General features: G+C 43.6%; 1 protein-coding gene and 2 long non-coding RNA genes across 7 annotated transcripts; all 3 read left to right on the top strand.

Annotated features, from left to right (window-relative positions):
• Positions 1-32,698: 32,698 nt before the first annotated feature.
• LOC119271830 lies at positions 32,699-33,433 on the top strand. The gene is made up of 3 exons (XM_037553496.1): positions 32,699-32,919; positions 32,988-33,324; positions 33,425-33,433. Exons 1-3 carry the CDS (start codon positions 32,714-32,716, stop codon positions 33,431-33,433), a joined length of 552 nt encoding a protein of 183 aa, XP_037409393.1. The 5' UTR covers positions 32,699-32,713.
• Positions 33,434-33,450: 17 nt separating this feature from the next.
• Positions 33,451-43,514, top strand: LOC119266885. Of its 4 annotated transcripts, none has more exons than XR_005132182.1 (8): positions 33,451-33,602; positions 34,274-34,374; positions 35,208-35,240; positions 35,381-35,646; positions 36,040-36,310; positions 36,440-36,503; positions 36,600-36,829; positions 43,335-43,514. It is a non-coding gene; the product is annotated as an uncharacterized LOC119266885 (long non-coding RNA). The 4 variants fall into 4 exon arrangements; XR_005132180.1 differs by having other exon boundaries at positions 35,370-35,646; positions 43,417-43,514; XR_005132181.1 differs by having other exon boundaries at positions 35,370-35,646; positions 43,412-43,470.
• A 941-nt stretch (positions 43,515-44,455) lies between these two features.
• LOC119271102 lies at positions 44,456-46,023 on the top strand. 2 transcript variants are annotated; one of them, XR_005134421.1, is made up of 3 exons: positions 44,456-44,605; positions 45,192-45,437; positions 45,728-46,023. It is a non-coding gene; the product is annotated as an uncharacterized LOC119271102 (long non-coding RNA). The 2 variants fall into 2 exon arrangements; XR_005134422.1 differs by having other exon boundaries at positions 44,459-44,605; positions 45,243-45,437; positions 45,728-46,020.
• The last annotated feature ends 10,450 nt before the right edge of the window (positions 46,024-56,473 follow it).

Here is a 56,473-nt window from a genome sequence, read left to right as displayed (position 1 = left end):
CGCACCTTCCACCCTCGTGGGCCCCCTGTTGCTCCACTGACGTACTCCTTCCTCCTATATATACCTACGTACCCCCAAACGATCAGATATGGAGCCAAAACCCCAATTCCACCACTGTAACTTCCTGTATCCACGAGATCCCATCTTGGGGCCTGTTCCGGAGCTCCACCGGAGGGGGCATCCATCACAGAGGGCTTCTACATCAACACCATAGCCTCTCCAATGAAGTGTGAGTAGTTTACCTCAGACCTTCCGGTCCATAGTTATTAGCTAGATTGCTTCTTCTCCCTTTTTGGATCTCAATACAATGTTCTCCCCCTCTCTTGTGGAGATATATTCGATGTAATCTTGTTTTTGCGGTGTGTTTGTTAAGACCGTTGAATTGTGGATTTATGATCAAGATTATCTATGAACAATATTTGAATCTTCTCTGAATTCTTTTATGTATGATTGGTTATATTTGCAGGTCTCTTCGAATCATCAGTTTGGTTTGGCCAACTAGATTGATCTTTCTTGCAATGGGAGAAGTGCTTAGCTTTGGGTTCAATCTTGCGGTGTCCTTTCCCAGTGACAGTAGGGGCAGCAAGGCACGTATTGTATTGTTGCCATCGAGGATAACAAGATGGGGTTTTCATCATATTGCATGAGTTTATCCCTCTAAATCATGTCATCTTGCTTAAGGTGTTACTCTGTTTTCATGAACTTAATACTCTAGATGCATTTTGGATGGCGGTCGATGAGTGGAGTAATAATAGTAGATGCAGGCAGGAGTCGGTCTACTTGTCTCGGACGTGATGCCTATATACATGATCATACCTAGATATTCTTATAACTATGCTCAATTCTATCAATTGCTCAACAGTAATTCGTTCACCCACCGTAAAATACTTATGCTCTTGAGAGAAGCCACTAGTGAAACCTATGGCCCCCGGGTCTATCTTCATCATATTAATCTTCCAATACTTAGTTATTTCCTTGCTTTTTTACTTTGCTTTTATTTTACTTTGCATCTTTATCACAAAAATACCAAGGGCATCTTCCTCCTAGATGCTCAAGAGGTAGCATCTAGCCCATAATAGAACATGAGCCCGCGGACAAAAGGGTGGAGAGGAAACCCTAATCCACGGAGAAAGTGGGGGATAAATACTACCCTCTCATTGGACTCCGGAGTGGGGATGATCTGCTTTTTGGCAGGAAGCCGGTGGATAATTTCCGTGGCCAAGTACCCCGCTTCCCGGAGTTCCTTGATGTGCTCCTCTACTACCTCTTTTAGTACTGCGTTGGTTTTCCCCGAAGAAGAAGGGATGATGCAGCAAAGTAGCATAAGTATTTCCCTCAGTTTTTGAGAACCAAGGTATCAATCCAGTAGGAGGCTACGCGCGAGTCCCTCGTACCTGCACAAAGCAAATAACTCCTCACAACCAATGCGATAAGGGGTTGTCAATCCCTTCACGGTCACTTACGAGAGTGAGATCTGATAGATATGATAAGATAATATTTTTGGTATTTTTATGATAAAGATGCAAAGTAAAATAAAATCAAAGTAAATAACTAAGTAGTAGGAGATTAATATGATAAAGATAGACCCGGGGGCCATAGGTTTCACTAGTGGCTTCTCTCGAGAGCCTAAGTATTCTACGGTGGGTGAACAAATTACTATTGAGCAATTGACAGAATTGAGCATAGTTATGAGAATATCTAGGTATGATCATGTATATAGGCATCACGTCCGAGACAAGTAGACCGACTCCTGCCTGCATCTACTACTATTACTCCACTCATCGACCGCTATCCAGCATGCTTCTAGAGTATTAAGTTCATGAAAATAGAGTAATGCCTTAAGCAAGATGACATGATGTAGAGGGATAAACTCATGCAATATGATGAAAACCCCATCATGTTATCCTCGATGGCAACAATACAATACGTGCCTTGCTGCCCTTACTGTCACCGGGAAAGGACACCGCAAGATTGAAACCAAAGCTAAGCACTTCTCCCATTGCAAGAAAGATAAATCTAGTAGGCCAAACCAAACTGATAATTCGAAGAGACTTGCAAAGGTAACCAATCATACATAAAAGAATTCATAGAAGATTCAAATATTATTCATAGATAGACTTGATCATAAACCCACAATTCATCGGCCTCAACAAACACACCGCAAAAAGAAGATTACATCAAATAGATCTCCACAAGAGAGGGGGAGAACATTGTATTGAGATCCAAAAAGAGAGAAGAAGCCATCTAGCTACTAACTATGGACCCGTAGGTCTGAAGTAAACTACTCACACTTCATCGGAGAGGCTATGGTGTTGATGTAGAAGCCCTCCGTGATCGATGCCCCCTCCGGCGGAGCTCCGGAACAGGCCCTAAGATGGGATCTCGTGGATACAGAAAGTTACGGCGGTGGAATTAGGGTTTTGGATCCTGAGTTGTATTCGGTGAGAAAATCACGTTCCCGAAGGTTTCATTCTGTTTGGACTCCGTTTGCTATTCCTTTTCTTCGATACCCTAAAACAGGCAAAAAAAACAGCAATTCTGGGCTGGGCCTCCGGTTAATAGGTTAGTCCCAAAAATAATATAAAAGTGGATAATAAAGCCCAATAATGTCCTAAACAGTAGATAATATAGCATGGAGCAATCAAAAATTATAGATACATTGGAGATGAATCATCCTCCATGACGGAGGAGGCCATCCACTTGCCCTAAGCGACAGATCCGGACATGGCTGGAGTGTTTTCTGGGGACAGCAAGAATTGAACTCGGGTGCTGGAGCTCAAGGGCGGATCGGCTGGGGAAGAAGAAGGCGTGGGGTAAAAAGATGGGTCCGTATCTTCTTATAAAGGCACTGAATATCAAGCGTCCCTCCCCATGAGCTATAAAGATCGCCTATTCCCAAGGGGTCGTGCAAATGGCATTGTTGGATTACCCAAACCCGTATTGATGAGGATCCCGCAATAAGAGGACCCGATCTCTGCTATGACAAGACGTGTCAATGAGGACCACGCCTCGAAATACGAAGCGGGTGGCTAAAACACGGTTCAAAATAGTAATAAGGCCAGAACATAACGTCTTGCTGAAAAAGCTATCAGTAGACAGGGCTTATTTTGTTTAAGTATTTTTCCCTTGTGGTTTTGGGTTGTGACTGTTATACGGAGCCGAACATAGTTCTTTTGACCAACTGCTTTGGAGCATTCGGAGGAGGAACCCGCCTTGCATTGCCGAAGACAATCTGTGTGCCAGACACATCATCATTGAAGCCTGGTTCAGGGGCTACTGAGGAGTCCTGGAATAGGGGTCCCCGGGCGTCCGGGCTATGTGATATGGGCGGAGTAATGGGCCAAGAAGATATAAGATAGGAGGCCTTCCCCCGTGTCTGGATGGGACTCTACTTTGCATGGATGGCAAGCTTGGCGTTAGGATGTGAAGATTCCTTTCTCTGTAAACCGACTTTGTACAACCCTAGGCCCCTCCGGTGTCTATATAAACTGGAGGGTTTAGTTTGTGGAGGCGATCATAATCATATAGGCTAGACTTCTAGGGTTTAGCCATTATGATCTCGAGGTAGATCAACTCTTGTAACCCCTATACTCATCAAAGTCAATCAAGCAGGAAGTAGGGTATTACCTCCATTTAGAGGGCCTGAACCTGGGTAAAACATCGTGTCCCCTACTTCCTGTTACCTTCGATCCTCGGACACACAGTTCGGGACCCCCTACACGAGATCAGTCGGTTTCGATACCGACACTAAGCACTACGACGCTATGACCGGAGGAGTAAACTATGGAGGGGGGCACCGCACACGGCTAAGAGAATAACTATTGTGCTTTGGGGTGCCCCCTGCCCCCGTATGTAAAGGAGGGGAGGAGGAGGCCGGCCACCAAGGGGGCGCGCCAAGGGGGGAGTCCTACTAGGACTCCACTCCTAGTAGGATTCGCCCCCCTTTTTTCCTTTCTTGTCAGAGGGGAAAAGGGAAGGAGTGGGAGAGGGAGAGGGAAAGAGGAAAGGGGGACGCACACCCCTCCCCCTTATCCAATTCGGACTCCCTTGGGGGGCGCCACCCTGCGGGCTCCCCTCTCTTTCTCCCCTATGGCCCATGAAGGCCCATTACTTCCCCAGGGGGTTTCGGTAACCCCTCGGTACTCCGATAAATATCTGAAACATCCCAAAACCATTCCGGTGTCCAAATACTATCGTCCAATATATTAATATTTACCTCTCGACCATTTCGAGACTCCTCGTCATGTCCGTGATCTCATCCGGGACTTCGAACAATCTTTGGACACCAAAACACATAACTCATAATACAAATCTTCATCGAACGTTAAGCGTGTAGACATGACTAAGACACATCTCCGATCAATAACCAACAACGAAACCTGGATGCTCATATTGGTTCCTACATATTCTGCGAAGATCTTTATCGGTCAAAATGCACTAACAACATACGTTATTCCCCTTGTCATCGGTATGTTACTTGCCCGAGATTTTATCATCGGTATAATCATACCTAGTTCAATCTCGTTACCGGCAAGTCTCTTTACTTGTTCCGTAATGCATCATCCCGCAACTAACTCATTAGTCACATTGCTTGCAAGGCTTGTAGTGATGTGCATTACCGAGAGGGCCCAGAGATACCTCTGGGATATTCGAGTGACAAATCCTAATCTCGATCTATGAGAACCCAACAAAAACCTTCGGAGACACCTTTAGAGCATATTTATAATCACCCAGTTACGTTGTGATGTTTGATAACACACAAGGTGTTCCTCCGGTATTCGGGAGTTGCATAATCTCATAGTGAGAGGAATATGTATATGTCATGAAGAAAGCAATAGCAATAAAACTTAACGATCATTATGCTAAGCTAACGGATGGGTCTTGTCCATCACATCATTCTCTAATGATGATGCCGTTCATCAAATGACAACACATGTCTTTGGTCAGGAAGCTTTAACCATCTTTGATTAACGAGCTAGTCAGGTAGAGGCATACTAGGGACACACTCTGTTTTGTCTATGTATTCACACATGTACTAAGTTTCCGGTTAATACAATTCTAGCATGAATAATAAACATTTATCATGATATAAGGGAATATAAATAACAACTTTATTATTTCCTCTAGGGCATATTTCCTTCATTTCTCCCGGAGATACTCAACCATCAACTGCTCGCACCGGCACAAGAAACAAACCCCATCCTGCCGAGGCCAACGATGAACTTGTCATGGGGTCCCACGATGCACCACGTCCAGACGCGCGCAACACCCCTCTTCCCCCAGTCAAAGCCGCTAACACCAAATCCGGGGCCACCGCTCCAGCAGCCTCCACCATGCCACAACCATGATGGGCAAGCAAGATGGCCAGATTTGTCGCACCAAGCCAGGAGGGGGCCGCCACCCCGCCCCATCCCGCAGAGCTGAGATGCTGGGTTGAATCCTGAGCAACCCGCAACAGCCGCAACCCCGCCCTTGGTGTGGGTGGCAAGTAGCCAACCATCGGATCCACACGCCAGTAGCCGCCGGAGCGCCACTAACCACCATGTCGTCCCTGCCAGATGTCATCGAGGCGCCCCAAGGCTGCTCCCCAAGCAACATGGAGAAGGACACCCATCTCTCGGTTGCCTCGTCATTGCCTACGCAGCCGAAGGGGACTGCCGCATCTGTAGTCACACCGACCAGACACGTGTCGTGACCAACCTCGGGGCCACCGCCGTGATCTCTCAGCATCGTTGTCAGAACGATAATTGGGTGCCCCGCCGCCGCCACGCAATCGCCAACGGCAGTGGCGGTAGGCCGCTTGATTTGGCCTATCCTCTGGTGGCTAGGTTTGGCCCCATGGTGCTACCTCTTGAGAATGCGTTGGTTTTCCCTTGAAGAGTAAAGGGTGATGCAACAAAGTAGCGTAAGTATTTCCCTCAGTTTTTGAGAACCAAGGTATCAATCCAGTCGGAGACTACACGCAAAACGCCTAGTACCGGCACAAACAAATAAGAACCTTGCAACCAACACGATAAAGGGGTTGTCAATCCCTTCACGGCCACTTGCAAAAGTGAGATCTGATAAAGACAATAAGATAAATATTTTTGGTATTTTTGTTGTATAGATTGGAAAATAAAGATTGCAAAATAAATAGTAAACTAGAATTGTAGATCGGAAACTTATATGATGTAAAATAGACCCGGGGCCATGGGTTTCACTAGTGGCTTCTCTCAAGTTAGCATATATTACGGTGGGTGAACAAATTACTCCGAGCAATTGATAGATAAGTGCATAGTTATGAGAATATCTAGGCATGATCATAAACATAGGCATCACGTCCGTGTCAAGTAGACCGAAATGATTCTGCATCTACTACTAATACTCCACACATCGACCGCTATCCAGCATGCATCTAGAGTATTAAGTTCATAAGAATAGAGTAACGCATTAGACAAGATGACATGATGTAGAGGGATAAACTCAAGCAATATGATATGAACCCCATCTTTTTAACCTCAATGGCAACAATACAATATGTGCCTTCACTAGTAGAAAAAGGGCCATTTGTCCCAGTTGGTAAGGCCCATTTATCCCGATTGGCGAACCGGGACTAAAGGGTAGTTACTAATGCCCTAGGCCTTTAGTCCCGGTTCTTACACGAACCGGGACAGATGGCCCTCCACGTGGCCGCTGCAGCTAGCCCAGGCAGGAGGGCCTTTGGTCCAGGTTGGTGGCACCAGCCGGGACCAAAAGGCATCCACGCGTCAGCAACTAGCAGGAGCTGTGGTTTTTGTTTTTTTAAAAGGGGGTGGTTTAGGGGTTTTGGGGGTTAATTCAGGTTGTTAGCTGGCTAATAGAGAGAAGTGTCCTATCTTATCTCCATGCTTGGTTTACCAACGCTACTGCTATGCCTAAACATGGTTTAGATTGAAGTGAAGGCAATATGTGGTGCATGTCGAAAGCAATACTAATCCTAACTTGATCAAGTTTGGATTGTACTACTTTCGACATGCACCACATGCATGTTGCCTTCACTTCAATCCAATCCATGTTCATTTCACCCACTGATATATAATAACTCTTCATGCTTGCATCATGCATCATCATAATAACAAGTCCTACTAATCATCATCATACAACTTCTACTCGTTATTAATAACAAGTCATACGATCATCATCCTCATAGTCATCGAACCAACCCTACTTAATTGTTCTTAGCACATGATCATCAGTATTAGGTAGGACCTAAATACCCTCTTTAAGGTAAAATAGCATAAAACAATATAGACCCTGACTCTCCATTATGGAGAATGGAGATCATCCTGTCTCCAATTCTTGCGCTTCGCTTACTTTTGCTTCCAAGAACCTCCTTACGACTTTACATACATTTTTTTCGTTGTTTGATTAGATGTCTCCACTTCCTTTAGAAATCCGGTATGGACAGTTCAGATTCGTAGGATGACCTGGATATATGTTCAAAACATCAAGGCGACCATTCTGATACATCAAATGAGGCACACAATCCATCGGGATTCTCTGTTGAAAAATATAGTAATAACTTCATAGTTAGCAATGATGTACTAGTATTAGAAGTATGCAAAAGATGCGCAGATGTCGTAATAGTAAAAAATCTTACCAGGGTATCTCCATGGTAGTTACCGTGGTTCAACACGTGCACTAGTGGCACGTATTAAGCATAATGTTGAGGAGTTTGATTATAGATATTGTAATTCTCAATATCAGTAGAAAATGCGATCAGATGATTTTTCTCCTGATAAGTTAATTCGGAGCCATCGGTGTAATGGATTTTGTCTACCATCTTCCGCACATTCATCGAAGAATGAAAATAAGCTGTCAACTATTTTGAAATAAACAATATAAATTAGTTAATAACTATGTTAGAGAAACTCACATAGTGGTAGAATTGGAGGCATATCAACAAGGACCCAAATGTCCATATTGTCTTGCTCGATTTCAGGATCACTAAGATCCATGGTGACAAGCATATCATCATGAAAACCATACATCTTGCAAAGTGCTTCCCATTTTTTGCAACCAAAATGGGTTACGCTCTCAGAATTGTATAGTTTTACTTCGAAATCCATACCATGATGGGTCCTTAGGTGAATTTTCTTTGTTTCCATCCTTTCATGGTCTTCAAAACCCATCCTTTCCAAGACATAGTGTCTTCATGGCATGGGATAAACTAGTCGAATTGTAAAAGATGAAAATTACACGTTGAAATAGTTGAAGTCGTGCTTAATTACGAAAAAAACACTTGTCGTCGTTGCGTACCATTTCAACATTGAAGGTCTCCTCGAGCTTAATGCTGAAGTGCCGATCTTCGTCTAGGTGAAGCATGTCGCACAGACCTCGATCGTCGTGGCACCAATCGCACTCCCCCAGGAGACTTTCGTCATCCGAGTACGACATTTCCTATGTTTGTAATTCAAATATTAAACTTTTACAATTAATCAAATGCATACGCCTTGCATAATGCTTTCCAATTTTAGCATTCAAAGTAGGAGTAGTTTTACAATTTGAGCATTCAATAAGAAAAATCAAATCATAAAATAAAGTAGTATTCAAATTAGCATGCATTCAATTATAAGCAAAACTACATCATCTCTTACGTCTATACATCGTCGAATATTATCACTAATACACCTTGAATACTATCATACATATAGCATCGCTAATACAACTAGAACCATAGCGCACGACGGGTATCGGTGCGGGCGGTGGACACCCAAAGAGAAGGAACCATCACAGGATCATAGCTCCAGTGAGATCCCTGAAGAACCTGCCAGGTATTGTCAAACCTTCCCTCCAACGCAACCATGTAGCAACTGACATGCTCGTACTCCTCGCTAACACGGTGATGTACCACCTACGCGGTGTCCGGTAGCCTCGACACCATCATTGGCCCACGCGACCACCACCAAACAAGGATCGGGTCAACAACGGGCTGGCTCCTCACCAACCTACGCCCCCCGGAAGGTAACACCTCCCAATACCAGCCCGGCGGAGCCCAGTCCCGGACATGGCCCCTCTGATCAAGCTAGCCTCTTCCGCCGAGTCGATGACGAGGATGAAGGAATAATTGCTTGAACTAAAAAAATAAACTAGTTATATTAATTTTCTTGCTAAAAATAAAATACTTCTATAGTAAAATGAAGTAGTTTTATTAAATCAACTAATTCAACTACTAAGCACTTCCTATAAATAAAATAAAGTAGTACTTACTAAAAATAAACTACTTCTATAGTAAAATAAAGTAGTTTTATTAAATCAACTACTTCAACTACTAATCACTTACTATAAATAAAATAAATTAGTACTTACTAAAAATAAACTACTTCTATAGTAAAATAAAGTAGTTATATTAAATCAACTAGTTCAACTACTAAGCACTTACTATAAATAAAATAAAGTAGTACTTACTAAAAATAGAGGAGAAGAAGAAAGGAATAGAGGAGAAGATCGAAGAAAAAAAAGAAAAAAGGAGAAGAAGAAAGGAATAGAGTCTTTTCCTTTACTCCTTTCTTCTTCTCCTCTTTTTTCTTCTTTTTCCTCTTCTTATTTTTTTCTCCACTTCTTCCTCTCCTCTTCTTCTCCTTCTTCTTCTCCTTCTTCCCCTTCTTATTTTCCTTTTTCCTCTCCTTCGTTTTCTTCTTCTTCCTTCTTCCTTCTTCCTCTTTTCTTCCTTTTCATTATTTTACTTTTTCCTCTCCGATCCACTAACCTAGAATCTACTATCCTAAAATGCATTAACAGTAGAACTAATAACCTAAAATGCACTAAATCAACTAACCTTAAATGTATATTTTGCAACACAATTCTTTTCTAAATATGCACACATATATATATAAACATATACATAAATTGACAAAAAAAATCTATGAATAAAAAAATCATAGATCAATGCATACATATCCATGGATCATACATACATCTGCATATATATACATATACATACAACATCCATATATACATACATCAATGAACAAAAAAGTGTATGAAAAAAAGCAGCAGAGAGTAGGCTGGGGCGGCGGCGGCGCGCGGCAAAGCAGAGCAGGCTGGGGCGGTGGCGGCGGTGGCGGCGGCGCACGGCAAGCAGAGCAGGTAGGGGCAGCGGCACAGGGGAAGGGCGGGCTCACTGGGCCGCGACAATGAGGCGCGACAGAGGGTGGCGACGACGAGGTCGGGGCAGAGGGCGTCCACGGCGAGGTCCGGGCAGAGGGCGGCCACGAGGAGACAGGAGCAGAGGACGTCGACGCGCGAGGTCGGGGCAGAGGGCGGCGCGGGACGGCGTCGGAGGCAGGTCGACGACGGCGACGGCGAGGCAGAGGGGCAGCCTGGCGGAATCGTCGGGGCAGGGAAGACGAACTGAATGAAAATTTTCACAAGTGCTGTTTATATAGACGAAGCATTGGTCCCGGTTCGTGACACCAACCGGGACCAATGCCCCATTTAGCCCCGGCTGGTGCCACCAACCGGGACCAAAGGTCTCTTTTCAGCAGCCCAAAGGGCGGGAAGCATAGACCTTTTGGTCCCGGTTGGGGGCACCAACCGGGACTAAATGGGGGCATTGGTCCCAGTTGGTGGCACGACCTGGGACCAAAGGTAGGTATTGGTCCCGGTTGGTGCCACCAACCGGGATGAAAGGGTGGTGCTGCTTTTGCGGCCAAAACTTTAGTCCAACCTCGCTAGTTGAGAGGGGCTCGGAGTGGTTTATAAGCCCCACTCCCGCTGCCCTCTCGAGCTCCTCTGAAATGCAGGCTTACTGGGCCTAATCACACACTATGCTGCATGTGGGCCTACTGGGCCTTCTGTGGGCCTGAATCCAGGCCCATGCTGGGTTTCTAGTTGTATTCAGGTCGTGGTGGCCCACTAGGTGGCATTTTTTGTCTTATTTATTTTTGCATTATTTATTTTATTTTGTTTCTACTTACAACAAAATACTTACTGTTGCTATTTTTATTTGTTTTATTAAAGTTTATTTTGTTTTATTTTTTTCTACTTATTTATTAAAGTTTATTTTGTTTCTACTTACTTATTTTATTTTGTTTCTACTTATTTATTTTATTTTATTTTATTCTTTTTTATTAATTTTATGAAAATTCATTTTGCTTATAATGTTTTGAACACAAAATACTTTGATAATTTTAGTTGCATAAATTTTATATAATTTTAGTTTCAATAATAGTAGAGGTTTATAAAAGCTTTCAGTTGATTCCTTTTGCTATTAGAGTTTCATTAAAGTTTTCTAGTTCATTCTTTTTTCTATTAGAGTTTCATTAAAGATTTCTAGTTCATTCTTTTAGTTTATTATTTTTGCTATTAGAGTTTCATAAAAGTTTTCCAGATCATTCTTTTTTATATTAGTTCATTATTTGAGCTAAATGACTCAAAAATTGAAAAGCACTTCATATGAACTTTAAATGGGTTGAAAATTGGTGTGCTATCATAATTTCACCAACATAGCATGTGCTAAAAGTTGAGAGGGTTACAGCAAAAATTGGATGCACTTCATGTACAAAATGGATAATCTCTTTCAAAGTATGAGGGTTTCGGACGAAAGCTCATTTGTTACAAAGGGATTTCATTTTTTTGAACTTTTTTGAACTCCAGACTTTTTGTGTGTTCAAAATGCACCATTCAAAGCCACACCATCAATTTTCAATCCTTTCTGACTTCATTTATTATTTTTCATGCATTTACTGATTTTTTTGAGCTATAGGACCCTGAAAATGAAAAGCACTACAAATGAACTCTGAAAAGGTTGAAAGTTGGCATGGTATCATCATTTCACCCATATAGCATGTGCTAAAAAGTTGAGAGGGTTACGGTAAAAACTGGATGCACTTCGTGTACAAAACGGACAATCAGGGTTTCGGACGAAAACTATACATAGCTCCGTGCAGTCTACACATAGCTCTCTTTTATTTTTAATAACTTATTACAACTCCGGACTTCTTGTGTGTTCAAAATGAAACATTCGAGATATCAGGGTTTCATACGGAAACTTGTCTGTTACAACAGGCATTTCAAATGAACTACGAAAAGGTTGAAAGTTGGCATGGTATCATCATAATAGTTGTGGAGAGAAAGTCTTCACTTTTTTTCGATTGTTCCCTTTGCTTATTGTGCCGTAACCATGGATAATCTTCATCGTTTATCAGGATGCTTGGGTCAACCTTGACTTTGAAGGGAGGAATTTCATGAAACTTTTCATAATCTTCGGACATGTCTGTCTTGCCCTCCACTCCCATGATGTCCCTTTTTCCTGAAAGAATTATGTGGCGCTTTGGCTCATCTTATGATGTATTTGCTTCCTTATCTTTTCTTTTTCTTGGTTTGGTAGACATGTTCTTCACATAGATAACATGTGCCACATCATTGGCTAGGACGAACGGTTCGTCACTGTACCCAAGATTGTTCAGATCCACTATTGTCATTCTGTACTGTGGGTTTACCGGTACCCCCCTCCTGATAGATTGACCCATTTGCACTTAAACAAAGGGACCTTAAAATCATGTCCATAGTCAAGTTCCCATATGTCCACTATGTAACCATAATATGTGTCCTTTCCCCTCTCGGTTGCTACATCAAAGCAGACACCGTTGCTTTGGTTGGTGCTTTTTTGATCTTGGGCGATCGTGTAAAATGTATTCCCATTTATCTCGTATCCTATGTAAGTCAGTACAGTCGAAGATGGTCCCCTGGACAACGAGTACAGCTCATCACAAACAGTGTTGTCACCTTTGAGACGTGTTTCCAACCAACTGCTGAAAGTCCTTATGTGTTCACATGTAATCCAGTCGTCGCACTGCTCCGGGTGTTTGGAGCGCAGACTGTTCTTGTGTTCATCAACATACAGGGTCACCAAGGTAGAGTACTGTAGGACTGTGTAGTGTGTTTGAGACCAAGAATGCCCGTCCCTGCATATTATTGAGTCCCCTCCAAATGTGCCTTTTCCAGTCATTCTCCCCTCATACCGTGATTTAGGGAGACCTATCTTCTTAAGGACAGGAATGAAGTCAACACAAAACCCAATGACATCCTCTGTTTGATGGCCCATGGAGGTGCTTCCTTCTGGCCAAGCGCGGTTATGGACATATTTCTTTAGGACTCCCATGAACCTCTCAAAGGGGAACATATTGTGTATAAATATGGGCCTCAGAATGACAATCCCGTCGACTAGATGAACTAGGATGTGCGTCATGATATTGAATAAGGATGGTGGGAACACCAGCTCAAAACTAACAAGACATTGCGCCACATCACTCCTTAGCCTTGGTATGATTTCTGGATCGATCACCTTCTAAGAGATTGCATTGAGGAATGCACATAGCTTCACAATGGCTAATCGGACGTTTTCCGATAGAAGCCCCCTCAATGCAACCGGAAGCAGTTGCGTCATAATCATGTGGTAGTCATGAGACTTTAGGTTCTGGACCTTTTTCTCTAGCATATTTATTATTCCCTTTATATTTGAGCCGGTTGGGACCTTCATACTGAGCAGGCATTCAAAGAAGATTTCCTTCTCTTCTTTGGTAAGAGCGTAGCTGGCAGGACCTTCATACTGCTTTGGATATGCATGCCATCTTTTTCGTGCAAACCTTGCAGGTCCTCCCGTGCCTCAGATGTATCTTTTGTCTTCCCATACACGCCCAAGAAGCCTAGCAGGTTCACACAAAGGTTCTTCGTCACATGCATCATGTCAATTGAAGAGCGGATCTCTAGGACTTTCCAGTAGGTTAGGTCCCAAAATATAGATTTCTTCTTCCACATGGGTGCGCGTCCCTCAGCGTCATTCGGAACGGCTAGTCCGCTGGGACCCTTTCCAAAGATTACATGTAAATCATTGACCATAGCAAGTACGTGATCACCAGTACGCATGGCGGGCTTCTTCTGGTGATCTGCATCGCCTTTGAAATGCTTGCCTTTCTTTCGACATTGATGGTTGCTCGAAAGAAATCGACGATGGCCCAAGTACACATTCTTCCTGCATTTGTCCAGGTATATACTTTCGGTGTCAGCTAAATAGTGCGTGCATGCGTGGTATCCCTTGTTTGTCTGTCCTAAAAGGTTACTGAGAGCGGGCCAATCGTTGATGGTTACAGACAGCAACGTGTGCAGGTTAAATTCCTCCTGTTTGTGCTCATCCCACACACGTACACCGTTTCCATTCCACAGCTGTAAAAGTTCTTCAACTAATGGCCTTAGGTACACATCAATGTCCTTGCCGGGTTGCTTAGGGCCTTGGATGAGAATTGGCATCATAATGAACTTCCGCTTCATGCACATCCAAGGAGGAAGGTTATACATGTTAGGAAATATGCAACTTGTATTTCCAGGAGGCCATAATCCAGTATGTATACATGTACAGGTGTGGAATATATGCAGGAAACCCCTTATATAATAGGGTAAATATGAAAGGTTACATGGCTATATATATACTCTAACACCCCCCTCAAACTCATGGTGGATTAACAACACTGAGTTTGCAGAGATAGAAGCCATGCTGCGCTCTAATCTGGGCCTTCGTCAGAAAATCCACCAACTGTAACACGGAAGGCACATACTGAAGAGCAATAACCTGATCCTGCACACCAGCGCGCACATAGAAAGCATCAACACCAATATGCTTGGTGAGCTCATGCTTCACAGGATCACGCGCAATGTTAATAGCACCTGTACTGCCAGACAAGAGCAGAGTAGGTGTAGTAAAAAAACACCAAAATCCTGAAGTAACCACTGTAACCAAGTCACCTCTACCATCAAAAGAGCCATAGCTCGTAACTCAGCCTCTGCACTCGAACGGGAAACCGCAGTCTGTTTCTTCGTCTTCCAGGCAATGAGAGAACCACCAAGAAAAACACAGTAAGCAGAAAGTGAACGGCGATCGGAGGGATCACTAGGCCACGTAGCATACGAATAGGCCTGAAGCTGTAGAGAACTGGAGCGAGGAAAGAATAGACAGTGAGAGATCGTGCCCCGAAGATATCGGAGAACACGAAGGAGGTGACTATAGTGAACCGAAGTGGGAGCAGAGACAAACTGACTCAGAATATGAAATGGATAAGAGATATCTGGACGAGTGATAGCTAGATAGACAAGACTCCCAACAAGATGAAGATAACGTGTCGAGTCAGGCAAAGGGGTCACCATCAGTATCACGAAGGTGAACATTGAGCTCCATGGGAGTCTCAACAATGCGTGCATCAGTAAGAGCAGCACGAGCAAGAAGATCCTGTATATACTTTTCCTGGGATATAAAAAAGCCATCAAAGGTAGAAGAGACTTCAATCCCAAGAAAGTAGCGAAGAGGTCCAAGATCGGACATAAGAATCTGCTCACTAAGACGGGCATTTACAAAGGCAATATACTCGGGATAGTCACCAGTGATGACCATGTCATCAACATAGAGAAGAAGTAGAGTTCGACCACGAGAAGAAAGGTGGACAAATAATGCTGGATCATGACCACTCGCTGAAAAAACAGCGGCAGTTACCACAGAGGCAAAACGCTCAAACCAGGCGCGGGGGGCTTGCTTAAGGCCATAGAGAGACCGACGAAGGCGACATACCATGCCATCAGGAACATAATACCCAGGTGGTGGCTGCATGTAAACCTCCTCACGCAGCTCACCGTTAAGAAAGGCATTCTGAACATCAAGCTAAGATACAGACCACTGGCGTGCAGAGGCCACAGCAAGAATTGTATGAATAGTGGTCATATGGGCCACAGGAGCAAAAGTCTCATCGTAATCACGACCATGCTCCTGATGAAAACCACGAGCCACAAGACGAGCTTTGTAACGCTCAACAAAACCATCAGAGCGATTCTTAACCTTATAGACCCACTTACAAGTGATGGGACGGACACCTGGAGGAAGAGAAACAAGATCCCATATCGGGGTTGTGCATGATTTAAATATTTTGTGTGATGAAGATAGAGCATAGCTAGACTATATGATTTTGTAGGGATAGCTTTCTTTGGCCATGTTATTTTGAGAAGACATAATTGCTTTATTAGTATGCTTGAAGTATTATTATTTTTATGTAAATATTAAATTTTTGTCTTGAATCTTTTGGCTCTGAATATTCATGCCACAATAAAGAAAATTACATTGAAAATTATGTTAGGTAGCATTCCGCATCAAAAATTTTGTTTTTATCATTTACCTACTCAAGGACGAGCAGGAACTAAGCTTGGGGATGCTTGATACGTCTCCAACATATCTATTATTTTTTATTGTTCCATGCTATTATATTATCTGTTTTGGATGTTTAATGGGCTTTAATATGCACTTTTATATTATTTTTGGGACTAACCTATTAATCGAAGGCCCAGTGCAAATTGTTGTTTTTTTTGCTTATTGCAGCGTTTCGCAGAAAAGGAATATCAAAGGAAATCCAAACGGAATGAAACCTTCACGAGGATCTTTTTTGGAACAAATGCAATCCAGGAGATTTGGAATGGAGGTCAAGGAAGCAACAAGGCGGCCACGAGGTAGGGCAGCGCGCCCAGGGGCAGGCCCGCCCCCCACCCTCGTGGGCCCCTCGTAGCTCCACCGACCTACTTCCTTCACCTATATATACTCTTATACCCTGAAAATATCCAGGGGAGCCACGAAACCACTTTTCCACCACTGCAACCTTCTGTACGCATGAGATCCCATCTGGGGACCTTTTCCAGTGATCTGCCAGAGGGGGATTCGATCATGGAGGGCTTCTACATCAACACCATAGCCTCTCCGATGATGTGTGAGTAGTTTACCACAGACCATCGGGTCCATAGTTATTAGCTAGATGGCTTCTTCTCTCTCTTTGGTTCTCAATACAAAGTTCTCCTCGATGTTCTTGGAGATCTATTCGATGTAATACTTTTTGTGGTGTGTTTGCCGAGATCTGATGAATTGTGGGTTTATGATCAAGATTATCTATCAACAATATTTGATTCTTCTCTGAATTCTTATATGCATGATTTGATACCTTTGCAAGTCTCTTCGAATTATCAGTTTGGTTTGGCCTACTAGATTGATCTTTGTTGCAATGAGAGAAGTGCTTAGCTTTGGGTTCAATCTTGTGGTGTCCTTTCCCAGTGATAGTAGGGGAAGCAAGCACTAGTAGAAAACAGGGCTTTGGTTGGAGCCTGCCAAGCCCATTAGTCCCGGTTCAGTCAAGAACCTGAACCGAGACCCATGGGGGGCATATGTCCCGGTTCATGCGCCCAGGGGCCCGGCGAGGCCTCGAGAGGCATTTGTCCCAGTTTATGTGGACCCATTTGTCCCGGTTCTAGGCATGAACCGGGACCAATGGGCCTCGCTCCTGGCCCACAGCCATTGGTCCCGGTTCATTCCTAGAACTGGGACAGAAGGGCGGCCTTTAGTCCTGGTTCCAGCCACGAACCGGGGCAAATGAGTTGCCTATATATACCCCCTCGCCGGCGAGTAGAGCAGTCCACACTACTTTGTTTTTTTGGCCGGCGAGGGGAGGGCATTTGGGTGATCTAGATCACCTCCTATGCACATGCGGTGTTTGATGAAATGCCCGAGCCACGCTAGTTAAGTTTTCTCCTCTCGAAGCTCGACCTCCAAGCTCCATTTTCCTTGATATTTGCATAGGTTTAGCGGGTTGTCCCGTCCCGTCCCCGTCTTCACCACCGTCGATCGCCCACACTGATCTCGTCGCCAACACCACCGTGGTGAGCCTCTTGTTCTTATCTTCTTTCTGAAAGAAAAACAATTCTTACTTTAGATAGATACTTGTCTAATTTTCTTATTTTTGACACACATAATTATATATAATGCACGCAGATGAACCGACAACGGATGTACGGTGACAGACACACCTCCGACTACATTAAGGGCCTGCATAATTTTCTTGAAGTGGCTGAGGCAAACAAGCAGAATGGTTTTATGTGTTGTCCATGCCCTATATGTGGGAATACGAAGTCTTACTCTGACCAGAAAATCCTTCACACCCACCGACTTTATAAGGGTTTCATGCCACACTATAATGTTTGGACGAAGCACGGAGAAATAGGGGTTATGATGGAAGACAACGAAGAAGAAGAGGACGATGACAACTATGTGCCCCCTGAATACCGTGATGCTGCAACGGAGGAAGCTGCTGAAGATCAAGAGGAACCACACGATGTTTACGATGATGATGATCTCCGCCGGGTCATTGTCGATGCAAGGACACAGTGCGAAAGTCAAAAGGAGAAGCTGAAGTTCGATCGCATGTTAGAGGATAACAAAAAAGGGCTGTACCCCAATTGTGAAGATGGCAACACAAAGCTCGGTACCGTACTGGAATTGCTGCAGTGGAAGGTAGAGAATGTTGTGCCTAACAAAGGATTTGAGAAGCTACTGAAAATATTGAAGAAGAAGCTTCCAAAGGATAACTAATTGCCTGACAGTACGTACGCAGCAAAGAAGGTCGTATGCCCTCTAGCATTGGAGGTGTAGAAGATACATGCATGCCCTAATGACTACATCATCTACCGCGGTGCATCCGCGAATTTGAACACATGCCGGTATGCGGTGCATTGCGGTATAAGATCAGATGAGATGAACCTGGTGATGTTGACGGCGAGCCCCCCAAGAAGAGGGTTCCTGGGAAGGTGATGTGGTATGCTCCCATAATACCATGGTTGAAATGTCTGTTCAGAAACGAAGAGCATGCCAAGTTGATGCGATGGCACATAGAGGGTCGTAAGAAAGACGGGAAGTTGAGAGCACCCGCTGAAGGGTCAAAGTGGAGAAAAATAGAGAGAAAGTACTGGGATGAGTTTCCAGGTGACCCAAGGAACGTATGGTTTGGTTTAAGCGCAGATGGCATTAATCCTTTCGGGGAGCAGAGCAGCAATCACAGCACCTAGCCCATGACTCTATGTATGTATTGTTAGAGTATATATATATATATAGCCATGTAACCTTTCGTATTTACCCTATTGTATAAGGGGTTTCCTGCATATATTCCACACTTGTACATGTATATATACTGGCCTATGGCCTCCTGGAAATACAAGTTGCATATTTCCTAACATGGTATTAGAGCTAGGTCAATTTTTTGCACGCCGCAACTCGTGCCATTGATCCGCTCCTGCTGTCGGTATCCTCTCTGGTTCTCTGGATTACTTTCGATCTAGCCGCCGGCCGCTTGCCCCTCCCGATTGATCAGATCGAGTCGAGCTACCATCTTCCGTTCACTCCGCCCCGTCCCGCAGTTGGTCTTTGGGCCTCTCCCTATCTAGTCGTCGTCGCCCCACAGTCGGCCTCTCCCGATCGATCACTCTCGCCCTGTAGAATGGGCCTCTCTCGATCGATCCCCTGCCCCCGCGCAGTCTTTGTTCGAGGCAGCAGATCGCCCCGCCACCAACCCAGCCGCCGGATTCCTGCTGCTGGCTCGATCCATCTGCGGGTGTTCTCCCGTTCTCACGAAGTCAGCACAGCAGCCGGCGGTGATTTCCACCCTCATGGGATTTGGTCCCTGCTGCTGTTCTCGTCCCATCCATCTGCTGCCGCCGCGAGCGCTGACTACGGCTGCTCGTCAGGATCCTGCTGTCTGCCCGGTGATTGCAAAAACGTCTACACCATCAGGCTAGGTCGCAGTTCCTCACTGCCCGATGATCTTTGATGGCACTAACTACATCGAGTTTGCTGGCTTCATGCGCATTCATATGCGTGGCATTCGTCTTTGGGGCGTTCTTTCTGGCGAGGTCCATTGTCCGCCGTGTCCGGTTCCACCTATGGCTCCTACTCTGCCGAAGCCACCGGTTCTTGCTGTTGATGCTGATCAAGCTATGAAGGATGCAGCTAAGCTTGCAGATGACGCTGCCATCCATGCCTATGATGCCCAGGTTTCGACTTATGAGGAGGCTCTTCAGACTTATCACGAGGCTCTTTCTGCTTACACTCAGTGGCTTGATGAGGATGCCCGTGCCGCACCTGTTCTCACTGCTAGTGTTCTGCCTTAGTTTGCCTCTAAGTTCTTGGGGCTCCCTACCATATTTGACATGTGGACCCATCTCCGTCAGCGCTTTCAACCCTCTGGTGATGTCTTATATCTATCTGTGGTCCGACAGGAACATGCTCTTCAGTAGGGTGACTCCAGTGTTAACGGTTTCTTTGCTCAGGGTTCTGCTATCTGGCGTCAGCTTAATTCTCTCTGCACTGTTGGTTGCTGTACTTGTCTGTGTTGCCAGGTTGTGCGAGCTGATTTGGAGTTTCATCGTGTCTACGAGTTCTTATCTCGGCTCCGTAAGGAGTTTGAGCCCCGACGTGCTCAGTTGTTTGCTCGTGGTCATATCTCCCTCATGGAGGCGCTTTCTGAGATTCGTGCTGAGGAGACTCGCCTACGTGGTGCTGGTCTACTTGAGGTTCCCTCTGTGCTTGCTGCTCGAGTTCCTGTTATGTCGCCTGTTGCACCGACTCCATCCAGCTCTAGTGCTCCTCCACTCTTGCCTACTCCTACGGGCGGCCAGGGTCGGTCTCGTCCTCACTGTGGCTATTGCAATATGGATGGTCATGTTGAGTATCAGTGCTTCCAGAAGAAGAAACACATGTGTAAGGCGCGATCATCAGCTTCAGGGACTTCTTCTTCTACTTCGACATCTTCTGTCACTGCCTTGACTGAGCAGGATATTCTGCGACTTAAGCGTCTGCTTGCCGCGTCAGGTTCTCCTTCGACCGGTACTGCAACTTCTGTAACTGATGCTTCCCGCACTGAGCAACCACCCTCTACACAGTCAGGTACATCCTCGTGGGTTCTGGACTCTGGAGCTTCTTTTCATATGTCTTCTCATTCTTCAAATTTGTCCTCTCTTAAATCGCTTGATTTTCCTGTTCATGTACTCACTGCTGATGGTACTCCTCTTTCTGTTGCTAGTCGAGGCAATCTTACCATGCCCTCTTACTCTGTTCCTGATGTTGCTCATGTTCCTTGACTCACCATCAATCTTTTTTCTGCTGGTCAACTTACTGATTCTGGTTGTCGTGTCATCCTTGACGTTAACTCTTGTTCTGTTCAGGATCGTTGAACACACACTTTGGTTGGGGCTGGCCCTTGCCGCCGTGACTCTCAGGGTCTTTGGGAGCTAGATTGGCTTCATGTACCTTCCCCTACCACCACTATTGCCAGTCCATCCGCTTCTGTCGCTTCAGCTACCGGCTCCTTCCAGCTGTGGCATCATCGACTTGGTCATCTTTGTGGGTCTCGCTTGTCGTCATTAGTTCGTCGAGGTCTTTTGGGGTCTGTCTCAGGAGATGTCTCTTTAGAGTGTCAGGGTTATAGACTAGGAAAACAGATTCAGCTACCTTATCCTACTAGTGAGTCGGTGTCTCAACGTCCTTTTGATTTAGTCCATTCTGATGTATGGGGTCCGGCTCCCTTCGCTTCGAAAGGGGGCCATCGATACTATATTATTTTTATAGATCATTTCTCTCGTTGCACTTGGCTTTATTTTATGACTTCTCGCAGTGAGGTTCTCTCCATGTATAAGTGTTTTGCTGCCATGGTTCACACTCAGTTCTCTTCGCCTATTCGTGTGTTTCGTGCTAACTCCGCTGGCGAGTATATTTCCAAGATGTTGCGTGGCGTTCTTGCTGAGCAGGGCACTCTTCCTCAGTTCTCTTGTCCTGGTGCTCATGCTCAGAATGGCGTGGCTGAGCGAAAGCATCGCCACCTTCTTGAGGCGGCTCGTGCGTTGATGATCGCCTCTTCTCTTCCACCTCATTTTTTGGCGGAGGCTATCTCCACCTCCACCTATCTCATCAACCTTCAGCCGCCTGCTGCTCTCCAGGGTGGTGTTCCTTTTGAGCGTCTCTTTGATCATTCTCCTGATTATTCGACACTTCACTTGTTTGGTTGTGTTTGCTATGTTCTTCTTGCCCCTCGCGAACGCACCAAACTGACCGCTCAGTCTATTGAGTGTGTTTTCTTAGGCTTTAGTGATGAGCATAAGGGCTATCGTTGTTGGGATTCTATCGGTCGTCAGATGCATATTTCTCAGGATGTGACTTTGATGAGTCTCGTCCCTTGTACCCGCGTCCATCTTCCTCGACCTTTTCTTGAGCCGACTTCTTATCATGTGGCTGTTGTCCATCCTGAATGGCAGTTCGCGATGGCAGAGGAGATTGCTGCTCTTGAACGCACTGGTACATGCATGTTTAATGTTGATGTTGACATAGAAAGCTATCCCTACAAAATCCATAAGATTCAAGACAAAAGTTTAATGTTGACATAGAAATAATAATACTTCAAGCATTCTAACCAAGCAATCATGTCTTCTCAAAATAACATGGCTAAAGAAAGCTATCCCTACAAAATCATATAGTCTGGATATGCTCCATCTTCACCACACAAAATATTTAAATCATGCACAACCCCGATGACAAGCCAAGCAATTGTTTCATACTTTTGATGTTCTCAAACTTGTTCAATCTTCACGCAATACATGAGCGTGAGCCATGGACATAGCACTATAGGTGGAATAGAATGGTGGTTGTGGAGAAGACAAAAAGGAGAAGATAGTCTCACATCAACTAGGCGTATCAACGGGCTACGGAGATGCCCATCAATAGACATCAATGTGAGTGAGTAGGGATTGCCATGCAATGGATGCACTCGAGCTATAAGTGTATGAAAGCTCTACAGAAGAAACTAAGTGGGTGTGCATCCAACTCGCTTGCTCACGGAGACCGTCATTGGAATATACAAGCCAAGTTCTATAATGAAAAATCCGCACTAGTATATGAAAGTGACAAAATAGGAGACTCTCTATCATGAAGATCATGGTGCTACTTTGAAGCACAAGTGTGGAAAATGATAGTAGCATTGCCCCTTATCTCTTTTTCTCTCATTTTTTATTTGGGCCTTTTTCTCTTTTTATGGCCTCTTTTTTCTCGTTCGGAGTCTCATCCCGACTTGTGGGGGACTCATAGTCTCCATCATATTTTCCTCACATGGGACAATGCTCTAATAATGAAAATCATCACACTTTTACTTACATACAACTCAAGAATTACAACTCGATACTTAGAACAAAATATGACTCTATGTGAATGCCTCCGGTGGTGTACCGGGATGTGCGATGAATCAAGAGTGATATGTATGAAATTATGAACAGTGGCTTTGTCACAAATACGATGTCAACTACATGATCATGCAAAGCAATATGACAATGATGAAGCGTGTCATAATAAACGGAACGGTGGAAAGTTGCATGGCAATATATCTCGGAATGGCTATGGAAATGCCATAATAGGTAGGTATGGTGGCTGTTTTGAGGAAGGTAATAAATGGTGGGTTTATGGTACCGGCGAAAGTTGGGCGGTACTAGAGAGGCTAGCAATGGTGGAAGGGGGAGAGTGTGTATAATCCATGGACTCAACATTAGTCATAAAGAACTCACATACTTATCGCAAAAATCTATTAGTTATCGAAACAAAGTACTATGCGCATGCTCCTAGGGGATAGATTGGAGGAAAAGACCATCACTCGTCCCCGACCGCCACTCATAAGGAAGACAATCAATAAATAAATCATGCTCCGACTTCATCACATAACGGTTCACAAAACGTGCATGCTACGAGAATCACAAACTTTAACACAAGTATTTCTCAAATTCACAACTACTCACTAGCATGACTCTAATATCACCAACTTCACATCTCAAAGCAATCATCAAGTATCAAACATCTCATAGTATTCAATGCACTTTATATGAAAGTTTTTATTATACCCGTCTTGGATGCCATCATGTTAGGACTGGTTTCATAACCAAAGAAAATTACCATGCTATTCTAAATACTCTCAAAATAATATAAGTGAAGCATGGGAGATCAATAATTTCTATAAAATAAAACCACCACCGTGTTCTAAAGAGAAATAAGTGAAGCACTAGAGCAAAATTATATAGCTCAAAAGATATAAGTGAAGCACATAGAGTATTCTGATAAATTCTGATGCATGTGTGTCTCTCCAAAACGGTGTGTACAGCAAAGATGATTGTGGTAAACAAAAAAGCAAAGACTCAAATCATACAATACGCTCCAAGCAAAACACATATTGTGTGGTGAATAAAATTATAGCCTCAAGTAAAGTTACCGATAGATGAAGACGAAAGAGGGGATGCCTTCCGGGGCATCCCCAAGCTTAGGCTTTTGGTTGTCCTTGAATTTTACCTTGGGGTGCCTTGGGCATCCCCAAGCTTAGGCTCTTGCCATTTCTTATTCGAAAATCCATCAAATCTTTACCCAAAAACTTGAAAACTTCACAACACAAAACTCAATAGAAAATCTCATGAGCTCCATTAGTATAAGAAAACGAACCACCACTTTAAGGTACTGTAATTAACTCATTCTTTATTTATATTGGTGTTAAACCTACTGTATTCCATCTTCTCTATGGTTCATAACCCCCGATACTAGCCATAGATTCATCAAAATAAGAAAACAACAAACGAAAAACAGAATCTATCAAAAACAAAACAATTTGTAGTAGTCTGTAGGTTTCGAATACTTCTGTAACTTCAAAAATCCTGAGAAATTAGGACGTCCTAAATAATTTGTATATTGATCTACTGCAGTTAGAATTGGTATTTTATCTCTCTCTGGTAAAAAATGAAAATTATTATCGTTAGCGCATACTTTTTTTCCAGCAAGCATAACAATCATCCAAGAAGATCCTAAAGGCTTTACTTGGCACAAACACTAATTAAACACAAAAAACACAATCATAACAGAGGATAGATGATTTATTCATTACTAAACAGGAACAAAAACAAGGAAAAAATAAAATTGGGTTGCCTCCCAACAAGCGCTATCGGTTAACGCCCCTAGCTAGGCGTAAAAACAAGAATAGATTTAGGTATTGTCATCTTTGGTAGGCAATTCTTCAATTGAACACTTATAACCCTTAGGAGGTTCTTTATTTTTGCAAATGATCAAACTCCTAGGTAGGAAATCAAGAAATTCATTTGTAGCAAAAGGTTCCTTAATGATATCTAAAAAGTTGGGGTGAACACTTAGTGATTTGAGATCTTCATTTTTCTTACTAGAAAATTCACCCTTATTTTTAGGAACATAGATAAATTTGGCAACTTTGGTAGGAGGAGGATTTGAGGTGTTTTTAATGGCAAAAAAAGCGGACCCCAAGTTGGTAATAATTTCTTCGAGTTTATCAATTCTAGTAGAATCTTGATCTATCTTTTCATTGACTATGGGTTCCTTTTCCTTGAGATTTTTCAGAGTAACTCCTACCTTAGATCCATATTGAGTAATTTGGTTGTGGATCTTTTTATCCAAATTTTCAATTAACTCCACGGTGGCAATTTTATTTTCAATAATATCAAGCCTTTGCATCACATGTCCCAAAGTTAAAATAGTTCCATTGACCAAAAGAGGTGGTGGGCCTAACAAATCTATCATAGCATTATAAGAACCAAAAGTATGGATTCCCAAGAAATTCCCTCCGATGATGGTGTCAAGAACATATCTATTCCAAGGAGTGATGCCTACGTAAAAATTGCAAAGAAGAACAGAAGTAGATTGCTTTTTAATAGATCTATTTTGAGCATTGCAAATTCTATACCAAGCATCTTTTAGGTTATCTCCCTCCCTTTGTTTAAAATTAAGAACTTCACTATCGGGAGTGTTAACAATGATAGGAGAACTAGCCATGAGGGCAAATAAACGATCTAACACACAGGCACACAAGAGGCAAGCGAAGAGAAGCAAACGGAAAAAGGGGGAACAAAAAAGAGGCGAATAAAACGGCAAGGGTGAAGTGGGGGAGAGGAAAACGAGAGGCAAATGGCGATAATGTAATGTGAGGGATAAGAGTTTGTGATGGGTACTTGGTATGTCTTGACTTCATTGTAGATCTCCCCGGCAACGGCGCCAGAAATGGCTAGTTGACGGGAGATCAAATCTTGACTTGACTTGGTGCAAATATCCCCCGCAACGGCGCAAGAAATCCTTCTTGCTACCTCTTGAGCATGCGTTGGTTTTTCCTTGAAGAGGAAAGGGTGATGCAGCAAAGTAGCGTAAGTATTTCCCTTAGTTTTTGAGAACCAAGGTATCAATCCAGTAGGAGACTACACACAAATCGCCTAGTACCTGCACAAACAAATAAGAACCTTGCAACCAAGGCGATAAAGGGGTTGATAATCCCTTCACGACCACTTGCAAAAGTGAGATCTGATAAAGATAATAAGATAAATATTTTTTGTATTTTTGTTGTGTAGATTGGAAAATAAAGATTGCAAAATAAACGGCGGCAGAAATGGCTAGTTGACGGGAAACAAATATGATGTAAAGTAGACCCGGGGGCCATAGGTTTCACTAGTGGCTTCTCTCAAGATAGCATATATTACGGTGGGTGAACAAATTATTGTCGAGCAATTGATAGGAAAGCGCATAGTTATGATGCTATCTAGGCATGATCATGAACATAGGCATCACGTCCGTGTCAAGTAGACCGAAATGATTCTGCATCTACTACTATTACCCCACACATCGACCGCTATCCAGCATGCATCTAGAGTGTTAAGTTCATAATAACAGAGTAACACATTAGGCAAGATGACATGATGTAGAGGCATAAACTCATGCAATATGATATAAACCCCATCTTTTTATCCTTGATGGAAACAATACAATACGAGTCTTGCTGCCCCTACTGTCACTGGGAAAGGACACCACAAGATTGGACCCAAAGCTAAGCACTTCTCCCATTGCAAGAAAGATCAATCTAGTAGGCCAAACCAAACTGATAATTCGAAGAGACTTGCAAAGATATCAAATCATGCATATAAGAATTCATATATTGTTCATAGATAATCTTAATCATAAACCCACAATACATCGGATCTCGGCAAACACACCGCAAAAAGTATTAGATCGAATAGATCTCCAAGAACATCGAGGATAACTTTGTATTGAGAACCAAAGAGAGAGAAGAAGCCATCTAGCTAATAACTATGGACCCGAAGGTCTGTGTGATACGTCTCCAACATATCTATAATTTTTGATTGTTCCATGCTATTATATTATCTGTTTTGGATGTTTAATGGGATTTAATATACCTTTTTATTATTTTTGGGACTAACCTACTAACCAAAGGCCCAGTGCAAATTGTTGTTTTTTTGCCTATTTCAGTGTTTCGCAAAAAGGTAATATCAAACGTAATCCAAATGAAATGAAACCTTCGGGAGAGTTATTTTTGGAACAAACGTGATCCAAGAGACTTGGAGTCGACGTCAAGAAAGAAATGAGGTAGCCACGAGGCAGGAGGGCGCGCCCAGGGGGGTAGGCGCGCCCCCCACCCTCGTGGGCCCCTCGTAGCTCCACTGACGTACTTCTCCCTCCTATATATACCCATATACCCCGAAAACATCCAAGAGCACCACGAAATCCTATTTCCACCGCCACAACCTTCTGTACCCGTGAGATCCCATCTTGGGGCCTTTTCCGGTGCTCCGCCGGAGGGGGAATCAATCACAGAGGGCTTCTACATCAACACCATAGCCTCTCCGATGATGTGTGAGTAGTTTACCACAGACCTTCGGGTCCATAGTTATTAGCTAGATGGCTTCTTCTCTCTCTTTGTATCTCAATACAAAGTTCTCCTCGATTCTCTTGGAGATCTATTCGATGTAACTCTTTTTTGCGGTGTGTTTGTCGAGATCCGATGAATTGTGAGTTTATGATCAAGATTATCTATGAACAATATTTGATTCTCCTCTGAAATCTCTTATGCATAATTTAATATGTTTGCAAGTCTCTTCGAATTATCAGTTTGGTTTGGCCTACTAGATTGATCTTTCTTGCAATGGGAGAAATGCTTAGCTTTTGGTTCAATCTTGCGGTGTCCTTTCCCAGTGACAGTAGGGGCAGCAAGGCACGTATTGTATTGTTGCCATCGAGGATAAAAAGATGTTGTTTATATCATATTGCTTGAGTTTATCCCTCTACATCATGTCATTTTGCCTAATGTGTTACTCTGTTCTTATGAACTTAATACTCTAGATGCATGTTGGATAGCAGTCGATGTGTGGAGTAATAGTAGTAGATGCAGAATCATTTCGGTCTACTTGTCTCGGACGTGATGCCTATATACATGATCATGCCTAGATATTCTCATAATTATTCGCTTTTCTATCAATTGCTCGACGGTAATTTGTTCACCCACCGTAGAATATGCTATCTTGAGAGAAGCCTCTAGTGAAACCTATGGCCCCCGGGTCTATCTTTCATCATATTATTTTACTATCTATTTCCATAGTTGTTTACTTTGTAATTTTTATTTTCCAATCTACACCATAAAAATACCAAAAATATTTATCTTATTATCTCTATTAGATCTCACTTCCGTAAGTGACCGTGAAGGGACTGACAACCCCTTTATCGTGTTGGTTGCGAAGTTCTTGTTTGTTTGTGCAGGTACTAGGTGACCTGCGTGTTACCTCCTACTGGATTGATACCTTGGTTCTCAAAACGGAGGAAAATACTTACGCTACTTTGATGCATCACCCTTTTCTCTTCAAGGGAAAAACCAACGCAAGCTCAAGAGGTAGCACTGTGGTAAACTACTCACAGATCATCGGAGAGGCTATGGTGTTGATGTAGAAGCCCTCCGTGATCGAATCCCCCTCCGGTAGATCACCGGAAAAGGTCCCCAAATGGGATCTCACTGGTACAGAAGGTTGCGGCAGTGGAAAAGTGGTTTCGTGGCTCCCCTGTATGTTTTCAGTGTATAAGAGTATATATAGGTGAAGGAAATAGGTCGGTGGAGCTACGAGGGGCCCACGAGGGTGGGGGGTGCCTGCCCTCTGGGCGTGCCGCCCTACCTCGTGGCCGCCTCGTTGCTTACTTGACCCCCACTCCAAGTCTCCTGGATTGCGTTTGTTCCAAAAAAGATCCTCGCGAAGGTTTCATTCCGTTTGGATTCCGTTTGATATTTTTTTCTGCGAAACACTGAAATAGGCAAAAAAAATAGCAATTTGCACTGGGCCTTCGGTTAATAGGTTAGTCTCAAAAATAATACAAAAGTGCATATTAAAGCCCATTAAACATCCAAAACATATAATATAATAGCATGGAACAATAAAAAATTATAGATACGTTGGAGACGTATCACCTGGTGCCGCCAGGAGCGGCACTCGAGCGGGGTCTTTTCTCTATGGTACCAAATTTTATCTCTATCTCTTCATCCGCCCTTAGTCTAGTATTATTGTCAAATCCCAAACTTTATCTTCTTTGTTTAGCATCATTTGACGTTTTTATTTTCAACTTTAGGAAATCAATGAAATGGTCCTCATGTACTGCGAAAGATGGCATATTGTCTGCTTTTAAAATGAAACATTCTCACAGGCACTATTCAAGGAAGAAAAAGAATACAGTTAATTAGCAAATGCCATATGTGTAGACCGAAGAATGGTAAACACTCAAAGGTAGTTGCCGCACCCATTACTTATTTTTCTTTTTTGCGCCTTGTCGCACCTATTACTAACCGCAAGGAAATTCCGCATTACCTATAATGTTTTGCATCGCCATGGGGTGGAACCCAGGAGCACGGGACGAAGGCAGGATGGGATAAGGGAGGGTGTGAAACCTAGTAGCCCTGTTCTACGGAAAAGGGAATGGTAGAGAGAAAGGACATACCATTCCGTACAGAAATTTGGACAAGCTTTGTGTAATTAATGTTCAGTATTAATGTACGAATAAAAATGTTAACAATTTTCAACATGATAACTGCCGTGGTGTACTGACCGGGAACTACTTACTTACTGAAGATCACATAAGTGCGACTTTTGGCATTTAATGAAGAAGAATGTATTCACAATCAGAGAGGTATGTTCCGGTTCTTATATGATTATGGGTTATAATTTAACCGTTCTTATCATGGGTTATAAAACCGAAAAAATTATTAATTATATACATAAAATTAATAAAAAAATGTGAAACTTCATTGTAAATTCATCTTTGTCACTCCATGTAATCGTAAACAAAAAATTATAAACACGCTGATGCATAAGACAAGCGATGGTTAGAGGAGGGCGACGAGACCTAGTTTGTCTTCACTGTGGTCTTCTCGTATGGTCCTATGGCGATACGACGTAAATCCAATGGTGAAAAGTAATCAAAGTGGGTTCTCCCTAAATCCAATTGTCCAAATCAGAATATCAAACAAATTTAAATACAAAGTTCTACAGATTAAAGATAACCGACAGACATTAGTACAAGAGCATACCTGTTTGTTGATGGCAACTATAATCTTAAATCTCAAAGCTGAAATAATGCATCCTTGCAGCTATGTCTCCACTGACAAATTGACTTCTTGCTAATAGAGAAGCCCAACGATTGGTGGTAAGCAACAAAAATGTCCGCAATATGGTTACTGCAATGATACTTTCTTTTTTATCGTATGCCCACAGTATCGTACAGTAACACACCAGTAGTATCCACTTCATCTGCAAATAGCAGCAATAAAATTTAGCACGAAATAACATAATTTATATATGATAAATTGTATAGGTTGTACAATCTTTTATTTTGAGGCAAACATTATGCAATTTGTACTCTGTACTACTAGCCAATTCACAAGATATATAGTGCAGTAGCACAGCAATCGATCATCATTCTCTGTTCATCCTCTTTCTTAGGACCAAAGCAAGTATAGCGTCAGTCAATCAACCTTATATAAGGCCCTAATGAAAAGTGAAAACTGGGAACAAATAGCATCACCTATAATAGTTCATATTCTGATCATCTGATGCAGACTTGGGTACGAACCATGGCAGTAGAATTTTCAATGTCAATGTCCACAACAGCCCAACTGAAGCAGCATGACTAATCAATATATTTATTGGGTGTCATACAACTTAGAATAATTTTAAAGTACTTTTCATGTTTTCGTAACAACCCAATTGAAGCAGCATGAGTAATCAATAGATTTATTGGAGCTAGCAAAGCGGTGAATATATATCTTGCACCTACTATTTTGCACAGTTGATGATCGTGTCTTGTTACTATTAATTAAACGACGTTCTCTCCTTCATTGTCATGGAGAGTACGTACGTCAGTGCAATCTCAACGAATCCGAGGATCATGCAGAAATTCTCATCCACTTCTAGCTTGTGTGCCTGGTGTAAAATATAGCGCAAGGTCTGCAGGTAAGCAATTATAGGAATCCAGCAGATATAAACCATCGTCGCCCACAAACCTGATGTACATCACTACTCCATGCTATGTCCATTGGACAATCTAATAAGCCGATCTAATTGACCTCGGCAGAGCTGATATTCATTGTCAATCCAGGAGAAGCATGCCAACACAGCGGAAGCAGCATCCATGTATGTTCGTGACGAATGGCGGCGACGTCGCCCACCTCCTTACAGGATGAGGCAGCTCTCACCTCGTGGCAGTGGCCGTCCGTCCTCAACAATGAGTCGACTCCTGTGTCCTTGCCAGAGGAGGTTCTTAGATGCGGCAGATACATGAGGAATCATTGCACCATAGTGATAGAGAGGCCACCATCGACGGCGGTCTACACGATCTATGCGGCCATGGCCACAGAGATGCTCGATGTGACAGAGGCAAAGGCGACCACGACTCTTAACCGAACAACGCCGGATCAGACCGAGCTCTTGGAACCCTCGATACCTAGTGAAGGTGCTGACGACACGATGCCAAGGAGGATGGTGGCAGCCTGCAAGGAGAGGCCGAGCGGCCCATCCCCTGCGTGAGCGTGCACGAGAGACATAGAGTGAGGGAGAGGGAGGAATCCAGGATGGGATAGGGCACGAGGCTACGTGGTGGCGGCGGCGCTCGGACTTTTCAAGCGGTAGGGCTGGACGACAGAAGTAAGATGAGGCGTCCGCATTTTTTTGTTGCTTCCATTGGATAATATTCAATTACAAATTAAATAGGTACATAAATACTTCAATAATGAGATAATATTCCATAAAAATTAAGTAGGTACATAAATGCTTTAATAATGAGATTTCTTAAAATTGGTTATTTGTTTCCTAATTAATGTGATTGAGCGATTTAAGGTAATCAATATAGATTTGATCTTTAGAGATTGATCGTGATTGATTCTTTTACATAAATGTATTACTAAATAACTTGCGTCAGTATGGAAAGTTCTGATCCGTACAGATTTTTCTCGTTGTGTGAGAGGGTGATGCGAAACTAAACGATGAGGTGGCGGAGGGGATGAAAAAAACCCAGCAAAATAAAATGGTTGAAAGTGATGGGACGAAAATAAACCGTGGACATTATTCAATCAACTCAGATATCTCTACTCCTAATGAAGCAGTTGGTACTCTCCGCTGATCAATTTTCGTCCCACTAGAAACGGTTTTTTTTGTCCTCGATCCCACCTCCTGCGTCCCCTCGGTTCCCACCTCCACCCTCGAACCAGGAAATAAAAATTGGTATGCTCCCATTATGTCCAGTGCTAAACCCTCCGGTTCATCGAAAAAATCTCGCGCCTGAAAATAATCTACGATGGTTAACCCATGAAGAATTAGCCAGACGTTTCCGTGCGTTGCGAACGAGCGAGCGAAGCCTTTGCCCTCGAGCGACGCCACACCAGACCCTTGGCCCTCGCAGCCGCCACCGATCCCCTCCCTCAAACGCCGCCGCCCGTCGCTGCCGCCCCCGCCACCTCCCGTCGCGGGCAGGTGGGAGGAGCCCTGCCCGGCCATGGCGACACCGCCGGTGGCCTCCTCCTCCCCCTCACCTTCTCTCCCTCTCCCAAGGGAGGGAAGAGAATGGAAGGGATCTGATTGGAGCGGTGGATCTGCGCCCTTGCCGTCTCTTCTTTTCTTCACCGATTTCAGGAGGAGATCGAAGTGGGAGGTAGACGAGCAGGAGCGCCGCGTCCGCGACAGCGATGAGCGACGACCCAGGTAACGCTATCTCCCTGCCGATGCCCCAACCCATCTTCTCCCCGTAGCCTGTACTCACGCGCCCCCAGGTTCTCCTCTCCCATGGCAGGGGTCGGCGAGTGGCAACAGATGCGGGACACCAACTGGTGGCGCAACGGACAGCGAGAGGCGGGACACCAACTGGGCGCGCCTCTCGCGGCCGACTTCCACGGCGGCGACGTTGTTTACCTTGGCGCCTGCTTCTTTCCGACTCAGCGATCCCCGCGGGCACCGATGGACGGCGACGGGCAGCACGTGCGGCCGCGGAGCCGCGCGCTCCTGACCGACGACAAGGATGACGGGACGTACGCCAGCGACGTGTACAGCGGCAACCTCGCCGCCACGGGAGGGTCTCGTGCTGGCGGCATCTTGTTGAGTTCCTTCCTTGTGCGACTTGGTTTGTTCATGGGTGTGAGATTGAGAGCAATTCTTCTCCCCTTCTTTCTGAATCTGCGGTTTCTAAACGATTGTTTGCGACCAAATGCAGGGGCGGTAGCAGTACTTGGTGCAGCGCCGCCACGGCGACTACGGCAGCGTCGGGGTCATCGTCGTCCTCATCCGCACAGGGAAGCTGGACTGGGAGGTTTACTGCTTCCGGTCGGCAGACGATGGATATGACGCTATGCCCAGCACGAGTGCTAACGCCATCACGGCCGGCACCACTGGTGAGAGCCTCCTTGGGCGCATGTCTCTAACTGCACTTTTGTTATGCAAGAAATTTTAGTCTTGATCCATCGCTGGGATTGTTCATCTCTATTTTGTGTGGATAGGTTACAAGAAATTTACCCTACAAAAATGTTGAAATAAATTGGTGTGTTGCTAGATAGGCTAACTAGCTAGGAAGCTGCGAGCTAGATAGGTTAACTGAAATTGTTTGACTTTAAAGTGTTACAGATCAGCTGCCATCAGTCATGTAAATAAGTTGAAAGGAAATCATGCTACTCTGATAACTGGATTCCTCTTTAATTTCGTGGTATGATCTTTTAGTACGTAGCAGACTAAAACCGAGTCTGAAAGTAGTGTCAAATTTGGTGTAGACTCCACGTTCAGCAGTGGCCATGCAAGGTATTTTTTGTTGGGTGTGCCATTGTGTTTTTTGGAGCAATAATCCTACAGCTATTGGGTAAGATTTACAGTCCGTGTAGACGAGCCGTATGTCTTATTGTTAGTATCTCTACTCCTAATGTCTCATTTGGTAGTCTCCGTTTTACGGTTAATTTTCGTCCCACCTCCACTGGTTTATTTTCGTTCTCCATCCCACCTAACACATACACACGTCTGTGCTTGCTTGCTGATGTGTGTGTGTCGATGCGTCCCTCACGTGCTCTCCCGCCAGGCACCAGCAGCCGTTCGGTGTGCTCTCCGGCATGCTGCAGTCGAAGGGTCGAGCAGGAGCTATGGATGCCAGCAAACAAGCCTGTGCAGACGGCAATGCATGTGAGGGCTTGCATCCTCATCCCCATCCCAATCTCTGACTATAATACTATAGATTAGATTATATGACATGCATTAGTTGCTTACCTTTGTAGCTGGCATGCACATACACCATCGTTTTCTGATAATTAACCATAGTGATCAAGTTAAAAATTATATCATACCAATCTATTATGGTTGTGATTTTGTTATTATCCCGAAACAAAATACTGTACTGTAAATAAATCACAATTAGAGATTCTATTTTTGAGAGGTGCTATATGTTCTCTTTTCACAAACAGTCACTGGTTAGTTTTTATACATTTTCTTTCCAGTCGTCGTAATAAATGAACTAGTTTTTCATATCAAATTGTGAGATGAAAATTTTGTTTCTTTGTGACCTATTTTACATCAAACACCACATGGAGTTTGAAGCCGATTTCAAATAAGTGGTGAATATGTCTTATTCTCATAAATACAATGAACAAGATATTATAGCCATTTGTTTTAGTGGAGAAGACCATGTTGTACTATTTCCTTACTACTCCCCTTTTTAAATCTTTCCATATTTCCTTTGCAGCATAAGAACGTAATGGTATATTTCTTGCTCTGGAATTCTAACCACACAAATGTTTAGGTGCTTTTATATTCCTTTTACATTTTTTCAAATAGTATCTGAAGTATATGCTAATCTTCCGCAAAACAGTATAGTTCTTTAAAGTAACAATTCATGAAACAAGTTGTCCTGTGGCAGCACACATGCACCTTTTTATGTACTATACATTTGCCATGTGATTTCTTTTGTGATGCTTATTTGCTCGTTTTTATAGTTTTATTTTATTTACCTTCTCTTACAGCAATCAAATCGGATGGAGAACATCACACAACAGGTAAACATTCTTGTATACTGATATTGAAAAATTACATCTTTGTTTGATTCAGATAGTTTTTAGCAAGAGGATGGATATACTGTGATGTTATTTCTGATTAATAGTTTTTTGGCAAAATTTTATGATAAGCCTTTCTCCAGGACATAAAGAAAATGGTGGCACTTTGGGTTTTGAAGACGCCGCCTCGCGTAGGACTACGAACATGGGACGCTCAGTCGAGTTTTTCTTAACTCGTCAGGATTCTCATGCTGCAAATTTAGTAACGGGGCAAATTTTTTGGTGTCCTGGTGTGTTTGCGGATTGATGAAAATTTGGCGAGGGAGATCATAAACCATCGCTCGCTGCAGCACATCAATTGTTGAATTCGTTTGAAGGAGCTGTCAATTGTTGAATTCGCTTGAAGGAGGTGTGTTTGCTCTCTGTTCCCTTGAGTCAATCACCATGATTTTACATCGAGACGATGTTTCTTCTTCAAAAGGGGATGATGAACAACATGGGAACAAGGAGGAACTTTACCCGCCTGTTATAGACTAAGCACTAAAAGCATGCTTGCATTCACTTTAGCTTGTTCATTCTGTTATAGGGCAGTGCTTTCGTTATGCGTATGATGCTTTCAGTTTATTGAAAGATTTGTTCCAAGGATAAATTCTGATCTTTTGAAACTATGTTTTTTTAGTGATAACCTTTATAAGTTGGACTGTTTATGGGCGCTGGAAGTCTTGTAATAACCGTTGTTGTACATACGTTTATCATCATAAGAGAGATAATATATTCTTTTGATCCTCACAAATTTTTGCAGATGGAGCTTGTTTGGCTGAATTTGCTACTGAGCTGCCACATTTTGAGGGCCTGCAATTGAAGAATACAACACTTGAGATAACAATTGAAGAATACTAGAGTAATAATAACTACTGCAAGATTGATGTATTTTCTTTTTGTTGGAGATTTTCTGCATCTTTTATGGACGGTAACATTTGAGATAACAATTTGATGTGCTAACCATCAAGATCAACTTTGACATGTTTGGTCTCTAAAAGTTACTATTGACCATCATTAGTACATCCTATAAGGTATAGTAAGTACTATGAGTAACTTACCAGACATTGACTGTAGAAGTTGCTATCCAACTCTTGTGAAATCTAACCATGTTATTCATTTACGATACCTGTACGTATGTGGTACACAATCTGAAATAGTAGAAGGGGAAAATAAAGCATTAATGTGGAGTATGTTCCAATGGAAATCTTCAGGAACACCTTGAAGGTAAGCATCATATGATCCTTCACGTCCATTCAATCTATGTATGATAGGTGCAATCGTCTTTTAAAATTCTATGTTACTGAGTTCAGATATATGCAGGTCTGAGTGCAATTTTTCTTTAGTTCTCTGTGAGCTTAAAAATGCAACTGATGTGGCCCATGCAACTGAAATTAAAAACATGGAGAAGAATCATAAAAGATCTCGCTGAAAATGCCCTCGTTCCGCACTTCGTGTGGACAGGCAGCGCCCTTTACCTTTGAAGTCTCGAAAAATGGTCTGGGTGATGCGGGTGCCTCAATGCTTGATGCCATGTTCTGTAAGAGGCCAAGGTACTATATTTTGTCCCTGATGCATAACTTGCATTGATTTTTTGTAAACTGTCCTTTTAGAGGCAATGATGAAAATGATTTTTGTGCATGAAACAACAAACCAGTTCAGTCTTTTTTATGCAGAGATCAAATTGATTTTTGTGCATAAAATTCTTCTTTGTGATACAAGGTCTTCTAATCAGTTTCTGCGCTATGCTTGAGGTACCATAAAAGCATATGGGCATCAATTCGACAGGGTTTTGCATTATGTTTCATGCATATGTGCGCATAGACTCGATTCTTGTAGGTCCTGAATTACGTGCAACTTTATGTTATGGGTTAGATGAGTCAAGATCAATGATTTGAACTTGTTATCATTCCAAGCAGCTCAGCTCACTGAAATCTGAAATCCAAATATGAGCTCAATGAATATTGATTGCCTCTAAAAGAAATGCTTAGGTTTTTATGTTTTTATTCAGTTTTATTTAGGGTTGAGTAGTTCAAATATATTTTTTCAGGAATTTTTGTAGGGACCGTGTGTGTGGCACTTAATATTCGTCTTTGTGTCTTGTTTGCGCACTTAATATTGGTCTAATTTTTGTTGCATAGGTTGTATTTGGGTGTCCATGCGCTACAGGGAATTACTGTGCGTAGTAGTAAGAATTGATTTAAACGTAGAGCCTAGACTCGCACTCCATGAGCATCCATGGCCGGCGAGACAGGACCCTCGACCCTCGGCCTCTGTTGAGAAGGATCGTTCCACTGTGTCCGATTTGTAGTACAGAGCAATCTCATTCCTCTGAAGTTCCTATTGGGAAAATGGGCAAGATGTGTTTGGTCAGTGGTGCTTTGTTTTTGAGAGGTTAAGGATATGGGAGGGAATAGATTCTTGTTTGTTTTTGAGAGAGAGGCAGGGAGGAGGAAAGCGGTAGAGAATGGACCTTGGACCTTTGGGAAAGAATTACTAGTCATGGAGGAGTTCGATCCGGCAAAGACCATAGATGATTATAAGTTTGATAAAGTGCCAATCTGGATTAGGATCTTTAACGTGCCGCTGGGTCTGATGTGCAAAGAATTGGTAGAAGATATGGGTGAGAATATTGGTGATCTGATAGAGGTGGACACAGGAGAGGATGGGACAACGGTTGCGCAATGCTTGAGGGTCAAAGTGCGGATCATGGTGAAGGAACCTCTTATGAGGGGAATGTTCCTAGACGATGAGGAGGATGCTGATGGGGACATAGTGGTCAAGGCAAAGGGGGGAGAGGAGGAGGAAGAACCAAAAATCTGGTGCCACTTTCAATACGAGTTCCTCCCGGACTTATGCTACACATGCGGCATCATGGGGCATATTGACCGTGAATGCAAGACAAAGTTGAAAAGGGGGGAGGTGGCTGAGTATGGGAGATGGCTACGTTACTTGCCAGAAGCATATCAGGGCGGTGAGGAGAGGGGGAGGCAGGCTATGGAATACAGTGGTGGAGCCAACAGAAGGAGGTACGGATGGACCAATAGCAGCGGCAGGTCAGGAAGCGATGGTCCTTCTTGGAGGAAGAATACAGAAGGGTCTGAGAGAGGCAGTGGGAATGAACGCGAGAGGACTGATGGGGAGGAGGTTACCAGCCCATTAAAGATCAAAAACACGACCGGGGTAGCCCCAAGCAGGAGAACTGATGTGGCGAAGCAGCTGGGGTTTCAGAGCGATACAGGAAGTGGCGGACAGGTTAAAGGACCCCAAATCATACAAAAGGGAGCCTTAACTGTGGAGGTAGTGGAGGGGGGTCCAAAAGAAGGAGGGGGCTTGATCAAAGGAGTGGGTCAGGTAAAAGGAGGGGAGAACGAAGTTAGTACCGATGAAGCAAAATCGGAGGCCGGTAAGGTGGGGGAGGGGGTACGAGGTCAATCAGCAGATACAAGTGGGCTGGCCGTTGTACATAATGCAGGTGAGAAGCAGAATTCAATGGGGAAAGGGGGGAGGTACAAGAAGAAAGGAAGGGAGGGAAGGGTTTTGGGGCATGCAGATAATGTGCTCCTGGAGAAGAAGAGAGGTGGGGATGACATGGTGGTTGAGGAGCTAAACCCGGAGAGTAAGAAGAGCAAGTTAGAAGGGCACGGTGCAGATGGTGTGGAGGTCACAAACAATGCTAAAGTGGGGCTGTCGGAACAGCCTGCGTGCCCCAATGAAGCTTATCTCCTGGAATTCCCGGGGGTTGGGGAACGGCCCGGCGATTCGTGGTCTTCTGGGTCTCCAGAAGAAGGAGGACCCCGATGTTCTGTTTCTGTCGGAGACGAAGATGGAGCAACGTAGACTGGAATGGTTAAGGTGGAAGATGAATATGACTTGTTTGATGGTGAAGAACTGTGAGGGTCAGAGTGGGGGGTTGGCCATGTTCTGGAAGAAAGAAGTGAACCTGCGCATTGTGGGTTTTATGTCCAAATATCATATTGATGCGGAGATTACTGAGGAGGATGGGTTCAAGTGGAGGTTTATAGATGTTTATGGTGAGCCGAAGATGAGTGAGAAAGTTAAAACCTGGCGCCTCATGAGGAATCTGAAACACCACAATAATAAACCGTGGCTTTGTGCAGGCGACTTCAATGAGGTATTACATAGCTGGGAGAAGGAAGGGGGGGTTCCACGCAGCCAGGCATGTATGGATCGGTTCAAATCAGCCCTCGAAGAGTGTGAATTAGATGACCTTGGCTTTACTGGAGATGCGTTTACTTGGAGGAATAACAACCAGGCTGCGTGCGATTATGTCAAGGAGCGGCTGGATAGGGCTGTTGCTACGCAATCATGGCGTAACCGTTTTCCTGCTTACAAGGTGATCAATGGTGATCCGTTCCACTCGGACCACAGACCAATCATCATAGATACGACCGGGGCTGCAGCAATCAGGAAAGGAGACCTGCAGAATCGTATGCCCAGGTTTGAGGCAAGATGGCTAGATGAAGAAGGATGTAGGGAGATAGTGCAAAATGCATGGGGGAGGGAGAAGAATATAGAAGGGAAGGAAGTAGCAGGAGCAGCTAAGGGAGTGCTGAAGGAAGTTTTTGATTGGAGCAAGAACGTTCTCGGCGACCTTGAGAAAAGAATTCATAGACTGAAGAAGGAGCTCGAGGCTGTAAGAAGGAAGAGTATTGATGACGAGCAGGTTCAGAGGGAGCATATGCTGCGATTTAAATTGAGTCGGCTGGAGGACCAGCTAGAAACATACTGGAAACAACGGGCGCACATCAATTGGATGAAGTGGGGAGACCGAAATACGAATTTTTTTCATGCGGCCGCGTCGGAGAGGAGGAGGAAGAATAGGATCAAGAAGCTAAGAAGGGATGATGGGGCTGTGGTGGAGAGGGAGGAGGAGCTAAAGGAAGTTGTAACTAATTACTTTATGAATCTGTTCACTTCTCATGCAGGTGGTCGGCATGAAGAACTACTTGCACGAGTGAACTCTCGTGTCACTCCCGATATGAACGGCCTCTTGCAGAAGGAGTACACGCGTGAGGAGGTATATGAAGCGCTGCAAAGTATCGGTGACCTCAAAGCTCCGGCCCGGATGGCATGCCAGCCGTATTTATAAGAAATGTTGGGACTTTGTGGGTGATGATATTGCTACGGAGGCCCTTGCAGTACTCAATGGGGGGCCGATGCCGGAGGGTTGGAATGAGACCTGTGTTGTGCTGATACCTAAAGTAAAGAATCCAGATAATATGAAATATCTTAGACCAATCAGCCTCTGCAACGTCGTCTATAAACTGGTCTCAAAAGTATTGGCAAACCGTCTCAAACAAATCCTTCCTGATATTATATCCCCCAATCAGAGTGCCTTTGTACCCGGTCGGTTAATTACGGACGATATCCTGCTAGCATATGAGTGCACACATCTTATGCAGAACAAAAGGAGAGGCAAGGAGGGGCTTGCGGCGGTCAAACTCGATATGAGTAAAGCCTATGATCGCATTGAATGGATCTTCCTGGAAAAGATGATGCGGAAACTGGGGTTTGGCGAAGAGTGGATTGACAGAATTATGCTATGTGTATCCTCAGTATCCTATAGGGTGAAAGTGAACGGAGATTATACGGATGTGATCGTACCACAGCAGGGTCTACGGCAAGGCGACCCTTTATCACCGTATCTTTTCCTTATATGTGCAGAAGGATTTTCTTCTCTGCTGAATGTTGCTGAGGCGGATGGAACATTGAGTGGGATACGCATTTGCAACAATGCATCGAGCTTTAATCATCTATTATTTGCGGATGACTCACTAGTACTCATTAAAGCTACAAGCGAGAGTGCTATGGCTTTGCAAAATGTGCTACAACTGTATGAGGATTGCTCGGGGCAAGTTGTAAACTATGATAAATCATCTGTTATGTTCAGTAAGAATACAAGGAATCCGAGGAAACATGAAGTGCTTGGACTGCTGAATATTAGAGCTGAAGCGCGTAATGAGAAGTACCTGGGACTACCCGTCTATGTTGGCCAAGCTAGAAAGCAGACCTTTGAGTATCTGAAGGAGAGCATATGGCAGCACATACAGGGATGGCAGGAGAGGTTGCTGTCCAAAATGGGGAAGGGCGTGTTGATCAAAGCATGTGCCCAAGCTATCCCTACTTTTGCTATGTCATGTTTCCATTTGACCAAGACTTTGTGCGAGGAGATTGGCACGATGATATGTTGATTTTGGTGGGCAAAACAGGACAAGAATAACACAATGCACTGGCTGAGCTGGGAGTTATTGACAAGACCAAAGAAGGATGGGGGGATGGGATTCAGAGATATATATGGCTTCAATATCGCTATGTTGTCACGACAGGCATGTCGGCTGCTAACTGCACCTGACTCCCTGTGCGCTAGGGTCTTGAAAGCCAGATACTTTCCGCGCACATCAATTCTTGAGGCAGAGGCTCATCCGGGTATATCATATACGTGGAGAAGTATTCTGAAGGGGGTGTCACTTTTGAAGGAGGGTCTGATACATAGAGTTGGAGATGGAAGCTCGGTCAAAATCTGGACAGATCCATGGCTGAACAGAGACGGACCAAGAACTCCATCCACCCCCAGGGGAGGCTGCCTCCTCACTAGAGTTTGTGAACTAGTGGATCCCGACACACAGACTTGGGATGAAGCTTTGGTGTGTGACATTTTCAGTCCGGAAGAGGCTAGCATCATCTTGGCAACTCCGGTCCGGGATGATTGGGAGGACTGCTATGCCTGGTATCATGATAGCAAGGGAGTTTTCTCAGTTAAATCGGCTTACCAAATTTACATCAAGATGAGGGATGCAACACTACCGGGGACCTCGACCGTCTTGCCAAACCGATGGGAGTGGTCTGACATCTGGAAGTTACCGTGCCAACCAAAAATCCAACAGTTCGTGTGGCGTCTAGCTCACAACAGCCTACCACTGAAACTGAATATGAAACGCCGGGGCATCAACTGTGACACTGTGTGTGTTTGTTGTAAACGGCTTGATGAGGATGGAGCTCACCTGTTTCTGAAGTGCAAACAAGTGAAGATAGTGTGGCGTTCTTTGCAACTGGAGCATATTCGAATGCAGATGTGTACATGTATCGATGCACATGCAGTGGTGAATACTGTATTTCAGCTACCAGAAGAGAAAAGGATTCTGGTGGTCTGCCTGCTATGGCGATGGTGGAACTGGAGGAACAAAACAAATGCGAGCGAAGCTGCTGGACCAATAGACAATCTTGCTGGGGAGATCAATCATTGGGCAATGGATTCCCTCGCCCTATGCCGACAACCTAGTAATGCGAACTATAAGCGCATGGCCCAGCAATGGCAAAGGCCTGAGGAGGACTGCCTGAAAATTAACTGCGATGGCGCATTTTCAGCGACATCGTGCACAGGCGGCTGGGGCTTCGTCATCAGAGACCATGTCGGAGATGTACGAGGGTCTGGAGCAGGCTACCTGCACCATGTGGCCTCTCCGGTGCAGGCTGAAGCGGAAGCATGTGCTAGAGCACTTGAGGCTGCATCAAGCTGGGGAATGACCAATGTGGAGGTGGAACTGGACTGTCAGGTGCTTGTCAACGCTCTAAGAAGCCCTGAAGCTGATCTCGCCTGGGAAGGAATCCTGTTTCGGGAGATACGGACCTTCGCTCAGCTGAACTTCAACAGAATTAATTTCTCTTTTGCCCCGAGGGCGTGTAATCATCTCGCTCATGCTTTAGCTGCCTTTGGTGCTAGGCGTCAAATAATCCAGGAGGTTTGGTCGGAGGACCTGCCAAATGATGTAAATGTGCGATCGGCCAGCAACTTGGCTGGACCTGGTTAATCTATGGAATCGTAGTGTTCCATCTCAAAAAAAAAGTGGTGCTTTGTTTTTTAGGCTATGGCTATGATAACTTGATGACACCCCTTTATAGTACAGAGCAATCTCATGCATTTGTCCTCCATCTTCAGGAACATTTATTAGTGTACAATGGCCAAGCAATTGTTTAAAAAAATAAGAAACCTGGAATTGAATTGCTAAAACATGGAATTATTCTGCTTATTTGTAGGTTAATGTATGACTATCACGTTCCCCACCAAGTGAAATGTGCTATTTCACCACAAACATTGACGAAGTTAAGTTCAGTGCAGGCAAAATGGATAAGTCTGTAACTGGAACTCTGGATAGTTGATCCTCTGACTGGCAAAAAATTTATCAAAGTTGCTGAGGTTCAGGGGTCTGAAATTAAGGTATTGATGCTTTGGGGTTCTTATCTTTTCATTCCCATGTTACATGCTATGAGTGTAATTTGGTCTTAGTATCTATCAACTTTTCCCAGCTCAAAAAACAATATATTTTTCGCCAGGACAGAGCTCAAAATACAAAGACTGACTTTTCCTTGTCTAAATTTTACTGATATTAGCGTGTGTGTATTAGCTCTGATGTGTGTTCTAAAAAAATATGTAATATTTTCATGTTGCAGCCATTCGTGAATAGTTTATCTAAATGCCCAAAACCCACTTAGAGCTCCAGAGAGGTCTTGTTTTCTTGTACTATGGATTTAAGGTGATTCTCAAGAGGAACAAGTCGCCATGGACCGATGAGATCGAGAGATGGCTCCGCGGTTGCGTGGAGTGGAGGCTGAGAGGAGAGGCAACAACAACCCGTTGTCCGTGACGGCCCGAGCATTTGCGAGAGGGGATGGAGCGGGGGTTGCATCGTCACGGCCAGTTGCCAGAGTGGATGGAGTGGTGGCTGCACGGACGCGCTCCTGGAGGTGCCGGTATGCACCCTGATTTTGAGCCTGGGAGGTTCCTTGCTCTGTCCTGTCCTCAAGGGTGTTCATCTACTTTGGTATCGTGCTCTGGAGTCAGGACGATGCACTAATGCAGGTTTGATTCTTTACTTTTTCTTTTGTTTTATTTGTATGCATATCCCTGAATTTTGTGAGCCGTGATTTAAATGTTGTCGTGTGTGCCATTGTGTCCTATATAATTATTCTATTGAAGCACCGCTGCAACCCAATTTGTTTATCAAATTGATGCAAGAAACAAACTAATACATAGAGAGTATAAATTTATTGCATTAATCTGTATATCCCTGCACCTAGCGATAGGTAGAGATGGATAAATTTTGTAGCTTTTTGATCCCGGTTTTTCCTATTGAAATTATGGATTTGGAATTTAATCATGGAGTGTTTCGATTGCCTGCTTACGGAATCACAATGAGCACAAGTTTGCAACCTTGAAGGAAAACCCGTTGCAACTGATGACATAATATTACGTCGCAACAAGAATGTATAGAGCTGCAGAGCTCTGTGGATCCTTCTCTTCACAAAAGGTGAGGTTTAAAGTTCATGTTTGTGCTTATTGAAAAACAAAGAAAGAGACGAGTTGCTTGATATATTGACAGGTATATAGTGTAACAAAAACACGCTTATAGTTCTAACATGAATTTGATTGACTTGGGAGTTGTGACATGCAAGTATTTTATGGTTGATAATTCTGTACTACTTGTTATATTGTATAAAAATAGTCTCTGGTTTCATCTTCTTTGATGACATATTTTCTATAACAATTGAAATGCATTATGCACATGTTCTTTTTATTGTGGTTCCATATTTTTTCAAATTTATATATTCTCTATGAATAGTAACATAGATGCATGTTCTTAATCTATTTTAGATTTTTGTTCACCCGAAAATGCAGTATAGATCTGCCATTGACATTTTTTTGAAGCACTGGGTGAACATTTGCCGAGATGCCGATAGGAAAAGCCTTTTTGTTTCCTCATAAAATGTTGCCCATTAGTTATTAAACTTAATGGATGCATGTTGTGGGCTTGATGACCATGTACACCTTTTTTAGTTAGAACTGTGTCTGCTATGGATCTATCTTGCTTAATACAAAGAACTCTGCATGCTTAGGAAACAAGAGGTAATGTAAACAATAGATTCTCTTGTGAAATTGCGATTCAGCCTTGGGGCGTGGATGGCGAGAAGCGGAGGCATGTGCCTAGAGTAGCGGACCATGATGGATTGATGAGCTGATGTCACGTGACGTACTCACGTGGCGGCTGGTTAGGCTCCGGCGGCTGGAGCCATCATCGACCATGATGCCGCGCCAGGAGCACAAGGGCTAAGACGAGGACATGTTGGTGCTGATGAAATAAGGTTTATTGGGTCGTCCTCTACCAGCAACATATTACACAATCTATTTAAGCTGATTGATTCTCTTTGGTACAAATGTCCCTCATTTAGTTGATGAAACTCTACCTTCATAAAATTAATTGAGTTGGGAACCATAACATATATACATCTATGACTGGTATCTATTTGGCTATATTAAACTGACAATTTATTCATTTTACCGGAAGGATATGTCGTCAAGATGATTAATTCTACAAACTATACTGCTAATTCATCGGAAATGACTACCAACTTGTTTAATTCCGCATGTGCAGGTGCTGCCGGTTGATGGGGGCCTAACCATGAGTCTAACTGAAAGTGAACGGGAGTGATGTGCAGAAAAAAATCTTAGCACATAGGCTGAATTTGTATAGTACTTCGAATTTATTAGGCAGTACCCCCTCCATTTGTATATCACTTCCGAATACAAGTTCAGGTTATTAGGCAGTACTATTGAATTTAAGGATTGATACTTGAAGATTTTAAAAGGTTACTAAATTTTGTACCAAGTCTACTGTTATGTATGGGAAGAACATGCGCTAAAATATTGATAATGCAAATGAAAGTGATCGTTTGATTATTAAATCATGCCACTAATAAGATAAGTTCTTGTCACTTATTTCTTCACAAATTTCCATTGTTCAGGTTCGGACTTGATTTGTTGAGCTATTTTAATTTATGTATGAGAGAAATGAAATACTTTATGAGTTGTATGTCGAAACTTTGATCAGTTTGTTGTGGAATAATGTCGGTGATTTGGATTCTTAACTAATTTATGATAGGCTTCCCTTTTGGGGGCTCTCATTTGGTTTTATGTTCTTTTTTCTTACCAGATAGAAGATACTTAATGTTGGTATCCCAGAGTTTTACTTACTAGGTATAAATAGAAATGAGACTTATTTATTGAGAATTTTATTTGTAGTTTGTGTCAGTGCCCTCATACTTCTCACATGAAACCTTGAAGAAAAGCATAATGAATGATATAAAAATGCTGGTGGTGCGGAAAAAATATAAAGTCGAGGGTACAAAAGTATTAGGATCTCCATGCCGGCGGATGTAGTGGGTTGCACTGATTGCAGTTACTTCTTTGCCGTTATTTGTTGTTACTGCCATAGTTCATTTTTCGTGCTTATCATACCTCATGAATACACTTGAGTGAAATTGGGGATAGTATATATGCATTCTTCCAGAGTTTCAAGAAGGATAGCAGAGAAATATTTCTTGGGGCTGTGACATAGCTGTGTAGTACTTCTACATCTGTAGCATTTACAGTTCATGTACTTACAGCTTAATGCAAGCATTGTGATTAGTTACAGATTTCCTTTGATTTAAATTTCTAAATGTTAACAACAATGACAACTTGTGACATGCTTAAGTTTAATTTCCATTGAGAGAGAGTGGGCGATGGATTATAAGATGGAACGAAATTAAAATCCAACTGATCTGGCCATGGCTGGTTGTCACAGAATCCTTGTGATATGTTCTACTTTGACTTGGAATGTGCGGCTATGATAATGTAAGTGATGAGTTTTTTTTCCCGAATCTTCTATGGGAGGTCAGTCAGAGGTGAGTTGTAGACCAAGAGTTGGTGGGCAGCAGGGCATGCACGCGCACGAAGAACAAATCTGAACCACGCCCCTGCTTCTATTGGTTTCTACATAGAGCGTCTAGCTTAGAACTTAGACCAGCTGGTTGCTGTCAAGGTCGCCAAGGTGGTCTTACAGCACCGCCGTGGGGATTTCTCGTGATTTTATGTAGGCAAGCCGCAAGCGGTGGTGGTGATTTGCTGGGTGGTGTTGCTGCTTTGGGGAGAGACGATGGTCTTGTTGTGGGGATAGCCAACGACAATACATTGACTACAGACTCATCGCGGACTCGTAGTGAACCTGGATGCAGTGAGCCTGATTCGTGGATCGATGGCAGGTCTTGACGTTGTTAGAGTTTGGATTGAATGGTTGTGGGGGGTGGTGTGCTTGGTTGGGTTCCCATGGAAGAATATGGCCTCCCCGTGGATCTGGTCGTGGCCATCACAGAGGACATTGTCGCCCTTCCCCGAGGAGCAAGGATAGTGCAGGCGGCAGCAGGGGTTAGGGGTAGATGCGGGGAGGGATGTCGGCATCTGCTTGAGGTCATCGTGATGAAAGCCTTGATGACCCGTCTGTATCAATGGAGGTGGAAGAGCATGAAGTCGAGATTGGATAGGAGTTTGAGTTCTTGTTGGCCCTGGATGGTTCCCACTTTAGGCTCCGTTCGGTTTGCAGGGAGAGAGAACTAAGGAAAGAAAATTTTGTAGGGATATGGCTGATGGCTACCGGATTGCCATGGAGTCTAGAAACACATGAACCAAAAAAATTAGACTGTTCGTGTTGCAGGAAGATACGCGTATGAAGCAGTACATGACCATAATATTTTATGTCTTTCTGAGTGGAGTACAATGCATGCATGAAGTTTTTTATTGAACTGGTCACCGGCTCGCCTCATGCTTTCGTCAAAACATGATATCTGACTGGATTCTATCTTTCAAGCAAAATCAATACGAGAAGGCCTTGTTTCATTTGAAGTATTCTTCATACTTTCTGTGAACCGAACACCACCAAGGCAAATTTTTTTATGGACGACAGTTCCTTTAAAAGTCCTACATATTTCCCGTGAACCAAACGCACCCTTAGAGATGTATTTTTTCACGTGCCAGGTTGATTCTAAAATGGATAGGGGCTTTTCTGCAGAAGTGCATGCCGAACAAAAAATATGACCTCCCTTTATTAGTAGGATAGATGTCATATTCTTTGTTATTGTTGGTTCGGTGAAATTTCCTAATACTTGATTGTTGCGCTGCTAATTAGAGCACCCAAGATTCACCCAAGATGAGAGGATGATAAATGAAAGATATTGATATAAATTTTGAAGAGCCCATTGGCAACGCACGGGCGTTTTACTAGTTAGAAGTAGAGATTGTGGAGTAGCAGGTTGAGTTACCCATTGGCCATAGTCTTAGGGAGATTGTGGAGTAGCGGGTTGGGCTACCCATTGGCCGACCCAAACGGAAGAAAACTACGCCTGCCTTTTGTCTGTTTGGGTGGTCAAACGAACAGGTGTTCGCCCCATGTCCGCCATTCCATGGCTAGTGCACCCAATGGAGCAACCCATTTGGCCTGTCCTGGCCTTTTTTTTTATCAATTTATCATTTTGTATACACATTGTATATTTTTTATACATAAGTAATATTTTCATATACATGTTTAATATTTTTTTAAATATATGATTAACATTTTTAACACATGTATTTTTTATGCCTATTTGTTTTGTATAAACATAAACAATCATACTACATTTTTTGTATACATCAGGAACTTTTTTCATATACATATTTAACATTTTTTAAATACATAATTAAAACCAAACTTTGGTTCCCCATTCCTATATCCCTCCCAGCCAAACCAGAACCCACCCGTGCGCAAGCCGCTGGCCGTGGAGGAGGCGCCGGAAACGCGCGCTCGCAAGAGGCGTAGATCTGATGGAGAACCACCGGGAACGGCAACTTCAGCGGCGAGGAACAAGGAAGGCTCGATGACCTGGACTTCATCAGCCGTCTCACCGATGCCTTGCTAGGCACCGTCATCTCCCTCCTCCTCACCAAGGACGGTGCGCACACGCAGGCCTCCTCCCGCCGCTAGCGTCCCCTCTGGCTCTCACCTAATGCCCCGCTCAACCTCGGGGCAGACTGGAGTCTCTCAGACAGCGACTCCCGCGTCGCGCTAGTCTCCAGAATCCTCTTCGCCCGGCCCGGCCCGCCACTTCTTGCTCCTCATCTCCCTCCAGCCTGACATCCTAGGCGTGGTTGACGGCTGGTTCCGCTCCGGGTCCCTCGCTGGCCTCCCGGACCTCCAGATCTCCAACTTGCAGTGGCGCCGGCACTGCCCGCTGCCGCTGCCATCGCACGCGCTGATCCGCTTCGCGCCCACGCTCCGCGTGCTCAGGCTTTGCGACCGCCGATTCTCCGACCTGGTCGTGCCGCCCACTTTTCCGCACCTCAAAAGGCTCCTCTTGCACAATGTCAGTATCTCGGAGGACTGCCTCCAAGGCATCATCTCCAGATGCACCGTTTTGGAAAACGTCTCACTGTACAAAATGGCATTGGCCCGCCTTTGCATCAGCTCGCTGACTATCAGGTCCATCGGCTGCTATGCTCATTATTAACAAGGTTTCGAGGAGCTGGTCATGGAGGACGCCCCTTTCCTTGAGAAGTTGCTAGTAATTTGTCCACACAATGATCCGGAGGCCATCCGGGGAAATACTGGGTTTGTTCTCTGAAGACATATCCACACTCTACAGTGGAACCACAGTCTTTCAGGTAGCATCCTGAACAGTCACAAATTCAGCATTCCTATTCCTATATGCAGACTATTTTCTTATACCACATTGCTTACATTTTTCTCCAGAAAATGGTTGCCGTCAGCTTGGCAACCAAAATGCACACAATGAAGATTTTGGTTCTTCACTCTGTTGGTCCTAATCTGGGTGTGGCTATTGACTTCCTCAAGTGCTTCCCTTTCTTCGAAAAGCTTTATGTCATTGTGGGTGTTTATAGCTGTTGCTCTAAACTTCAAATTAACCATTGTCCATTGGGTCAGAGTTATGACAAGTAAACTAGTATTAGTATTTTGCTGCTAACTTGTTAGCAACTGCCTTCATATCGTTTCTTTTCCCTATCCCCAGTTGCATCATCAACAAGAGGATTTAAATAATGCGTTGGACTATGGCCCATTGGATCCGGTTGAACGCCTTGAGCTCCACCTAATTAAAAGTGCTAGTGTTGCTGAACTACAACGGCGATGAAAGGCTGTTCGTTGACTTTGTGAAATTCTTTATTTTGAACGTGAAAGTGCTAAAGAAGATGGAAATCAGAGTCCTTTACAACTGCAACGACAAGTGGATGCATTGGCAACGTAGGTAGCTACAAGTTTTTTCTTTTTTTGAAAAGGAGGATGAGCCCCGGCCTCTGCATATCTAGAAGATGCATGCGGCCATTTTATTTATTATTCACAAAAACCTTACAAAGAAATACATCAATAAGTCTGAAGTTACCATCTTTGCAACATCTGTCGCTACTCCTATCTAACTGATGAAGGGGGTGCCGAGAGTACAGGCCAAATACCAAACAGACCTCGCACCAATGCCTAACATCTAAAACCCGATGCCCCAACTAAGCCACCTGCTCTTTTTCTTTGCAAAGGAGGAATATCTCTGGCCTATGCATCAGTCGATGCATGCAGCCATATTATTAGAAACCACAATAGAGTCTTAACATCCAAGAAAGCTCAAAATCCGAGAAAAAAAAGAAAATTAATATGTAAAGTGCCACAACCGGCAATAAAGCGCCACATCCGGCGATAAATAACTGGCTACGATGTCTACACACCCAGCCTATTATTAACTCGCCATCCAAATCGGCTGAAGATATCCCGTGCTACCCAATAACCATAGGCCCCCTGTAGTCCGCACGAGTGAGTAACGACCACATACGGATCCAGCCTGTAACTCTGTAGATAACCTGCAAAAAAATGGTGAATGTTGTACCATTAAAAGACATATCATTTCTAGTGTTTCATATAGCCCACAATAAAGCACACATCCCTATCCGAATATGTTTAGCTATGTGTATGTCTACTCCATAGAGTCACGTCCCAAATAACGTGTTTAAGCTCATTGGAGGTTGGATGTTAAAAGCTATATGAATAGATCGCCATAACAATTTTGCAAGTGGACACTCGAGAAAGAGGTGTTTAATCGTTTCGTTTTGATCACAAAAACAACACCTGGGGTTACCAACCCAATTCCTTTTCATCGGATTATCTTTGGTCAGGATGACTCCTTTGTGGATGAACCACATAAAGAGCTTGATGCGGAGTGGAACTTTAATCTTTCATATGTGCAAAGACCTCGACAATGGCCCGGAGTCAATTAAGTCCAAATACATGGATTTCACAGAGAATAATTCATTTTTGGTTAATTTCCAACTAATTTTATCTGCCTGGTCTCAAAGTTGAACATACATCAACCTATGGACCAGGTGTAATCAAGCATTCCAACGTTCCCCTACAAGAGATCTCCTAGATTGGATGTTAAGTGGTACTAAATTTAACACTATGGCGACATAATCCTCCTTACGTTGCACAATATTATATAGGGAAGGGTATTGTAAAGCCAGAGGCGTCTCCCTTAGCCATGTGTCCTCCCAAAATCTAGTAGAGGTACGTACCACTACCAATTAGGAACTTCACCCGCCTGAAGAAAGTTAATTTTGTCTTCATTAACCCTTTCCAAGACGGTGAGTCCGTTGGCCTTGCATTCACCTGGGCCAAAGTCTTAGTATGTAGGTATTTATTCCGTAAGATTTGCACCAACATGCCTTCGGTCTCCGTAGATTGTCTGTATAGCCATTTGCTAAGCGAACATCTATTCTTTACCTCTAAATTCTCGATCCCTAAGCCACCCTGGTCTTTTGGTCTACACATGATATCCCATCTAGATAGTCTATATTTTTTTCTTGGCCTCATCGCTTTGCCAGAAGAATCGGGATCTGTAAAAGTCTAATATTTTCCGTACCCCTATCGGTACTTCAAAGAAAGATAGGAGGAACATCGGCAAACTTATCAAAACCAAGTTAATCAACACCAGCCGCCCTCCGTAAGACATTAGCTCGCCCTTCATCAACTGTCTATGATGGATTGGATCCCGAGATAACTAAAAGGTAAGGATCCCATTTCACAACCGAACAAGTTTCTATAATTATCTTGTTCTTCTTTAGCTCTCCCAAAGTAGGACGGAGATGCCCCCATCTACGAGATGGGGAATGAGACATATCCGCTAATAAGTACTGTCAACATATCCGCTACAATGTTGAACAGCACAGGAGACATGCAGTCTCCATGTCGTAACCCCTTACGTGTCTGGAAATAATGACATGTGTCATCATTGACCTTTATCCCGACACTGCCTTTCTGTATGAATGAATCCACCTGAGATCTCCAGGCTTCGTTGAACCCCTTCATACGTAAGGCTTGCTGAAGGACGGGCCATTTGACCTTATCATACACTTTTTCAAAATCCACTTTGAAGACAACCCCATCTAGTTTCTTCGAATGGATTTCGTGCAATGGTTCATGTAGAACTACCACCCCTTCTAGGATTTGTCGTCCTGACATGAAAGCAGTTTGAGTGGGTTGCACGACCGAATGGGCTATCTGTGTCAACCTATTCGTGCCATCCTTTGTAAAGATCTTAAAGCTTACATTGAGAAGACATATCGGTCTAAACTGCTCAATGCGAACAACATCCACCTTCTTTGGCAACAACGTTATTGTTCCAAAATTGAGGTGAAACAAATTTAAGTGGCCTTCGAACAAATCATGGAACATAGGCATAAAATCACTCATTATGATATTCCATCATTTCTGCTAAAATTCTGTCGGGAACCCATCTGGCCCAGGCGTTTTATTATGCTTCATTTGCGTTATAGCATTGAACACCTCTTTCTCAGTGAAAGGGGCAAACAACACCTCATTCTCTTCTAAGTTGAGTTGCGGTATGTCCCCGATCACATTCTCACCAATAGAAATGAAACTTTCTTCGGGTGCTCCAAAAAGTTTCTTATAATATTCAGAAATGTATAGCTTTAGGTTCTCATGTCCTACAATTGTACCCTCATCTTGTTCTAGCTGTATTATATTTTTCTTTCTATGATTCCCATTAGCAATCAGGTGGAAGAATTGTGTATTATCATCCCCTTGGACAATCTTAGAAACCTTTGCTCTAAGCGCCCATTTCATCTCCTCCTCTCTCATAAGGACTTGTAACTTATTCTCGGCCTCATTCTTAATATCTCTCTTAGAAGTATTAAGAGGTATGGATTCCGCTTTCACATCAAGTTCATTAATAATTCGTGCCAATCTTTCCTTTTCCACTTTATAGATACCACTTTGGTGTTTGTCCCAGCCTCTCAAAAACTGGCGCATATGTCTGATTTTGTTTTGCCATCTCTCCACACTAGAAGACCCTCGCATGTCTCTAGCCCATTCAGCTGCAATGCGCTCCATGAAGCCCTTCCTCTCAAACCATCCTAGTTCGAAAGAGAAAGTATTTTTGTTTCCCACGTGGGTCGCTTCCCCGGAATCAACCAGTAGTGGGGTATGATCAGAGATGACCCTCTGTAGGGCTTGAACCGTAAACAACGGAATTTTTTCTTCCCACTCAACACTAGTGAGAACCCTGTCCAATTTCTCATAAGTAGGAATTGGAAAAGAATTGGCCCACGTGAATTTCCTACCAGTGAGGTCAATCTCCCTCAAATCGAGACTTTCAATTATCATATTAAACATGAATGACCATCTTCCATCAAAGTTGTCATTATTTTTTTCCTCTTTTCTTCCAATGATATTGAAATCTCCCCCACCAGAATGGGCAACCTTTCATCCCCACAAATTCTCACCAGATCTGCTAGGAATTCCGGTTTAAGCTCTGGTTGTGCTGCACCATATACGGCCACCAAAGCCCATCCGAAGCTGTCAATTTTTGACCTTACATGAAATTTGACAGCAAAATCACCGTGGACCACATTCAGCAGCTCTAAAGTTTCGCACTTAACCCCAAGTAGTATCCCTCCGGATCTCCCCCTTGGAGGTAAACAGTGCCAGTCAAAATCAACCCCCTTGAAATGGTGTTGAGAAACTAGGAGGTGAAATTATCTCTACCCGTCTCCAATAAAGCCATAAAATCTAATTTTTGTTCTGCTGATGTATCGCTAAGGAATCTCCTTTTAGCCAAGTCCGCTAGACCTCTGCTATTCCAGAATATCCCTTTCATATTTCATCATGAAATTTTTTCTTTTGTTTAACTCTCGCACTCCGGCACACCGCCGATGTAGGATAAACCTTCCTCTTCTAGGTTTTTTTGGTTTATCCTTCGTCTGCTCAACATGTTGAGCATCTGTGTCATGAGTGGCCTCTGGCTGTAGAGGGGCCACATACCCCTCTGAAACCATATCCTTCTCCTCCACCTCTAAGCCCTCCGTGGGGACCAAATCCTCACAGAGACTCTGAAGCGCAATTACTCCAAGATCATTGATATCTGCTTCATTCATGGGTTTTACCGCTGCTAGATGTCGTATTAAATCCACAGCTCTATCTGTCTCTAAGCCTAGTAGATCATTAATTGACTTTGCGGTTTCTATGTCATTACTACTAAGAGAGATCCCTAAGTTATTGGATTTATCAATAATATCATGCTCAGAAAAGTGCAAAATTGAACAACTTGTATTAACTGACATACCTGTATGAGCTTGATGTCTCGAAGCTTGGCGGCCCTCATGGCTCGACCCATCTGTATGTCATCCGCGTCCGGCTGACCCTGGATCCGGTGACAGAACAGTCTGTCACCGGACATAGGGTCCGGATACCCCCAAAAGCAATGACGTCCTCCAGAGCGACTCCGGCCGGCACTCATCGGTTCGGCGCCCTCTCAGAGACTGTCGCCGCCATCTTCCACCGATCCATCTTCAGAGCGTGTACCGACGCATCAATTACCAGGCCTACAGTCGATGCCACCATGACGTCAGACAACGCCACCTCCCTACGCGCGTCCATCATCACACATCCATTGCCGAGACCCTGTTGCGCCACGCCGCCGAGACTCCACATTGCCAATGCGAACAAGAAACGCCGCTCCACTAGTAAAACAGTAAAACCGTTCACTGGTCCCTCGATCTAATGCACACCTCCAAGAATGACGCCCCAAGGAGGGAACGACACGAGAGCGGCGCCATCATCCGATCAATTGATCAAGGGTTTCCCAAGATGCACAAATCGAACTTACAAGTGGATAGAGCTTCTCAAGATGCACAAATCGAACTTAGATATTTGGCAGAACTCCCCTCACCTTATGCATATCTAAAGAAGATGGAAATCAGAGTCCTTTACAACTGCAACGACAAGTGGATGCATTGGCAATGTACGCTGCTACAAGTGGAGAATAGAGCTTCTCAAGATGCACAAATTGAACTTAGATATTTGGCAGAACTCCCCTCACCTTATGCATATCTATGATTTGTAAATGGCTGATCCCTCTGACTCATCCTTGTGTGGATGCTCCAAGGGTGTTAGATAAGCCTTTCCAAAGATTGCTTTGTTCCCATGCTGGAGCAAACCAGGATTTAGGAGGGGAACAAGATGGTTAAATGTTACTAGTTTTTGTGTGCTACCTTCAATAAGTACTTATTATTCTCCTGCTCAAAGTCATATTGTAAGCTGGGACCACCTGCAGGTTGCAGATAAGCATAACAACCTTATTTTGCTAGACTCCGATGTTCCTGTTTGCAGTGAAGAATATATGCAGTTTTCTCAGTTTTGTTACATGTCCAAGCTCTTCCGTAAATCTCACTCTTATAAAGAAAATTAAAGTTTGAACGTTGTTTTGTGTTTACATTGAGGTGGCATTAAAATGTATTCTTCTCTGCTTTTAATGGTTTTCCTGACTTCATTCTGTCACAAATTGCTGTATTGAACATAGGTTCAAATGATACCATGGAGGAATTTCTTATTGTGTTTTCTTTTGCGGGGTATTTTCTTATTGTCTTTTGACGATTATGACGGTTGTTATTTTGTATCCACATCCATTTATTTCATGACATCTCATTTGGAGATTGCACACATGTTTCTTGGTTTCTGGTTAGGCAATTCACTAGATAAAGTGTTGAATGAAAAATTGTATGGAGACAGGGTGTTCCAGGATTCCATGGCTAAAGAACTGTTTTTTTGGAGGAAAAAGAAGAGCAATCCTCCTTCAGAGTCTTCTAAAGATATTTATATTTTAAAGATGGCTAAAGAAGCAGTTTGTGTACAAAAAACAAAGAGTGTGGATTATGTGAATTGCATGATGTATTGCTGTTCGTGCATAGGCACGTATATATGATGTACAAAGGTGGGCCATGGACCTCAACTATACAAGGAACTATAAGGCGGGCCCAA

This window comes from Triticum dicoccoides, chromosome 3A (genome assembly GCF_002162155.2).
Source record: "Triticum dicoccoides isolate Atlit2015 ecotype Zavitan chromosome 3A, WEW_v2.0, whole genome shotgun sequence".
Lineage (NCBI taxonomy): Eukaryota > Viridiplantae > Streptophyta > Magnoliopsida > Poales > Poaceae > Triticum > Triticum dicoccoides.
Note: the sequence above shows the minus strand (reverse complement) of the source record. Positions and strands in the feature narration are given on the sequence as shown.

Bases quoted from the DNA above. Each gene is read 5' to 3' on its own strand.
- LOC119271830 (XM_037553496.1), top strand. From the start codon at position 32,714: ATGGCGACACCGCCGGTGGCCTCCTCCTCCCCCTCACCTTCTCTCCCT. The intron at 32,920-32,987 runs GTAACGCTATCT...ACGCGCCCCCAG, and splicing joins AGCGATGAGCGACGACCCAG to GTTCTCCTCTCCCATGGCAG.